The 65,486-nt window shown below is 39.8% G+C and overlaps 1 protein-coding gene across 1 annotated transcript; it reads left to right on the top strand.

The window, feature by feature from the left end:
• The first annotated feature begins 20,184 nt into the window (after positions 1-20,184).
• On the top strand, positions 20,185-62,196 carry atp6v1g3 (ATPase H+ transporting V1 subunit G3). The gene is made up of 3 exons (XM_062980787.1): positions 20,185-20,370; positions 51,235-51,335; positions 61,363-62,196. Exons 1-3 carry the CDS (start codon positions 20,289-20,291, stop codon positions 61,534-61,536), a joined length of 357 nt encoding a protein of 118 aa, XP_062836857.1. The 5' UTR covers positions 20,185-20,288; the 3' UTR covers positions 61,537-62,196.
• The last annotated feature ends 3,290 nt before the right edge of the window (positions 62,197-65,486 follow it).

The following is a 65,486-nucleotide window of genomic DNA, read 5'->3' as shown; positions in this document are numbered from 1 at the left end:
TTCTTTAATATATTTCTTATTGCTTATGCGTATGTATTGATAAAAAGGAGAGTGTATGAGTGTGTGTGTGTGTCCTAGCCCATATTGAAAAATCGTGAGATATTGTAATATTGCTATTTGATTTAGAACAATTTAAAACAATTCAACACAGTGAACACCAAAAAGGTTGATGTAGGTGATGTGATTTATAAATACAGAGGCAAATTTGGAAATACAGTAGAGTCTCACTTATCCAACATAAACGGGCCGGCAGAATGTTGGATAAGTGAATATTTTGGATAATAAGGAGAGATTAAGGAGAAGCCTATTAAACACCAAATTAGGTTATGATTTTACAAATTAAGCACCAAACCATCATGTTTGCCACTAATTTGACAGAAAAAGTAGTTCAATACGCAGTAATGCTATGTAGTAATTACTGTATTTACGAATTTAGCACCAAAATATCATGATGTATTGAAAACATAGACTACAAAAATGCGTTGGATAATCCAGAATGTTGGATAAGCGAGTGTTGGATAAGTGAGACTCTACTGTAATACAAGAAAATAAATGTAAATAATATAAATAAAATAATATAAATAAAAATGTAAATAAAACACAGTATTCCAGGTGTGGTCTGACCAAGGCAGAATAGAGGGGGAGCATGACTTCCCTGGATCTAGACGCTATGCATCAATAGGGGAATAGCGTCTAGATCCAGGGAAGTTATGCTCCCCCTCTATTCTGCCTTGGTCAGACCACACCTGGAATACTCTGTCCAATTCTGGGCACCACAGTTGAAGGGAGATGTTGACAAGCTGGAATGTGTCCAGAGGAGGGCAACTAAAATGATCAAAGGTCTGGAGAACAAGCCCTATGAGTAGTGGTTTAAAGAACTGGGCATGTTTAGCCTGCAGGAGACATGATAGACATGTACAAATACGTGAGGGGAAGTCATAGGCAGGAGGGAGCAAGCTTATTTTCTGCTGCCCTGCAGACTAGGACACGGAACAATGGCTTCAAACTACAGGAAAGGAGATTCCACCTGAACATCAGGAAGAACTTCCTCACTGTGAGGGCTGTTCAGCAGTGGAACTCTCTCCCCCAGACTGTGGTGGAGGCTCCTTCTTTGGAGGCTTTTAAACAGAGGCTGGATGGCCATCTGTCGGGGGTGCTTTGAATGCGATTTCCTGCTTCTTAGCGGGGGGTTGGACTAGATGGCCCATGAGGTCTCTTCCAACTCTACTATTCTATGATTCTATGATTCTAATATGGTGGGAGAGATTGTGACTAGATGGCTTAGATGCTTACTCAATCTAGAGCTACCAGTTGATGTACATGTTCAAAACCAAGACTCTCCCTTCTTGTGGTTCTTTATTTTTAACCATGGTGGAAGACAACATTGTTTTGAAAAGCAATCTAGCAAATCAAGGCAATATATTAGTAACATAAGAGACAGTTTCTTGTTGCTTTCAGAAGTCATCACTTCAAGAGTACTTAAAATCATAGAATAGAATAGAGTTGGAAGAGACCTCACAGGCCAGTCCAACCCCCTGCCAAGAAGCAGGAAAGTCACATTTAAAGCACCCCTAACAGATGGCCATCCAGCCTCTGCTTAAAAGCTTCCAAAGAAGAAGCTTCCACCACACTCTGGGGCAGAGAGTTCCACTGCCAAACAGCTCTCACAATTAGGAAGTTCTTCCTAATGTTCAGGTGGAATCTCCTTTCCTCATTGATCCGCATCCTAGTCTCCAGGGCAGCAGAAAACAAACTTGCTCCCTTCTTCCTATAACTTCTCCTCACATCTTTATACATGGCCTTCATAATGTCTTCTCTCAGCCTTCTCTTCTGCAGGCTAAACATGCCCAGCTCTTTAAGCCGCTCCTCATAGGGCTTGTTCTCCAGACCCTTAATCATTTTAGTCGCCCTCCTCTGGACACTTTCCAGCTTGTCAACCTCTCGCTTCAATTGCGGTGCTCAGAATTGGACACAGTACTTTCAGAAGCGTGGAAAGTTTTATGTTTTGTGTTGTGTTGAGGATGACACCCCCCCCCCCCGAAAAAAAGTATAAGAAATGTTATAATGGTAACAAGTAACAAACTAGTTAGTGATAAATGAAGTAATGGAATTAGTTAACCTTTTCATCATCTCTAAGTTACAAGAAGGTAAAAATTCTCATGATTAGTAGAATGAGCTACTTTTGAACAATAACTGCCCAAGCTCTGAACTGAACACCAATAAGAGAGATTGGGCTTTTGTAGGTTATGCCATCCCATAGTTTCTTGCACAGATGTAGTGGAGGAGGCAGTGGTGGGAGGATACAAGTGCTATAATAATCACTTCAGGGCCATTGCTTTTTGAGACAGTAAGATTGCTTTAAAAACATCAAGCATACTTTTGAAAAAGTGTATGAACTACCAGTGGCATCACTAGGAGGAGCGGGGTTGCAAACTGCACCAGATGGCACCTAAGAGGGGGTGACACCCAAATGACTATGCAGTGTTTCAGTAAAAAAAAAATTGGGTTTTTTAAATCCCCGTTGTTAGATGTAAACACGAACACTGAATTCCAACTTGTATTTGAAGCTTATATGCACTGTATCAATATACCTACAAGAGGGCTAAATTTCTGTGCTAATTTACTTTTTGAACCTTCTCAGAAATACTATTATTATCCAATTGCTGTGATTATTTGAATCACAGGCTTTTGTCTGCATGAAGTACAAACATGTGCTCTCCCTTTTATTGTTGCTTCTGGGTTTTTTGAATAGTTGCTGATTTTGTCAAATTTTGCAGTATTTTATTTCCAATATAGCTTCTAGTATGGGAAGAGGTTCATGGAGGTGACACCATGAGTCACCATACTGACAATAGCAATTCATTTTGCCTACTAAGGCAAAATATCTATGGATGCCTTTGGTCACATCCATGAAACCTATCAGGGCACCTAATCACCCAAATGTGTATAACTTTTCTATAAAATATCCCTGTTTGGGCTAGAGAGGCAGGGAACTGCCTGCTGTGTTTACTCTGGACAGAAATAAATAAACTGATTTCTGTCCTGCCTTCAACTCCTTCTGTGTGTTTTATTAAACTGATCCAAAACTTCTGCACATTGGGAGAGAACCTGAGATTTTGAACAACAAATTCAAAGCTAATAGAGGAAGCCCATGAGTTATAAATATCCGACTTACAAACAACTCATAGTTAAGAACGTGGGGAGGGATGGGAAGTGAGAGGAAATCTGCCCTGTAGAAGGGAAATTCACTCCTGAAAGAGTTTTTATGGGGAAAGGGTTTCTCCACTGAAGCTTTATCTCCAGTCCTTGTTTCCACAACAAGCCACATTTTTTGAAATCCAATTACCACAGAGCCAGAAAGTGAGGTGAAATCTTCTGAACAGGGCCACAGACAGCAAAACAAACACCACGAGGGTGTTCACTTCCCTATACTAGCCAATGCTTAAAAAGATATTTTTTGGCTGGAGTTACACTTAAGAAATACCCCTGTTCTGACTTACATACAAATTCAACTTAAAATCAAACCTACAGAACCTATCTTGTTTGTAACTCGGAGACTGTCCGTAACTTATTTATTAAGATTTACTAGATTTATTTTTTGGAGCTACCAAAAACGTATAATTAATTTTTCCTAAATATACATAGTTCACAGACCTTTTGCATACTGTCATTGTTGTTGAAGCTCATCATAATTTCAACAAACTAGCATTCATCTGAGGACCCTTCTTCCCTGGATCAGATTCTAGTTTTTCTGTTTATCCCAGATTATCTGGCAGTGCTGACTCATATAATCCAGTTTAAATCAGAAAACCTGGGATAAGATCCTGAGGTATAGGGCCTGTCTCTAAGGGCCCCCAAGCTTCAAATAATGTAGTTTGAGAAACCTGACAGTTTTCTCATCAAGTATGAAGTCCCCCCATAAAAAAAAGGTTTGTGTGAAGCTACTCTGGGCTCTTTCATACAGCCATATAACTTAGAATATCAAGGCAGAAAATCCAACAATATCTGTTTTGAACTGGGTTATCTAAGTCTGTTGTTATTGTTTATTTGTTCAGTTGCTTCCGACTCTTTGTGACCTCATGGACCAGCTCACACCAGCTTCTTCAATGTCAAGCCAGTCTCTTCAAGAATAACATCCACCCATCTTGCCCTTGGTCGCCCCTTTTCCTTTTTCCTTCCATTTTCCCCAGCATCTGAATCGACACTGCCATATATTCCAGTTCAAAGCAGAAAAAGTGGGATTTTATTAAGGTCTGTGGAAGGGGCCTCCATGAGCTTCTGAGTTGTTGGATTCTCCAACTATGCCAACATCTGTATTTTAACATATGTTCATCTTTGAGAAAAAGTTAGCATTGAAAAAACCGAAAAGAAACGCACAGGAAAGGGGGAAAAACACAAAGAATATGAACTGGAATTAATTTTATGTCTGGTGAAAAGATAGAACTTCCTAGAAAATAGAGCCTGGTGAATTTTCTTCCTCAAAACAAGCCTTATTCAAAAATATTCTTCAAACAAGGTTGGCAACTACCTGAATTAGATAGCCAGATTAAGAAGAGAGAAGAAGAATCCCGTCAAAGTTCAAGGGTAAAGTTCCCTTTGGGGCAAATACACATTAGTGAAAGGTGTTTCAATTGAAGAGTTGCCATGGAGAAGCATCAATGGGCCTTAATTTAAATTTGCAACAATTCCAAATGGTAACATGGTGCTGGCTTTTTATTGGAGGTTGCTTTTTCAGAAGCACAAAGCTACCTTTAAATATAGAGCTAATCTTTTATCTTTTCAAAGCAACCCATTTCCCTTTGTGAGCCTTCCATTCTCACCTGTCATGCCCTACAGGGGGAAAAAAGGTTGAGCATCCACAGTTCATGCTATCTTTGCCTGTTAAAGAAAAGCAATGCAAATGCTAATGGTCTTTCAAAATGGCTCTGAAGAACAGACAAAACCTCTCCAGGCTGAAAGGTAACACCTGGTAAACTAATATATCACTTCTTGGTCCTATGTCAGATCCATCTGCCACTCCTTTGATATGTTATGTACGGGTAAAAAGTATGAAAAGAATGTGACAACTTGGGCCTTTTTTGCAAGCACCATAGATGAAGATGCATTTGTCAGAAAAGGGGTTGGGTAGCCATGCTAGTCCATTCCGAAAAAGAACAGAAATTAGTAAGTGTTGTTTGAGGCAAGCTTTAGAGCACTCCGGCCTATTTTATCAGAAGTAAGTACTGTATGTTCAGTGTTAGATGCTATTGATACATATCTTGGGCAAGGACAAGGGAATCACCAAGTGATTTGCTTAACAGTGGTCACTAGGCAATTCTGGGCTATATAGGGACCAGATGAAATACTTTATTTTTCAGATCTGTTCAGTAAAAGCCTACTCTTCCAGAACTTTATTGTACAAGCCCCCTATTGTACACATCACCATCCAAAGTGGATACATACCTGAATGAGCACTTTCTATATTGCACCTTTTTTCAGTCCTACACAACAAATGGATGACTGTAACCACCATAAGAAAGGAATGTCATACCTTTCCATACTACTACTGTTATTTTATTTTTAATTTTTTACTATTCACGGAATTATGCAATCCTTCATTTAAAAACAAATCCCAAAAGTGTTAATATAATATAAAGTATAAAATAAAAGGAAAACAACCAGCTTGTGAATAGTGAGCAGGAGAGGGGAAAGGAGAAGAATCCTGTCCCTTTAAATTACTTTATTGCCTGCACAGAAGTGGAAGGGACTCATCACACTGAGGTAGGAGATAAGGGCATAGTGGGATTGGGATTTATTGATTGATTTTATTTGTTAATAACTAGGGACACAAGAATCATAGGGAGGAAAGAGAGTATCAGCAAGATGCACACAAAATAATGCAAAAGGAGCATTTACAATGCCAGTTTGACTGCATTGTATAATATTGAACTCAATCTCTCTCCCTCTCCCTCTGCTTCTTACACATGCAAACACACAACCACACAAATCAGGGATTGTGATTGGTCAGTTCTTTTTAGCTACTAAATGATCCTACTGGCTTTGTGGAAACTAGACTTGTGCACAGATTTGGAGTGGCCAGTTCCCTTCGGCCAATCCGGCATGGATGGTTGTAACGGTAAGGGCTCTGCCATTACATTTTTTTCGTCCATAACAGCACCATGTAGCAGCCAATTATGGCTTCTCCTCCTCTATTCAGCACTATACAGTGTGGAGAAGCTGCCGCGTGCTGCTCACATGGGTTTCCCTGCGAGCACTGCCTGTTAGGCCAATCAGAATAGAATAACACAGTGATGTGTCTTATGCGCTGCTTCCTTAAAACTGTTGCTCAAACCCAAACTTCCTTGAAAGGAAGAAAGAAAAGGAACCCAGTAAGGATGTTTCCTTAACCCCATTCTTCAAAGGTTTTCCCCGTGCAGCTTTATTTTTCATGTCGCCTTTTGTTTCATCCAAAAATTGCATCTTTTGTTTTGTGCATCCAAATGGACGATACTAAACGAATAGACAAATGAAACAGATGAAACAAGTACCGCACACATCACTAATCTAGAACAGCATGTTCAAAAAGAGCTTGGATTCCTTAATGTATTTAAGGGTCTTAATATGGTCCTCAAGTTGTTAGATCCTCTGTTCCATGAGAGTCATCTGTTTGCACTTGATGCAGACATAGTTGAGTAGTTGTTGTGTGAAGAAGCTGAATATGTCACAGTTTGCGCATGTGATGGGAAGGTTTAGTAAATAAATAACTTTATCCTTCACAAATCTGTCTAATCCCTTTTTGAAGATGACTTTGTTGGTGGTTATCTTGTACATTCCATAATCTAGTAAAGACCTCCACCATTTCCCTTGCATTTTGGTGATGCCAAATCAATGCCACACAAATCACTTTCTCAAATACAAAACAACTCCGTGGAGATGTGGGATAGAGGAGGAATCTTTTTATTAATTATATTATTATATTCTTTTACTATATCCGCTGCCACCAATTGTGGAGATGTCAGGCAGAGAGGAATTTATCTTCTTTATTCTTTTTATTTACTTTAGATGGTATCGTAACTTAGTTTTGAAAATATGTGACAGAGACTTGGATATGGAAGAACAAAACAAGTTTATTTCAGGCACAGAGCTTGGTGGTTACAATATTACTTCTTAGAGTTAAACTTTCTTAATCAGTTGCAAATATAACTTATGATGAATACTCTTTCAAATACTTTCTCCTTTCCTTTCCCAACCAAAACTACTAACTGATCACTTCGGATCTAACTGGGATTACTTTCCCTTCCTACTCAGACTCTACAAATAAACCTAAACAAGTCACCTAACTTGCTTAATTCAACACCACTAGAGATCTGAGTTTCCCTGGTTTCCCTAACCTGGAACCAGTGTCTTCCCTGTGACTAAAAATCACAGACTAAACTGTTTTTTAAAACATTCCCTCTTTTTCCTCCAAACGGCGGTTGGCTCCGCCCTCGTTGCTATGGTAACCTGCCTCAGAATGCTGAGATGGTTACCATCCCTCACACACAAGTAACTAATACTTACCCTTTTAAACATAGCCAAACATGACTTTTAAAACAAAATTAAACAAACATGACATCTATAAATCAAAATAAAAACACACTTCTTTATAAACTCCATACCTGTGGAACTGTTATCCACAGTTTCATTTATCCACTTCCAACAAAATATCTCCTCTCAGCATTTTCTAGGTACTGCAATGTGATTCTATGAGGTTCTTGGGCCAGATGTCCTTCATCTCAATAGGGTTCACTCTTATCTGCAGTTTTGTGTATCTGAACAATGTATCCCCTGTGGATACAGGGTTTGTACTTGGTTACAATGCTGCGTGCTCATCTACATGCACAAACACCTGACCTATTTTCATGTCACACTAAGAAGCAATTGAAACAACAGATCTTCGTCTTTCATTCCACACTTTTACAAATGTGTAACTGCCTAATAAAAAACCACACAACACTAAACAGGAAACGGTTATTTTTAACGCTGTACTTCTTTCACTGCTCACCTCAGAGCTGTCTATACTTTGCATTCCATTTTACCCTTGCTACATCTAATTGTGCAAAGTTGTTGTTTAACAGAATACAGAACTTGATGAATCAAATCATGCACATATTTTCTTTTCTTTTTTTCCTTTATTTCCTTCATTTATTTCCTTTCTTTTTTTTATTTATTTAATTATTTTTATTTATTTATTTTTGCATAAACCTACCATAGACTTATAACCCATTTCTGCTCCTAGAAGGAAGTTTAGATAGGATTATTCTATTTATTTATTTACAGTATTTATATTCCGCCCTTCTCACCCCGAAGGGGACTCAGGGCTGATCACATTATATACATATAGGGCAAACATTCAATGCCCATATACACATAGAACCAAGACAGAGAGACAAGTGCAGAGGCAATTGAACCTTCTCCTGAGGAGATGTTCAATTCTGGACACAGGGGGGAGCAGCTGCTTCATCATCCACTCTGACCGCACTTCCTCATTCCAACGTCGTAAATTAGTTAAACTTGCCTCCCCACTTTTTATAAGTGGTACCTTATCTCCTACTTGATAGATGCAACTATCTTTCGGGTTGCTAGGTCAGCAACGAGCAGGGGCTATTTTTTATTTTTAATTGACAGGTGCTCACCCCACCACGGGCTGGCCTCGAACTCATGACCTCATGGTCAGAGTGATTTAATGCAGCAGGCTGCTCACTAGCCGGCGCCACAGCCCGGCCCCCTATTCTATTACATTTACCATTAAAATAAAGTTGGAGTTTTTTTTACTCTTGCTAAATGTATGCTATAATGCAATTATAGGTAGAACAATAAAACTTGACATATGGTTGCGACAGAATGGAATAATTTTATTCAGCATAGCTTAAGGAAAGTTTGTAGAGCCGAAGCCAAACAATATCCTCCATCTTGGGTTGAACTCCCAAGTTTATTTATACTATTCAGGCCTTCTTAAAGGACTTTTTTAAAGGTAAAGGTTTCCCCTGACGTTAAGTGCAGTCGTGTCCAATTCTGGGGGTTGGTGCTCATCTCCATTTCTAAGCAGAAGAGCTGGCGTTGTCCATAGACACCTCCAAGGTCATGTGCCCAGCATGACTGCATGGAACGCCATTACCTTCCCACCGGAGCAGTACCTATTGATCTACTCATATTTGCATGTTTTCAAACTGCTAGTTTGGCAGAAGCTGGGGCTAACAGCAGATGCTCACTCTGCTCCCTGGATTTAAACCTGAGACCTTTTGGTCTGCAAGTTCAGCAGCTCAGCGCTTTAACACACTTCGCCACCAGAGGACTTTAGAAACTCATAAAAGAACAGCACAGAAATACATGGTATCAAATTAATAATAATTATATTTATGGAGATTTTAAATCATGTGGTATCATATATTTATGTGTTGTCCTTTTAGGATAGATCTGAATGCAGCTTTAGGAATGTACATCATCCAAAACATGTTCCTACTAAGACTACTGCTTTTTGATTAATAAAGCAACCATATTTTGATCATCTTGAGATGTAGCTTCAGTATCTTCTGGGGACTTAGAATTCATTGGCACCTGGAGGGTCACCGGTTGTTCAACTTTGTTCAGGAATGACCTCCAATGATGAAGGTAGAACAGTTTATTGTTCTCTTATGGTGGCCATCGGTTTGATGTTTCCCCTTCTTACCAAGATGCTGAGAAAACAGTGAAGACCTTGGTGGAGCTCAACCCCACGCTAAGCGATATGAAAGAAATTTGTTCCAAGAATCAAACAGGATGTGGTAGGAGTTAAATCGAGAGAAGCTGCCAGAATAGGCGGAGAAATAGCACACAGTAGGAGCTCTGTGCTGCAACAAAGCAGGCTCAGTAGACATGAAACTTCAAGACGTGTGCTTTTCTGTGGTTCTTTCTCAACATGACATACCTTACTCTTTTTGAAAAAGCTCTTCTTGGTTAAAACAATAGCAATGCTTGGCCTCATTTTGATATCGCACAAAACACACACATACACACAGAGATGTTTGTGCAACCTTTCTTTGCTTTGATAACTTTTTCCCCAACCCCCTCTGTATATGAGAAGACACACATAAACACATGCACACGTGTATGTGTGATCTTTGGCATCCTGCTGGTTCCATTCTTTCATCACATATCCAGTCTGAAGCTTTGCATCTGCATTCTGAACAAAGCCTGCTACTGATAACTAGAGCCAATTTGTGAAATTGCTAAAGTAATACACCCTCAGGTAGGTAACTAGAGGATAAAGTTGGCATGTGTGGGCTCATATTAATTTTAGACACAAAAATGACAACAAATTTGGGGGGCAGAGGCAGGGGGAGATATGTTTCTCAAGGTAAGCTTCATTTTGCAGTTGGTGCCAACCTATTGACCCTGGGTGCAGTTACACTGTAGAATTAATGCAGCTTGATGCCACTTTAACTGTCATGGCTCAATGCTATGTAATCCTGGAAGTTGTAGTTTAGTGAGACAACAGCTCTCTTTTGCAGGGAAGGTTATGGACTTTTTAATACCACAATTCCCATTATTCCATAGCACTCGGCCATGGCAGTTAGAGCAGTATCAAACTGCATTAATTTGACAGTGTGCATGCATCCCCATTATGTGCATAATGATCAAGCAGTGTTCAACGAACAAGCACATGATTCCTAAATAGTTTGTAAGAGGAGCAGCTAAGCAAGCCACAAAGCATCTTTTCGTATATATTAAAGTGACTTCCTGGTTTGAATATCATGTTATACCTGCCATGAATGGAAAGCCCCCATAATCTCTGTGAGTTTGGGAGATCTGTAAATAAATACATACATAGTAAAGGTAAAGGTTTCCCCTGACGTTAAATCCAGTCGTTTCCGACTCTGGGGGTTGGTGCTCATCTCAATTTCTAAGCTGAAGAGCTGGCGTTGTTCATAGACACCTCTAAGGTCATGTGGCCATGACTGCATGGAGCGCCGTTACCTTCCCGCTCGAGTGGTACCTATTGATCTACTCACATTTGCATGTTTTCGAACTGCTAGCTTGGCAGAAGCTGGGGCTAACAGCAGACGCTCACTCTGCTCCCTGGATTTGAACCTGAGACCTTTTGGTCTGCAAGTTCAGCAGCTCAGCGCTTTAACACACTTCGCCACCGGAGGTCATTCCTGAATAAAGTTGAATACATACATACACAAAACTATATACAGTAGAGTCTCACTTATCCAAGCTAAACGGGCCGGCAGAAGCTTGGATAAGCGAATATCTTGGATAATAAGGAGGGATTAAGGAAAAGCCTATTAAACATCAAATTAGGTTATGATTTTACAAATTAAGCACCCAAACATCATGTTATACAACAAATTTGACAGAAAAAGCAGTTCAATATGCAGTAATGTTATGTTGGAATTACTGTATTTACAAATTTAGCACCAAAATATCACGATATATTGAAAACATTGACTACAAAAATGGCTTGGGTAATCCAGAAACTTAGATAAGCGAGGCTTGGATAAGTGAGACTCTACTATATTTGAAATGGCTTAAAGATAAGGCTAAAGGATGTCACAGGATACTATTCATGAAGTGATTTATAGTTTCCAAATCGCGACCTCCCTGAACCATTGCAAGTGTCCCAGAAGTAAACAAAATACAGCAGAGCCCTTTCTCAGCACAAACATGCTTCAATCCGTCTATCAGCAGAGTCCAGCTGCCAGCATCTGATCTTATCTGCTCACACTGTTTAGTAAACTCATGGATTCAGGTTTTTATCCAAAATATCCATAGGCTTTAATTTTCACTGTTGCAATATTTACAAAATGTACAAACAGGATTCACAGATCCACTTTCAGCTTGTCATTGCAAACAATCAGTAATTAAATAGTCATACACAGTATAGACCAGGGGTCCCCAAACTAAAGCCATTTATCTGGCCCCTGCCTCCTCCTTCGCCCAGTGCGTGCCTTCCAGAGCTTTGCTTGTTTATAATGGTATTTTAATAATTATTTATGTAATAATTAATTATCAAGGGGGTGCTTTGCTGGTTCTTTTTGTGCACAAAGGCAGAAGGGGGCTGGGCTAAATGGCTCAAGTGGTCTCTTCCAATCCTCTTTATTATTATTATTATTATTATTATTATTATTATTATTATTATTATTGACACAAAGACACAGTATAACACAGCAAACAAGATATATATATTGTATATACTCGAGTATAAGCCTAGTTTTTCAGCCCTTTTTTAAGATTGAAAAAGCCCCCCTCGGCTTATACTCGAGTGAGGGTCCTGGTTGGCTTATATTTGGGTCAGCTTATACTCGAGAATATATGGTACATTTATTATTTTTCTCTATTATTGTTGCTACCATTACATTTATTTTACTCTATTTTTATTATTATTAATACATTTATTATTTCACTCTGATCTTATTATTATTATTATTACATGTATTATTTTACTCTATTATTATTAAAAGGATACATAAGCACATTTACATTGAAGAAGATGAGAATAATGATTTGATCAGAGCTGGACAATCTTATCTTGAATTTGATCTTTATATGAATATTCAAAAACATTTAACCTACCAATGCCTCAATTAATGTAATTTTATTGGCATCTGTTTTTACTTCTGAAATTTACCACCCTCGGCTTATACTGGAGTCAATGTTTTCCCAGTTGTTTTGTGGTAAAATTCAGTGTCTCGGCATATATTCGGGTCGGCTTATACTCGAGTATATACGGTATGCTGGCTTTCGTATCACAAAATCACAAGTTCCCAAGCGTTTAGGGCTGTGTGATGCATCCAACCCATTTTGATTATTTTTATTATGATTATGATTAACATTGAGGCTGTATTTGGTCCTGTTTGGGTTATTTTTTACTTCAAAATAAGAGATGTGCAGTGTGCATAGGATTTTGTTTATAGTTTTTTTTTTCAGCTATAGTCTGGCCCTCCAAGGGTCTGAGGGACCGTGAACTGGTCCCCTGTTTAAAAAGTTTGGGGACCCCTGGTATAGACAGATACTCACACTGAGTCACACAGGAGAGAGAAAGATGGATTCTTTCATCCTCCTTATATAGCCATGTGCTGATAGGTCATCAGTAAGAGACTCTGGCTGATGCAACTCCTTTGCAATAACTCTCACATGGTTATGAGTCAGCCATTACCACACCCCTTATATATTGCATCATGACATTCACAGTCATACTCAGGTGCTATCAATATACCACATGCTCATCAAACAGTATTTTGTTCTATGATTAGAAATGCTTTGCCATTTACAAGATTTGCATGGTGTGTGATTAAGGACCCAAATATTTGTGTATGGGGTGGGTGTGGAGAATCAACATGACCATTGAAATTCCATTTTAGGATAGTCTGTTTTGCAATGCTATCTAACAGGTAGAAAAAACTGGAAGACGACTGATTGGAAAATGGAATAAAGCACTGAAAACTGGTGGGTTCCAAAACAGTTCAATTCATTTTGGGTTTCACTGGGAATTTTAAGTGAGCAATCCAATCAATGGAATTTATTCTGAGGATAGAGATCAGCACTCTGAAACTCAGACTACATTTACCCTGCATCCCAACATGAAAGGTAATGATTGCCCTAAAATGAAGTCCTCCCTAAGAGTTATCACTTTATACCACACAGAGGGGACAAAATAGATAAACCAAAGAAAAACCTTCCAGGTCACATTAACAGACTGTAAGTATTGTTAGCTCTCTGTAGAAAGCATCGTGGTGTCAATCTGCCCTTCACAAGTCGCAACTGGTGAGATCAAATCTAAACTTTTGTTAAGACTTTTCCAGAGACAACTAAAAAGACAGCAACACAGCTGTACAAGGTTTCAAGATCTCAGGTCTGTTTACTAGGTGAAATAAATATAGAGTGGAAGGAAAAAAAGCCGATAATCTATACTGACCATTTAATGCAGTTTCAAAAGTGGTTTCATTGTGTAGATGGTTACATAGAAAATCTCAGAACCAGTTTGAGGCCCCAATGGTAATTACATAAACCACACAGCATCAATGCACATTAAGGGCTTTCTGTTGCTCACTTTTGTGAGTGTTTTTTTTTTCTGGCCACCACAGCTTGAAACTTGCTTCAAACTGCAGAAAATGTCCAGTGTAGTTGGGTCCTTAGAGTCATGTAATCTGCATGTTGTATTAAGATAATATGGAAAGAAGATTGGCAAGACTACCAAATTAGGCTTATTAAATTTTTCTATAATAGCCTCTTAAGTTTACAGAGAAGAGGAAAGGCAATAGAAGCCAGTAAATTTTTATTTTCCATTTTGAAAATACCAAAATAAACCACGCAAACAACCTTAACCTTGTAAAAGCAAGTTTACGTGATGGCTATAGACTTGAACGTATTTCTCTGAACATGATGCATATAAAGCCCTTGCTCATACGTAGGCATGCAAATCTTTACATATTTCAATCTCATTTGCAAGAACTAGCAATGGCTAACATCTTGTGTTTTGTGTATGTTGAAAAAGATGGGAATTTTTTTCACATGAGCAAGAGAGCTACACAAAACAAATACTGTATATACTAGAGTATAAGCCTAGTTTTTCAGCCCTTTTTTAAGACTGAAAAAACTCTGATATTATTATTATTATTTTATTGTATGACACAGCAAACAAGATAGATATGCTGGATTTCGTATCACAAAATCACAAGTCGAACACTTCCCAAGTGTCTAGGATTGTGTGATGTATTTTCGGATGATGCGTGCAGATCCCAGTAGGGTGGCCTTTTGCAATTGGCAGATCGTAATTTATTATTATTATTATTATTATTATTATTATTATTATTATTATTATTGCATTTATTATTTTACTCTATTATTTTATTATTTTACTCTATTTTACTTTATTACACGTATTATTTTCCTGTATTTATTATTATTATTATTATTATTATTATTATTATTATTATTATTACATGTATTATTTTACTCTATTATTATTAAAAGGATACATAAGCACATTTACATTGAAGATGAGAATCATGATTGGATCAGAGTCTTATCTTAAATTTGAGCTTTATGCAAATATTCAAAAACATTTAACCTATTGATGCCTCAATTAATGTAATTTTATTGGTATCTATTTTTATCTCTGAAATTTACCACCCTCGGCTTATACTGGAGTCAATGTTTTCCCAGTTTTTTGGCGGTAAAATTAGGTGCCTCGGCTTATATTCGGGTCGGCCTATACTCGAGTATATATGGTATCTGCTGACCATTTTTTGATATATCGAAACTTTTTTCTCAACAAGAATATTTCTGATAAGTGATGTCAAACATACGATTACATCTGAATATCTGTTATTCTTCTACCACCACAACTTCCATCACCATAATCTTATGGCTAATATATGCACTACCGATGCATATATTCTAAAACCATAGGTTGTTTTAGAATACCTAAGCATTTGAATGTGGGTTCTGCTCAACATCACTAATAGATTCCAGATTACAATAGTCATTAAGGATGGGGTCCCCAGAGCTGTTTTTAAAATGAAGGACTGAACAGTAATTTTTAAAATATTTTATCGAACTTGATGATTTCTTTTGATTCATAAGGAGGATCAACTAACTAAAAGTTTTGTGGGCCTAATTCTTCCAGATCATTGCCAGTGAGCTCAACCACCTTCCCCAGCTTAGTCTTAGAGTGGTCTGAAGTCTCACCAAGGGCCACATCAGCCTTTTGGTTGCCTTCAGAGGGCCATTTGTACTTGTATGACTGTGCAAATGTAACTATGTGGTCCTAGCATTGAAAGCCACATGAACCACATAAAATGATTTGGCAGGACAGATTTGGCCTGCAGGCCTTGTATCTGACACATGTGACTTAGTGGCTTAGCTGCTCCCATGTACATTTAAGTGTCACCTGTGCAGCGTTGGATCACTTAAGGTTGTTCTTACCATTTGGCAAAGTGAAGGAGCCATTTCGGATAGAAGATTTGGAGTGTCATGACAGGTCAGAAATTTGTTAGTTATTTACATAGATTTTAGTATCTCAGGGTAGGGGTCCTAGAACCAGACCCCAATAGATACCGAAGGATTTCATGGAAATCCAACAGATACAGAAAATGTCATGTTGGGCAAGGCTACAGCCTACAATTACACATAAAACATATTTATAAAATTGGAAATCCCTAGTATCAGCACATGGATTTAAGACCTCCCAGTAGAGGCTGTTCATGAAGAGACACTTCTAATCAGACTACAAAAAAAAAAAAAAAGATCAGATTCCAAATCTTTGGTAATTTTCCAAATCTATATGTGGAAGTTTTTGTTCATGACACTTAAGCACACCATTCTGTGCCACTCATAACTTTCCATTTTTCAATTTTTTCTTCATATTAATGTTAGTATTATTTTTCTTATTCTTATTAATTATTATTGTTATTAATTATTATAATAATATTCATTTTCCCACAACCTTTTTTCCTTTGCATTGTTTTTCCCCCTTAAAATCTTTGCTGCTCCTTTTTCTTCTCCCACTTCCAACCAACACTGAGTTGTAATAAACAAAATATATAAAGTCGACCCATTTGACTGTAAAATGTGATGCTGAAGTACTCTATGATGGGTTGATGGGCGAGTGGAAGGAAAAGGTAGAGGTTTACCAGTTGAAAACTCAACATTAAAGAGATGATTTTCTCTCCATGCTTATGACCCCACTGCTGATTGCTTTCATTTTCTCTTTCATAACTTTATTTCCTGTGTAGGTTTCCAGGAAGCTGCTTTTCAGCTTTTAAGAACTGAACGAAACTTTTTTTTTCTGACTTAGAATTCAGTAACTACAGTGGATGAAAATAAATGCCAGTAATTTTTCTAAAAATAAGGACTTCTATCTCTCCCCTCAGGTATACCTCTATGAACCAGATATTCCAGGCAGTAGACATTAAGAGCTGGACAGTATTAAGAAATAAAAGAGGAAATAAGCACACACACAAAAACAGGGCAGAAAAGGGCACAAATTTACATACTGTTTCCTCAATCTAATTCATATGTGTATATGGCCATTTAGTAAAGGTAAAGGTTTTCCCTGACGTTAAGTCCAGTCGTGACTGACTCTGGGGGTTGGTGCTCATCTCCATTTCTAAGCCGAAGAGTCGGCATTGTCCATAGACATCTCCAGGTCATGGGGCCGGCATGACTGCATGGAGCGCCGTTACCTTCCCACTGGAGCGGTACCTATTGATCTACTCACATTTGCATGTTTTCGAACTGCTAGGTTGGCAGGAGCTGGGACTAACAGCGGGCGCTTATTCCGCTCCTGGGATTTGAACCTGGGACCTTTTGGTCCGCAAGTTCAGCAGCTCAGCGCTTTAACACACTGTGCCACCAGGGTCCCTATTTCTAGCCATTTAGAAATAATTAAAACTATGTATCCTATCATAGCAGGGAAGATTATGACCAAGTGTGCTTTGTAACAGCTCTGTCTGCTCTCCATGAGGCAAACTGTTAATGATCCCCATCAAGATCTCCTGGGTTGGAGTGGACACCCTTTCACATAGAAAATACTTTCAAATAACCAAGTTGGCAACCTTTCAAAGAGATCCTATTTTTATAAACTAGGAGAGAATGTAGTGTGGCCATTCAAAGGTGAGCCTATACAGCCCTGAAAACCCAGACATACCTTGACTTGACTCTGCCTGTATTCATTACATTCCTGCTCTTCAGATGAGTATTGAAGTTTATTTTGAATTTGCCCCAGAGTTTCCCATGGATTTGGGGCACTGTGGACATGTGGCTGCAGTCCAATTCCGACTGGTCTGCTGTCCATAGTGTCCACCATCACTATCATCTTTGCCATGTCCAACTTGCCAGCATGCCCATGTCATGACCATCTCATATGCATTGCAACTCTCAACTAGCCACAGAGCTCCATGTTGTTGTTGAGCCATGGCACCCCCCTCCCGAAAAGTTTATGGACAATGAAAAGACTTCAAACAAGAAATATGATTTTTTCTTTATTTTTTAAACATTTTGCGGGGCTACAAAGTTATGAAATGTTGAAGACGTTAGAGGCTCCATAAGGACTTAGCAGAAGCAATACCCTTAAGTTCTATTAAATGAAACCCTTTAAGAAATGTATGAAATTTATATTTTGTGTGCAACTTGTATTACTTGTATACCATGTCAATCCTTAAATATATCAAATGTATCTTGAAGGCAGCTACATCCCTGTGCCTTCAGTTTGCATAATGCCTTGGGATTAGGAATAGAGATTACAGCCAGGGTCCCTCCCTCTATTTCCCAAGTCAGATAATATAGGACCTTTATGCATGTTTGCAAGACAGATTATTGCCTTTGTCACCAAGATGAGCACAGGAAATTTGTTCATTTAACTGAGGCTGAGAGTATGCCACTCCTATGGAAGAGGAGGCTCAGCAAACATGAATCTAGTCACCCTTTTCTGGACACGTTCCAGCTTGTCCCTGGGAACTGTCTTAATATATTCTGGGATTGGTTAGTGTACATTGGATTTTGTTTTGAGGAGTAGTCAAAGATATAAAGGAATAAAGAATCTGAATGATACAAATAATATTTCACTCAAATTACTTCATCACATGTAGGAAAATGCCAGGACGCTTCCTCCTCGGAGCTTGCCAGATGCCATCACATGACATAAGGCAACTTCTGGCAGAGCTCCATAGAGGAAGCATCTTGACAGCATGCTAGGATGCTTCTCTGGGAGACATCCTGTGTTCTGTAGAGAACAACGGCAGACAATTTCCCCCAGCTGCCCCACAGATTTGCCACATTGCATGGCAAATCCCCCCACTGCCCCTCATCAATGTGATGAGGCCCTTAGTTTGACTTGGGCAGTTGATTTTCTTTCTTCATCTTGTACTACTGTGCAAGAGCCTACTATTTCTTCCCATATTGTCCCACACCCATACTATGGAGATGACACATGCCATTTTCAAACATAGATGAATCAAAAGTTGGGGGATGGGTGTCATGTTTATGAATAACGTTTATGCCTCTGAATCTCAAAAATAGCTTTCTAAATACAACCCAAAACCTGTAAGTGATCATATTGCAAGTAACACATGGTACATTTCTACATTAGGTCATTTCCCCAAAGAACAGAAGCACCATTATCACAGAGTGTTGTCGAAGGCTTTCATGGCCGGGATCACATCTGCTATGGCTGATTTCTCTGGTTGAGTGAGTTTGCAGTGCCTTTCATGTTCTTTGACTCGTGTTTGGGCGCTACGTTTGGTGGTCCCTATGTAGACTTGTCCACAGCTGCATGGTATCTGGTAGACTCCTGCAGAGGAGAGCACTTGATGAACCAACCTGGACACAGTATATTATTTGAGAACACAGAAATGCTTGGCCACTCCAACAACTATCATGTCAGACTACACAGAGAAGCCACTGAAATCCATAAGCATGTGGACAGAAAGGAGGAAACCATGAAAATGAACAAAATCTGGCTACCAGTATTAAAAAAAAAAACTCAAAAATCAGAACACTAGATGGGAAGCAACACTCTGAGGGCAGAGGAGCCCCAGGGACGGCTAATGACTCTGAACAAAGGATGCCCCCCAGGCAAGAGATAAACCTTTCCAATGCTAATTAGGGTGATTAACTGCAACATTAATGCTGGCTTCCAACTGACAAAGGACTCTTGTCACACCCTGGACTCTCCACAGATATATATTTTTTCCTTCCGTGCCCAGTTTATCCATGCCTCACAACCTCTGAGGATGCCTGCCATAGATGTGGACGAAACATCAGGAGAGAATACTTCTGGAACATGGCCACACAGCCCGAAAGACATACAACAACACCATTATCACAGACATTGGCATCCAGTTATTTCATGCAGAAATTTCATGCAAACTCTATTGAAAAAAATCACATTTAACCATTGATTGTCTTGGCATTCATTGTTCTGTTCCAGAAGTAACAATGTAAATAATTGATTCCTTTCTTTTTTATTTTTGCATTTGTTTGCTAATAGTTGCTCAAACCACAACAACAATGTGTCATGGACAAACTGAGCCATTGTATTTGCAAAACATCTAAATAGTCCTAAACAGAGGGAAAAAGAAAATGAGCCTGTGCACTTTCCTAGAGTCCACTCTTTGTTTTGCCTCCCAAAACATAAATACATCTCATCAGGCAAGGAGGGCACACAGTGGATGTTCTCATGTTGATACAACAACACAGGTAATAAAGAACACAGTAAGAGCACCATAAAGCCTCCTTCCTCCTTCTAGTTCTCCCCAAGGACTTCCTGCTATCAAGGAGACAAAATGACCAGCCAATCTCAGGGAATCCAGCAACTCCTGCAAGCAGAAAAACGTGCCAAGGACAAGCTTGAAGAAGCCAAAAAAAGTAAGCAATAATCTATCATGTAATTCGGGTGCATTTACACCATAGAAATAATGCAGTTTGACACCACTTTAGTTGCCATGTTGTTATGGAATCCTGGGAGCTCACTAAATACTAGACTAAAGACCTAGTTTTTCAAGGTTTTTAACCTTCTCTGCCAGAATGCTGATACCTCACCAAACAACAAATCCCATAATTCCTTAGCATTTAGCCAGGCAATTACAATTAATTCTGCAATGGAGATGTATTCTTTGTTCCAAATTTTGCTCAAGATTTATTAGATACTCCTTGTTCTGTGCCTTCAGGTCTATGTAGATTTAGAGTAAGGCTATGTAGCCTTACTGAATACAGATCTGTTATGGATCTGTAACACTATGTTATGAACCTGTATTGCAATACTAAATAGCAGGCATTATTATTATTCCACCTTTTCCCCAATCCGGGACTCAAGGACTATTGTGTGCCTTCGAGTCATTTCTGCCTTAAGGCCCCCTTAGGCAAACCTATCAGAAAGTTTTCTTGCTAGAGAGAGAGGTTGCCTTAGACTTCCTCTGAGGCTTGGATAGCATGGCCTGTCCAAGGTCACAAAGTGGGTTTCCATGGCCACTGGTCTGGTCTTCAGAGTCATGACTCAGTGCCCATTCCTCCATTATGGCTCTATTTGCATCCATGGTATGCATTTCAATTCTTACTCTTCAATGCTGAGGATTGTTATTTCTTCCCATTCTAAGGTAAAAGGTAAAGGTTTCCCCTGACGTTAAGTCCAGTCATGTCTGACTCTGGGGGTTGCTGCTCATCTCCATTTCTAAGCCGAAGAGCTGGCGTTGTCCGTAGACACCTCCAAGGTCATGTGGCCGGCATGACTGCATGGAGCGCCGTTACCTTCCCGCCGGAGCGGTACCTATTGATCTACTCACATTTGCATGTTTTTGAACTGCTAGGTCGGCAGGAGCTGGACCTAACAGCGGGCGCTCAAGCCGCTCTCGGGATTTGAACCTGGGACCTTTCGGTCTGCAAGTTCAGCAGCTCAGCGCTTTAATGCACCTCGCCACCGGGGCTCCCCTTCCCATTCTAAAAAGCTAATATTTAAGCTATGACTACAGACCTATTTCCTATCAATCTTATCATTTTATCAGCAGCCCTTTCAACTTCCCACAAGAACAGCACCCGAAAGGTGACCAATATCCACTTCTCCGCTGCAGTGATACCACTGATAAGAATTTCTTTTTCACAATCCCACCCTATATATTTAATAAATCTGGAAGATTATCTTCGTTTTAGATAGTTGGAAAATGTTTCATATTTCTATGGTATATAACAGGAATGGGCAATTTCCATAAGTACATGGACCACTTTTCTGGCTGATCAAGTAATGTGTGTGAACTGTGGTGTGGGGGTTATAATGGAGATTTTTTTAATGTTCTAAATATGAAAATACATTAAAGATTTATGTAGATGTTAGATTTGTGGTGGTACATGGTCCGTCTATCCATGCAATATAGTGTCGTAAACATAAGATAGTGTAAGTATTTTCATTTGCAGCAAAGAAAACTGAGTGTTGTTTTATCTTCATCTAATAAAAGGTAAAGGTTTTCCCCTGACATTAAGTCTAGTCATTTCTGACTCCGGGGGTTGGTGTTCATCTGCATTTCTAAGCCGAAGAGCCAACGTTGTCCATAGACACCTCCAAGGTTATGTGGCCGGCATGACTGCATGGAGCGCCGTTACTTTCCTGCCGGAGTGGTATCTGTTGATCTATCTATCTATCTATCTATCTATCTCATCACCTCTCTTTCTATCTGTCTTTATTTCTTTATTTCTTTCTCACTCCATGCTGCTTTGGGGTCTCTTCACAGCTGTGCATTTATCACCAGATGTCATTAATATATTTGCTAATGAAATTGGCTTCAGTTCCACGAAATGAAATTTTGCCTCCATGGTTTTATGGAACCTGTGACTTAAAAAAAAACAAAACCTTTTTAGAGCAACTGCTATTTTGTCTTTCTTTTATTCCTAGTACTACCTAGTACAAAGTGCACGCGAGGAATTCAATTTTGTGAATTCCAAATCTGAACAATTGTAAATATTGGAATATTGAAACAAAATTCTGGACTGCCGTGAGAATATAGGTGAAAGGGAGAAGCTTCTCTGTGGAGGAAGAAACCCTTCCAAAATTTGGAAGAATTCAGTGCTGTCAGCTAGGCTTTTAATTAATTAAAAAATCTATCAGCTTCTGACACAAACATAAATGACTTCCATGTGCACTTCAGAAAACACCAGTTCCAAGTTGATCTGTTCCAGTCAGCAGCAGTTCTCCCTGCTTAATGTCTGGCCATCAGCAGGTTTCAGTTGTGAAGCAAAACAATTCTGAAAGCATAAGAACATGGCATGTTAAACTAAAAACATGACCTTCATCTTCGTGAGAAAAACATTATTGTGTAACCCCAGCCTTTAAAAAAAAGTTATAGGTTTTCTCTGTGCTTATTTGTCCTTGGGGAGGGAGTAAAGAAAAGCTGCTTTAGAAAGCTGACATCATCAGGAAAGAGCAAGAGACAGGGATGAGATTGGATGGTTTCAAGTATTGCTGCACGAGATCCCGTTTGATCTCGGAAGCTCAGCAGGGAAGCAGTCTTGGTTAGAAGTTGAATGGGAGTCCACCAAAAACTATCATGTGCTGTAGGATATATTTCAGAGGAAGGGGCTACCAAAACCAGCTCTGAGTATTCATTCACCAAGGAGGATATCATTTTAGAGTTCTAAAGCGCAGGTCCGCATTTCCCTATCACTCGGTTTTCCGCCTGCAGAATTCTAGGAAATGTAGTTTAGAATGGAGCCTTTGGAATTCTTAGCCAGACAGGTCCTTGGCTTCCTTAAACTACATTTCCCAAAATTCTGCAGGAGCAAACAGGTGATAGGGAAATCTAACGTGATATCGAAAACTCTCTGAAATTCATGGGATCACCTTATGAAGCCCTCTAAGCCAGAATGATCATGGACATACTTAATGGGGGTGATCTGGGAGTTGTAGTCCAAAAAAAGTAAGTTTTCCAAATACAGTAGAATCTCACTTATCCAACACTAGCTTATCCAACGTTCTGGATTATCCAATGCATTTTTGTAGTCAATGTTTTCAAAATATCACGATATTTTGGTGCTAAATTTGTAAATACAGTAGAGTCTCACTTATACAACTCTCGCTTATCCAACATTCTGGATTATCCAACACATTTTTGTAGTCAATGTTTTCAATACATCATGATTTTTTGGTGCTAAATTCATAAATACAGTAATTACAACATAGCATTACTGCGTATTGAACTACTTTTTCTGTCAAATTTGTTGTATAACATGATGTTTTGGTGCTTAATTTGTAAAATCATAACTTAATTTGATGTTTAATAGGCTTTTAATTAATCTCTCATTATCCAACATATTCGCTTATCCAACGTTTTGCCGGCCCGTTTAAGTTGGATAAGCAAGACTCTACTGTATAGTAATTACAGCATAACATTACTGTGTATTGAACTACTTTTTCTATCAAATTCGTTGTATAACATGGTGTTTTGGTGCTTAATTTGTAAGATCATAATCTAATTTGATGTTTATTAGGCTTTCCCTTAATCCCTCCTTATTATTCAACATATTCGCTTATCCAATGTTTATGTTGGATAAGTGAGACTCTACTGTACTTGTTCCTTGATTGATCTAAGATGTATGGACCAGTGGCACCATATTAATACTCTTTGAGGGGATTCTTTTTTCTTTCTTTTATGAAAACAAAGTCAACCAGAGAATAGGAAACAATACAAAAATGGGAAAAGGTAGATTACTTAAAAGTAATCATGTTTTTATTTATTTATTTATTTATGGCATTTAATAACCTTGCCGAGTAGGGCGTTGCAGCAAGGAGTGTTAATAATACTCTTGAACCACTTTAAAATCATCCTTGACAACATGATTACTGGAGAGGAGTACACTCACATACATGACTCTCTTTCACAGACACACAAGGCGCTTCAAGACAGGAGTCAAACCCACTCCGAAGTGAGTTTGGTACAGTTTTTAATCCCCACAACAACCCAAAAACCTGGGCTTCCCCGGGAGAGGGTAGCTACATGCCATCCCGAAACCTCCCAAAATAACACCTTATAATAAAAGAAAACTTAACTGACCACCATTATGTTCTCCTTGCACCTTCCTGGCACAAGGAAACGACATGCCATAAGACTGGGGGGGGGGGGGGAGGAAAAACTGCTTTATTCTGAATTAATTTGGTTTTACCAAAGGTGTCCCAATTTTTGGGCCTGTCTGGATGGGCCCACAGACACAAACAGGCACATGTGCACTTGGGAGAGGCCCTAAACCAGTGGTTCTCAACATGTGAGCCCCTAGATGTTTTGGTCTTCAATAATAATAATAATAATAAGTATTATTATTATTATTATTATTATTATTATTATTATTATTATTATTATTTTATTCTTATACCCTGCCCCATCTCCCCGAAGGGACTCGGGGCGGCTTACATGGGGCCAAGCTTGGTCACGACAATATAAAAACAAGCAGTAGAACAAATCAAATCAAACAACAATAAAACAAGTTATAAAAACACATACAATACATCATGATAAAAGCATGGATAAAATCTGTAGGAAACTGGGCTAAAGTGCTAATTATGTTGATGTCATCAGGGGGAGTGGTTATCCAAAGTGTCATAGCCATCAAAAGTGCTAGGAGAGGCGTACACACGGGATTATTAGTGAAAGGCAACTAGTCAATCTTATTAGATTAATTTTGATAAACTGGCTGGGATTTCTGGGAGTTGTAGGCCAAAACACCTGGGGACCCACACTGCAATAAACCCTGAAATCTTTGTGTTATATGTAGATGTTGCTGTGGGGAAGTATTTCTTTGTAGGTTTCCATGCTCTCTCTGCAGGTGACCATGGTCAGTATTCAATGCATGAATGTTGGGGCTGGATTAGACAAGAATCTAGTGGTAGGACACTTTCGCCCCAAAAAAAGTTAAACAAATGAGGCAATAATGTTTAAAATGAAAGGCAGTTGTAAGAGTAAACACTGAAACCAGGAAGGAGAGTGAAGGGTAAAGTGTTTTGGCATCCTTTGCCTTCTATGTCTCAATTTCAGCTAGAAAATGAATTAAGCACATAACTGAAGTACATACTCAGAGATCTCTTTGGATCTTCAAACCATAAAAGGAATTTCAGTTTGATGATCTTATTGGGGTTTTTTTTTTTGTAACCTTTGGGCTGGGAGATAACTGTAAAGGTTTCCCCCTGACATTAAGTCCAGTTGTGACCGACTCTGGGGGGTTGGTGCTCATCTCCATTTCTAAGCCAAAGAGCCGGCGTTGTCCATAGTCACCTCCAAGGTTATGTTGCCGGCATGACTGCATGGAGCGCCGTTACCTTCCCGCCGGAACGGTATTCACATTTGCATGTTTTTGAACTGCTAGGTTGGCAGGAGCTGGGGCTAACAGCAGGCGCTCATTCCGCTCCCAGGATTAGAACCTGGGACCTTTTGGTCCGCAAGTTCAGCAGCTCAGCGCTTTAACACACTGCGCCACCAGGGGCCCCTAATTTTAGACTTAGGCTCAGCCAAAGTCTGAAATGACTTGAAGGCACACAACAACAACAATCCTAATTAACTTAACTATCTCATTGGCCAGTAGCAGGCCCACATTTTCCATTGAAATCCTGATAGGTTTATGTTGGTTAAAATTGTTTTAATTTTTAAATATTGTATTGTTCTTTCGTTGTTGTTGTTGTTGCACTACAAATAAGACATGTGCAGTATGCATAGGAATTAGTTTGTATTTTTTTTTCAAATGATAATTTTGCCCCTTAACAGTCTGAAGGATTGTGGACCGGCCCTCTGCTTCAAAAGTTTGAGGACCCCTGGGGGAAACCTTTACCTTTTAGATACCAGAATAGAGATGGAAGATCCTCCGTGCCTTTATTCACAGTTCTGTGAATTCACTGTGCCCCAATCCAAGTGAATGTGGAAAGCTGACTGCATCTCCATTTCATTTGTCAGAGCTTTACAGTGCACCATCCTGCTTTATGCTTAGATAAGGATTAAAGTTGTATCTATGCTGTATCCAGAGGTGGCCCAACCATAAGGCAAACTAGGCACTTGCCTGTGGCGCCAATGTCCTGGGGGCGCCATCATCCCTGTTTTCAGAGTGTTGTTCTTTATTTATTGTCCTGATTTTAGAGGGTTTTTTTTTTTTAATACCGGAGGCTATCTGGGTTATCTCAAGTCCACACTGCCCTATATCCCTGTTCAATGTTTGGTGCTAAATTCACAAATATAGTAATTCCTACATAACATTACCATGTATTGAACTGCTTTTTCTGTTGATTCGTTGTAAAACATGATGTTTTGGTGCTTAATTTGTAAAATCGTAATGTAATTTGATGTTTAATAGGCTTTTCCTTAACCCCTTCTTATTATCCAACATTTTTGCTTATTCCAACGCTTTTATTTTTCAGTGATTGGTTTGGGGGGGGGGGGGGCAAAATTCTGTTTGCCTACACTTGAAAATTACCTAGGGCCGGCTCTGGCTGTATCCAACTTAGCAATCCTAGCTAGCTACAATAGATGTGGAATTATTCAGTAAGACAGTGGCTCCCACACTGTTGAGGGTTAACATAATAGGTTACAAACCCCCAGGTGAATATACACTCTTTCATTCATATCAACTATGTAAAGGAAGGGAGATTTTGAACCTATCCTGTGCGGGGAAGGGAAAAAAAGATTCCATCGGGTATAGTAAAGACATATTTATTATATAGTTGTTGTTTGGTATCCTTGCAATAGTGGTTGTCCTACACATGTCACCTGCACCATATTCCAACTCAGAACAAACTGAACCCAAATTCATATCCCTGCCACCACCTCTTGGTAGGATCACTACACATCTGGTATGAATCAAGTTCTGTTATATCCTGACCTTTGCTGTCAGTTGTGTCCTTGAATGACCAAACAACAGGCCCTTGTTTGTGCTGCCTACTGCACAGAAAAACCTTAACCTGACCCAAACCATTTATTAGTTTTTGCTTTGCTTTTGGCAAAACAGCAGGTTTAGATCTAGATTCTGTCAAGAGATGCAATCAGGTGTAACACCATCTCAGTCATATATATATACACACACAAATTGTTCACAATGCTGCAGTCCTGGTGCCAATTTATTAACAGTGTCCAAATTCAGTGAAATGGGAAACAGCAGGTGATGGGTGTGACTTGACCAATGGCATTGTGGGAAAGCTGAGAGGCTGTCATTCTAGAATGACATCCAGCACTTGCTGTGCATCAAACACACCTTACTTGATTTTGCAAGGTTAAAAACCAGAAGCAATTTCAAGAGGCCAAAGTCTGGTGATCATGCATTCCTGAAACGGTTTAATGGATAGTGTCAAGTTTTATTACTTCTAAATTTATCAAACACACAGTTGTCACAGACCGAAGCCTAACTTTTATTGCACAAAGTGCCTAACCATGTTGGACTATCCCAAGACATTTTACTTATGGAAGCAAAGAATAAGATGGCATTGCATTCCTATCCCATGGACAAAAATGGGTGAGACTGAGAGATGGTTGTTTAACTTCAACATTGATGACCCGGGGGGGGGGGGGGGGGCCTTCCACACAGCCATATAACTCAGAAAATCAAGGCAGAAAATCACACAATACAGTGTTCCCTCACTACTTCGCAGTTCACTTTTTGCAGATTCGGTATTTTCGGTTTTTCAATAAACTCTAAAAGACTATTATAAATAATAAAAATTACAATTTAAGCCTAAGGAAGAGAGGAAGGAGAAATCGAAGGGAGAGAAAAGGAGCCCAAGCAGCAACCGGAGGAGAAGGAGGCAATTTATCAACACACGATTGGTTGATAAAGACTTAAAATAGTGTATAACTACTAAAATAATGTATAAATATTAAAATAAATATAGTGTCCCTACTTTATGGATTTTCATTTGTTGTGGGTGATCCTGGAACCTAACCCCAGCAATAAGTGAGTGAACACTGTATTTGTTTTGAATTGGGTTATCTGAGTCCATATATCCCAGTTCAAAGCAGATAGTGTGGGATTTTATTCAGCTGTGTGGAAGGGTCCTGAGGTGAATGATTGCAGCATGCCACTTGGCCTACATGAGCATGCACATGCCTTACCCTCCCACTGTCCTACTCCAGCAGGATTAATCCTGAGTAATCCTGTGTCATCTCACTTTTTCAGTTACTCTTTCGGGCTCTCTTCACATTGATGAGGACACGTGGGGCAATTTGCCAGCCTCCGTGGTGAATCCGGGGGGCAGCGGGGCAATCCCTGCGCCCTGCCTCACCCACAGCAACACTTCCCCATCACATGTGGGGAAGTGCCACCATGCAGCTCCCCCACCACCACCACCACCACCTTGCTGGTCCCATTGTTTCCAATGGAACATGGGAAGCTTCCCATGCTTTGGGTGGAGCATCCTAGGACACTTGTACCACAGTTGGTCAATGGAACCCTGATGGAAACTAGTGTGCATTGTGTGATGGACAGCATGGGATTCTACAGGTCAACTTAACTGCAAGTGTCCTAGGACACTTGTGAAGTCACGTATGATGAAGTCCAAAAGGTCCTAGTTACTCTCTCCTCCTCCTGTGCCCTCTCTTTGAACCTCATCTCATGAGTGGAGGGAAAGCAAAGGAAAGCAGGAATAGCAGAGGGAGCTGTCTTAGGGTTGTTGTATGTCTTTCGGGCTGTGTGGCCATGTTCCAGAACTATTCTCTCCTGACGTTTCGTCCACATCTATGGCAGGCATCCTCAGAGGTTGTCAGGCTCTGAGGATGCCTGCCATAGATGTGGGCAAAATGTCAGGAGAGAATACTTCTGGAACATGGCCACACAGCCCGAAAGACATACAACAACCCTGTGATCCCGGCCATGAAAGCCTTCGACAACACATGGAGCTGTCTTACTTCGTTCCCTACTGCCGAGGTCCATCTTCTGAGATGGCAAGCCATCGCACATCATTTTCCCATGTTTTCCCCATTTTCTCCCAGTTTTCTCCCATTCTTTTCAGTTTGTAGATGCATTCTGGGCTCCGCTTCCATGTGCTGCAGAGATGGAATTCCACAGAGTCCCACCAGAAGTGCCTTTATGTCATGTGGTAGCCTCTGTGGAACTCATTTTCTGAAGCTCCTAAAAACGGAACCTAGACTGTGTGAGATGAGGTCTGGTCTTCTTCTTACTTCCACTAGTACAGAATGAATTCAAAGTGTACTCAGTTAATTTAATTAATTAATTTAGAAAGGATGGGGGAGGAAAGCCACTGCTTTCTTTTTTCTTTTTCTGCAACTGCCACCTGAAGCCACCTGAAGCAATTGCCACCTGAAGCAATTGCCTCATTTTGACTAAATGGTGGGGCCAACTTTAATTTATTTATTAGTGCCACTTCTAGGTCAAAGCAATACACTTTGTTTGACATATTAAATCTGGAGCCTCCGGTGGCCTAGGGGATAAAAGCCTTGTGACTTGAAGGTTGGGTTGCTGACCTGAAGGCTGCCAGGTTCGAATCCCACCTGGGGAGAGCGTGGATGAGCTCCCTCTATCAGCTCCAGCTCCATGCGGGGACATGAGAGAAGCCTCCCACAAGGATCAAACATCAAAACATCCGGGTGTCCCCTGGGCAACATCCTTGCAGACGGCCAATTCTCTCACTCCAGAAGCAACTCTGTTTGCTCCTGACACGAAAAAAACCATATTAAATCTGTGAAGTTCTGTCACAGTTCTTATGATAAACGGCTTTACAAAAGCATTGTGATCATAATACCCACATCTTTAGATCCTAATATTTCCCAATCTTCTGACTCCTAACTAGAGCTTCTGTTATCTTAACTTTCCAGAGTATTCTCTCTGCTGCAGAATGGAAAACAGGTTTTTAAATATGGATTTATATCTTACAAAATGTTTCAGGATTTTTTTCCTCACATATGCTCATAAGGGCTTTCTGCACAAAAATCCTGGGTTCTGTAAAGCAAATGATGTTTTCTGTGCAATGTTTTCCAAAATCTACATTTTCTGCACAAACACATACCAAAAATATATTTTTACATAGGGATCCAGAGGTATTTTTCTGTAGGAAGATTTTGCACAGTGCAAAGAATCCTCACTAATACTATTGCACAATTATTATAAAGGGGTTTCTGAATGTGTCAAATTCTGGGCACTGCAATTTAAGGGAAATGTTGACAAGCTAGAACGTGTCCAGAGGAGGGAGACTAAAACAATCTAGTGTCTGGAGAGCAAGCCTTATGAGGAGTGGCTTAAAGAACTGGACATGTTCAGCCTGCAGAAGGGAAGGCTGAGAGGAGACATGATAGTCATGTATAAATATGTAAGGGGAAGTCATAGGGAGGAGGGAGCAAGCTTGTTTTCTGCTGCCCTGGAGACTAGGATGCAGAACAATGGCTTCAAACTATAGGAAATGAGATTCCACCTGAACTTTAGGAAGAACTTCCTCACTGTGAGAGTTGTTCAGCAGTGGAACTCTCTACCCCAGACTGTGGTGGAGGCTCCTTCTTTGGAGGCTTTTAAGCAGAGGCTGGATGGCCATCTGTCGGGGTGCTTTGAATGCGATTTCCTGCTTCTTGGCAGGGGGTTGGACTGGATGGCCCATGAGGTCTTTTCCAACTCGATGACTCTATGATTCTATGAAATGATCCACAGAAAAAACCAAATAGTAATTAATATTCTTTCCATTCAAACATCTTAATATTGTAGTTTGATGGAGAGTCTGGGCTGTAATCTGTAATCTTTGGGCCATCCAGAAGTATTTTATTTAATGAGCCAAATTCTGTAGTTGTAACTGATGGAGATTTCAGACAGCGGCTGAATACAGTGCAGCTCGGATATATTCAATACACCTTAAGTGTGGTAAAACATGTTTTTCAGTCTCTTTTCTTTAAAAAAAAGAATCTCAAGATTTTTAAAACAGTTTGCACAATTTGTATGTAATCCAAAAAATGGCTGTGAGCATATAGATTCTGGCAAGTGCAATTAAATCCCATTGCTTGTGTGAAGAGATGACACATCCCAGAAAATGAAATGATAATCAATAAAACTGCATGGTTCCTTGTCAGATTGTGCTTTGTGTGGAGAGGCTTTATATAAGCTCAGTTGATCTCTCCTGGAATCCTTGCAATAAGCAAAGTCAGCAAGGTGAAGGACCCGTAAATTGATGTGAGGCTCACGTGGGAGATCAGTCTATTTGGTGAGTCACTACTCCTTAAACCTACTCACTCAGATGCAGGTACTGACCTGAAACTGAACTGCCCACCAAGCAGATAATGTACTGCTGGATCACTCAGTTCTATCCAGGGCTGTTTCATGCCACAGAGCCACCGAATTGTTTTCCTTAGCTTTGTGTTCCTCACTGTGTCATGCCCAGAGGACTCGTATTTCTGTATGTCACATTTGATCCAGTTTCATATGTGTAGGACAACCACATTCAGTCCAGTGAGGCATGGCAAGCTCAAGTTAAATGGTAAATACAAAAAAAAATTGCCTCAAGTCTGAAATTTGAGCATTCTCCAGATGTGGCTATATCTGATCCTTCTCAGATGTTGTTTCACTCCATTGACTTTGACCAAGGAGTTACACTAGTAGAGCATATACAGCAATCAGGGCCCATCATGTCTCAGGAGAGGCTTGTGGATAAGAAATAGCAACGGGGAGGGCAATATGCAAAATGGTTTCAATGCATTGGGCTCAGTAACATGATCACTTTCTCTTTGGAGGCATACAGGATTTCTAGAATTAGAGGCAAGATGTTTTAGCGGGGTTGGCAAAGAGATTGTTTGACAGCAATAAGATATATTTCATCATTGGAAATCTGAGCAGATGGAGACGGGTTGGCATTTGTAGTTAGTGGGCAGTTATGCACAATTTTTACACATGGTACACTTTTATTGTTAGCATTTGTAGTTTTATGCATATCACAAAGTCACAAACTTGCATACGTGGAGCTTATTTCCAAAAGGTACCAAATCCATCTGAACTGGAAAAAAAACATGTCAAGGCTAAGGGAGGCGAAGGGGCAGAGTCGGAGCTGCAGCCATTCCCCTTTTATATTAAGGAGTGTCAGCTTCATTGCAAGCTGGGAGACAAGAGCGACCGAGAAAAACAGAGTAGCAGGCTAGATAGACTAAGGCTAGGCACACAGTAGGCTATATTGAGGGAGACTCGGAGGATTGAGTGACTGATTGATATTAGGAGGAATCTAAACTGCTGGGAGTCTTCTATATTTATTTTATTTTACTTCTATAATTTCATTTATTATTGATTCTGCTAAAGAGTGAGTATTGGAGCAAAAGATTTTTTCTAAAACCATTATGTGGGTGGGAAACTCTTCTCAATTATTTAATCTGATACTGCATCTGCTGGGGTGACTGGAGAAACAATCCCAAAGCTTTATTAGTTTTCCCAAACCGTTCTGTGTTTACCTGAATTGCACACCCCTTGGAACTATCTCTTTTGGGGGTGGTGTGGCCACCAGCCGACCACTCCACCCCACCCCACTCTATTCCAGTCAGTAACTGGTGAAGTGGGTTAAAACACTGAGCTGCTGAACTTGCAGACCGAAAGGTCCCAGGTTCAAACCCCGGGAGCGGCGTGAGCAGCCACTGTTAGCCTCAGCTTCTGCCAACCTAGCAGTTCAAAAACATGCCAATGTGAGTAGATCAATAGGTATCGCTCCAGCGGGAAGGTAACGGTGCTCCATGCAGCTATGCCGGCCACATGACCTTGGAGGTTTCTACGGACAACGCTGGCTCTTTGGCTTAGAAATGGAGATGAGCACCAACCCCCAGAGTCAGACATAACTGGACTTAACATCAGGGGCAACCTTTACCTTTACCTATAACAGCTAAAATACATTGTAGAGAAATTCAAGGGGATAGCTGTTGTGGCTTTTTAAAAAAATTGACAAAAACTCAATTTTTCCCAAAATCAGTGGAAGAATGAAACATTCTGAAACTTGTGGGGGGGGGGGGGAAATGGTAAATGTGTTTTACAGCTGTAGCAAGTTTCATCTTGATAGCTATAAAAATGAGGAAAAAGGGAGCCCCAGAAGCTTCCCCACTTATGCAATTACATAACGAAATAATAATGAAAATTTTGTCAGAGTATTGTAGCGCAGCAGTAGTAGTATGAAAAGCAATGGAGCGCAGAATGAAGCGACACTTCAAGACGTCAGTAAAAGCAATATACAAAGCTTTACTGAATGGAGCAGTAAACAGCACAAACAGACTCTTGCAGACGACAAACAAACACAGGACTGATCTGTTCTCCAACAGATCTCAAACTCGACTCGAACTCAAGACAGACTGAACTGATATGCACATACTCTTGTGTCTGGATCCTCCCTAGTTCCAGCCACACACCAAGGTCATCATAGCTCATTAGTGATTAACTCTTTACACACTATTACACACCCTGGATGATGCAATCTGACTGCAATACAAGCATGGCACAAATTACATTTAAACACTCTCATTACACAAATCTCACATTGACAAAATTTAAGTCCACTAATGCTGAATCTGTGTACCAAGTTTGGTCCAGATCCCTCAAGCCATGTAGAAGCCTTTGTTGATCAAACAAACATATGTAAACGTACATACATTCACACTTTCTATTTTATATTTAGAGGTGAACCAGACACAATATTCTCTTGCTTTTGCATTAGTTATTGGAACGATGAATAATTTTCTTCCCTCTCAAGAAAATCTTCAAAAGTACCTAAAGTATATACACAGTTGTTCAGAACATCTGCTTAAAATTTAGCAAGTGTCTTTTATTTTTGTTCAGGAAACCACATTTTCTGTGCAGAAATATTATTTTCTATGCAGAAAATGGAGCCTAGAGAGCTCATCAGATGGGCTGCTGGAATCGCCATGTATTGTGACGAATCCGGCACTGCTTGGCAGGATGTGTGTGGAAAGTGTCATCCCACACCCCATATTGCCCGGCTTCCCCCCTACTCATCACATGGGGAAGCATCTGCTGCTCAGCTTCCCCCGTTGATTCAAATGTAGCACAGAAGCCTCTTGTGTTGCCGTAATAGATCTTTATTGTTTTATGATAGATCCCCATCAGAAGTAGCTCTACATCAGTGATTCCCAAAGTGGGTGCTACTGCCCCCTGGTGGGTGCTGTAGCAATCCAGGCCACAGGTGCATTTTTTTGTATTACCTTTCTATTCTGAGTTCAAAAAATAGTTTCATAATTTCAAACTTCAATGTTTCTAATTTACACCTTTCTTTACTATATTTTACTATATTTTACATTAATACATATATCTTTCTGTTTAATTGCTATTAAAAAATTAATTTCCAGGGGGCGCTGAGTAATATTTTTTCTGGAAAAGGGGCGGTAGGCCAAATAAGTTTGGGAACCACTGCTCTACATCATGGGATGGGAGCCAGTGGGCTCCGTCCTAAAACTATAGAACAGGGGTCCCCAAACTTTTTAAACAGGGGGCCAGTTCATGGTCCCTCAGAAAGTTGGAATGCCGGACTATAGTTTAAAAAAACTATGGACAAATTCCTATGCACACTGCACATATCTTATTTTGAAGTAAAAAAAAAAAGGGAACAAATACAGCCTCAATGTTTATTATTATTATTATTATTATTATTATTATTATTATTATTATTATTATTATTATTATTATAAAAATAACCATCATTATTGGGCAATTTAATCCAACCCTCTTCTGCTTTTCTGCACCAAAAGCACAAGAACTCCTGACAGATGGCAACCCAGCCTCATTGTTGTTAATAATAATAATAATAATAATAATAATATCAATAACAATCATAATAACAATTATTGTTGTTGTTTTGTTGTTGTTTTGTTGTTGTTGTTGTTGTTGTTGTTGTTATACATCACACAGTCCTAAACACTTTGGAAGTGTTTGACTTGTGATTTTGTGATACGAAATCCAGCACATATATCTTGTTGGTTGTGTCATACCCTGTCTTTGTGTCAATAACAATAATAATAAAGAGGGTTGGAAGAGACCCCTTGGGCCATTGAGTCCAACCTCCTTCTGCCTTTGTGCACCAAAAGCACTAGCAAAGCATCCCTTAATAATTAATTATTAATTAAATAATAATTAAAATAATTAATTAAAATAATAATTAAAATGATTACAGTTATAAACGAGCAAAGCTTTCAAAGGCGGAGGAGGAGGGAGCCACAGGGGCCGGATAAATGGCTTCGATGGGCCGCATGTGGCCCCCGGACCTTAGTTTGGGGACCCCTGCTATAGAAGATCCGTTGCATGTTGCCAAAAGTAACCCTGTCTGATGTGGTCATAAGTGACAACAGATAGCAAGGAAATCTTAGAAGCAGCAGTATTCACTACCTTTGCATCAGATCACCAGACAGAAAGATGTGCAAAAGAGAAGATAACACCTTTTCCTTTTCGCATGGAGACAGGCACCCATGGGACAAGATGTGAAATCTTATTTCTACTGTAGTGACAAGATATCCCTCCCCTGTTCCAGGGGATGGTGGATCAAATTAATGAATATTGGACAGAATTGTACAGATGAATTCCTTATTGTTAGTGTCAACTAGAATTGAACCTTGTTGAAGAGTGAGCCAACACATATTCAGGGGTTTTACTCTACTTGGGACTAATAGTATATTTGGGTTCACATGTGTCACACAGCTTTGCCTTGCAACATTTTACCATTGTTCATTTGCATGCAACTTTCCTTACCATTGCTGGTGTGCAGATGTAGAAACCATTATTCCCATTTGCATTCATTTGTCAAATTCCATGCTGTGCTTACTGACTTTTTGACACTGATTCCAATCTAACAGTCATCGTTCCCTCCAATGGATTCCTTGAGTCCTCGAAGAAAAGTGGGGTGGGGCATACATTAGATATAGACAGACAGATAGATAATGTTACCTTGCCCATCCCTGTTCCATGTGTAGCAATGATAGAATTGGGAAGCCGATGACATTTTATCACCCCTACTATGAGACTAAGGAGTCCCAGTGGCAAAGTGTGTTAAAGCACTGAGCTGCTGAACTTGCAGACTGAAAGGTCCCAGGTTCACACCCCGGGAGCGGTGTGAGTGGCCACTGTTAGCTCCAGCTTCTGCCAACCTAGCTGTTCGAAAACATGCCAATATGAGTAGATCAATAGGTACCGCTCTTGCGGGAAGGTAAAGGCACTCCATGCAGTCATGCTGGCCACATGACCTTCGAGGTGTCCACGGACAACTCTTCGGCTTAGAAATGGAAATGAGCACCAACCCCCAGAGTCAGACATGACTGGACTTAACGGCAGGAAAAACCTTTGCCTTTACTATGAGGCTACATCTTTAAGATCTATTGTGCAAGGATTTCCATGCATGCAGATGTCTGGCTGACTTGCTTTCCGTTTCCCTTCTGGTTCCTTCTTTGTTGTGCATCATGTTTTTAAGACATCTGCCAGCAAGAAAAGGCTCCTCATTTGCTACTGATCTTACATATGGATCTGGTTTGCTATTAATCCTTTTGATTGAGGGTGGAATAGAAATGTTTGAAGTAAAATAATATATACTCTAATATTTAGTCAAAGGTCAGTTTTGCTTTAGTAGAAAGTAGTTCCACTTGTGCAAGGCTACACCGTTTGCCTTAGTTCCCCCTATTTACCAGACACCTCCCCCTTTCCATGGGGTTTGTGCCCCACTTTGTGCTAGTCATGGACCATAGTAAAGTTTGTTGTTGCTGTACCAGAATCCACAACATCAATTGCATTACACAATGTGTTAAAGCGCTGAGCTGCTGAACCTGCGGACCAAAAGGTCCCAGGTTCAAATCCCGGAAGCGGAATGAGCGCCCACTGTTAGCCCCAGCTCCTGCCAACCTAGCAGTTCGAAAACATGCAAATGTGAGTAGATCAATAGGTACCGCTCCGGCAGGAAGGCAAAGGCGCTCCATGCAGTCATGCCGGCCACATGACCTTGGAGGTGTCTACGGACAACGCTGGCTCTTCGGCTTAGAAATGGAGATGAGCACCAACCCCCAGAGTTGGACACGACTGGACTTAATGTCAGGGGAAACCTTTACCTTTACCTATAGCTAATATAGTGTCCAAACAAGGGCACAGAAAATGTAAAGATCTTGTGTCTTGAATAATGCATTTGAATGTTGCTTTAGACAGGCAACATGCACTTTTGAAGCATTGTCATCTCCAAATTTTGCATCATTTTCCCCTTCCATAAGCGTTCCATAGTTGTGACATTTTTGTAGCTAACCTTTTCTTTCGTTAGATCGGTTTCCATCTCACTGGTGTTTTAGTTTTAGCACCTGGAATAGGAAGTTACAAAGTATTTTCAGAATGAGTCACACATCAGAATGGGATCTCCCCACTCCTGGCAAGTTTTTCTTTCTATTTCTTCTTATGGCTGCTTCTGTACTTGATAGCCAGTCTCATGAAGTGGTAAGAAGAGTGTCATGCTCCTATGACTTGGGTTCCAGTCTCCACTCTGCCATAAAACTCACTGGGGGTTTGGGGTGTGTATGAATTGTAAATGCTATTTTAATTGTATTTCATAGAATCATAGTATCATAGAATCATAGAGTTGGAAGAGACCTCATGGGTCATCTATTCCAACCCCCTGCCAAGTAGCAGGAAATTGCATTCAAAGCACCCCAACAGATGGCCATCCAGCCTCTGCTTAAAAGCCTCCAAAGAAGGAGCCTCCACCACACTCCAGGGCAGAGAGTTCCACTGCTGAACAACTCTCACAGTGAGGAGGTTCTTCCTAATGTTCAGTGGAATCTCCTTTCCTGTAGTTTGAAGCCATTATTCCACATCCTAGTCTCCAGAGCAGCAGAAAACAAGCTTTCTCCCTCCTCCCTATGACTTCCCCCAAACATTTCTGATGTTTGAATCTGTATTTTAATCTGCATCTACAGTACATTATTGGTTTCTTAAATTTTTGCTTTCACTTTGTTTTAAATTGTGACGAAGGTGTGTAATTGTTAGACACCTTGGGTCCCCAAAGGGAGAAAGATGGGATATAAATAAAGTAAATCATCATCATCATCATCATCATCATCATCATCATCATCATCATCATCATCTTTGGCCAGATCTCTCTGTCTCTACCTTCTTCACAAAGCAGTTCTAAAGGATGAATCTAAACTGTCATACTATCCAGATTATCAAATCAGAGCATCCACTTTGAACTGGATTATATGAGTCTACATTGCCATATGGGCCCCTGGTGGTGGCGCAGTGTGTTAAAGCGCTGAGCTGCTGAACTTGCAGACCAAAAGGTCCCAGGTTCAAATCCCGGGAGCGGAATGAGCACCTGCTGTTAGCCCCAGCTCCTGCCAACCTAGCAGTTCGAAAACATGCAAATGTGGGTAGATCAATAGGTACCGCTCTGGCAGGAAGGTAACAGCGCTCCATGCAGTCATGCCGGCCACATGACCTTGGAGGTGTCTACGGACAACGCCGGCTCTTTGGCTTAGAAATGGAGATGAGCACCAGCCCCCAGAATCGGTCACGACTGGACTTAACGTCAGGGGAAAACCTTTACCTTTACCTTTACCTTTATCTACATTGCCATATAATCCAGTTCAAAGCAGATAACCTGGATTTTATATGGCAGTGTAGATGGGCCTGAAAATAAAGTGGAGAGGGAATAAAACCACAAATGCCATTTGGAAGTGATTGGAAGAAGAGCAGGATATATGTGTGACAAATAAACAAAAGCACACAATGCCACTTGAGGGCATTGTGTGCTTTACATGGACATTATAACTGGACTCACCCTGAATTTGCACCTGGTTATCCTTATGATATTCTTGCACTTCCAGTAAATGGTGTGGAGGTAACCTAGATTGGGGAAAGTTAAGGAAAGTTCTGAAGTTTTCCTTAAACTGCAAAGTAAACCTGTGGTTTTAAGGCAGTGTGAACGACGAGATTAAGTCTGATTTGGATTGATCCACTGTTCACACAGCACACTTCTTCCCTCCCCTTTTCCCTGTGGGTGCCTCAAAAGAAATACTCATGCAACCAGGAAAAATGTGGGAATATCAGTTCTCAATCACATGGGTGCCATTGCTCATCAGAATCAGAATCAGCAATTGATTACGGTCTATGACCAGAATATATAGAAATGGGCACAGGTGCCCGAAAAGGGGAATTGCAGTTCCCATAAAAGTCAGATAAAAGAACAAGTTAAAAACATGTTATAATAAAAACAAATTAAAAGCAGACTATTAGCAGGGTCAGCTAATAGTAAATATCGATCCACTAAGTGGCTCTGGAAGGGGATAGAGGGAGCATTTGCAGTCTTTCAGTTATAACAGATTGCTCTGGCTACAGGCCCTGTGGGATCAGTCATCATCCGTCTGATGGAAATTGCTGCCGCACAGAACCTGGCGACGCTATAGGTTATTACAGAACAGGAGTCTGAAAGCAGCAGAGAGGTGTAGTATCTTTCAGTGCGGCCTGGATGTTTTAAAAGCCAAGGAGTGATGAAATTGATTCTAATATCTCTATAAAACATACACTGGAGGAGCACGTGCTCGATAGTTTCAATATGGCCAGACTCACAAGGGCATAGTCTCTCCGGAGCAGGGGTCTTCCGGTATCTCCCCTCCATTACTGCCGATGGGAGGGCGTGACATCTTGCAAGAGTGAAGGCTTTACGATGATTAGACACCTCCAGGTTTGTTAAATAAGCCATGGGAGCGATGGTATATCTGTTGTCTGCACTAATGTTAAAGACTGGAGAGCAAGCTAAATCAGACTGTCGCTCTGTGTCCAGGATCCGTTGTCTGATGTGGACCTTAGCTTGGTCCCATCCCATGCTTAGTAGATGTTTTTGAGAGAAGTCTAGAGTTGCGATTTTTGTTGCTACTACCTTGTTCCATGTAGATTGAAACTCATCTCTCAGAGTTAGCGGGGCAAGGCCACATGGCGAGTGAGACAGATGCAGCCAGTAATTGAGAGTGGCTATCCATGCTCTCGCCTCCACTCTCACGAGGCCTGTCTCTAAACGCAGGATGGCGTTTGAGACGCATCTGGGGACTTGCATTGTTGATCTTAAAAATTTTGATTGTACCTGCTCCAGAGGGGCAAAGTTTGGGTAGGGGCTGAGCTGGGCTCCATACATCATTTGTGCTATTGGTTTTGCCTCAAAGAGCTTAAGAGCTGCTGGAATATAGTGGCCTCCTCCTGTCTTGAGAAACTTTAGGATAGCGTGTGAGCTCTTTTGTTCTGTCTCCGCTACGTAATCAGCATGTACTTTTCTATTTCCAGTGCAGTGAAAGAATACCCCCAGATATTTAAATCTTGAGATGCCATTGCTCATGTCAGCACAGGATGCCCATAAGAGCCAGGAGCTCAAACAGAGCTGTGTGGCCACCAGTAAGTGGCAACAGTGTCACAGATAGTAAGGTCCAGTGGAAATGATGTAGCTTCAGCTTGGCAGGACCATGTGGACTCTGGCACACATAATGTGTGTGGCTGATTCTGCTCAAGACTGGTCCCAGATTAACCGACCAGTGTGGACACAGCCCTAAACACATCTGATCTCATTCAGTTTTAGAAGCCAAGTACATCAAATCAAAATCTTTATTACGGTCATAGACCAGCATAAGTGGGGTACAGTCTCATAGAAGCATGTACATAAAGTCTAAAAGACTAAAAAAACAAAGGTATGTTGAAGGGTAAAACAGAAAACTTAGAGAAGGGGTTGGACAAAAAAGGGATGGAGAGGGAGGGAGATTGATGGATGAGTATGAGCATTCAGGGCACAAGTCTAGGGAACTGGGGTGAAAATAACTGATTTACATTTCAGTAAGCTGATAGTTGGATTGTTAGCTGTTTGAAGCAAAGTACAGTCAGGCATGGATAGAATATGAATGAGATCTGAAGTAAGGGGCAACAAATGTGACCTTAAATGTGACCTTAAATGATTCTAATGCACTTTATCTATTTACGAATTTGTTACTCATAATGTGCACCTTGCTTATCCACTATTGGAACCTCATTGTTTTTAATCTGATGCTTTAATTCTGTGTTGTGTTTTTACACCTATTGTATATTTTATTATTGGTTTTTGTTTTTGTCCTTTGATGTTTTATATTTTATCATTGCTTGTATTTTGATTTTGCTGTAAGCCGCCCCGAGTCCCCTTCGGGGGAGATGGTGGCGGGATATAAATAAACATTATTATTATTATTATTATTATTATTATTATTATTATTATTATTATTATGACACAGCAAACAAGATAGATATGCTGGATTTCGTATCACAAAATCACAAGTCGAACACTTCCCAAGCGTTTAGGACTGTGTGATGTATTTTCGGATGATGCGCGCAGATCCCAGTAGGATGGCCTTTTGCAGTTGGCAGATCATAATTTTGTCAATGTCTATTGTTTCCAAATGCCGGCTGAGATCTTTTGGCACGGCACCCAGTGTGCCCATCACCACCGGGACCACCTGCACTGGTTTCTGCCAGAGTCTTTGAAGTTCAATCTTGAGGTCCTGATAGCGGCTGAATTTTTCCTGTTGTTTTTCGTCAATGCGACCGTCACCTGGGATGGCAACATCAATGATCCAAACCTTTTTCTTTTCCACAACTGTGATGTCTGGTGTGTTGTGTTCCAGAACATTGTCAGTCTGGATTCTGAAGTCCCACAGTATCTTTGTGTGTTCATTTTCCAATACTTTTGCAGGTTTGTGATCCCACCATTTCTTTGCTGCTGGCAGGTGGTACTTGAGGCATAAGTTCCAATGAATCATTTGGGCCACGTAGTTGTGTCTCTGTTTGTTGTTTGTCTGTACAATTTTCTTACAGCAGCTGAGGAGATGATCAATGGTTGTTTTTTATTATTATTATTATTATTATTATTATTATTATTATTATTATTATTATTATTAAAAGGCCCTTCCAGACAGACCCTATATCCCAAGATCTGATCCCAGGTTTTCTGTTTATTCCAAATTATCATATAATCCAGTTTAAAGCAGAAAATCTGGGATCAGATCCTAGGATATAGGGCCTATCTGGAAGGGCCCAAAGAATTCTGCTTGAAAAATGGAGAGCTATGTCAACCAAATACAGTGGAGTCTCACCTATCCATCCTTTGCTTATTCAACGTTCGGTATTATCCAATGCAGTCTGCCTCTTGCCTGGATCCACAGCTATTTCTCTAGGCAGCAATGCGCAGTGAGCCAACACACCCAACAACAACACAGTTGCAGCCACACTCCCAAACAAGTGGCAGACTTGTTGTAAAACATGATGTTTTGGTGCTTAATTTGTAAAATCATAACATAATTTGATGTTTAATAGGCTTTTCCCTAATATCTCCTTATTGTCCAACATTTTTGCTTATCCAACGTTCTGCTGGCCTGTTTATGTTGGATAAGGGAGACTCTACTGTACTACTGAGCTAGAGAAAACAATTCAGAATAAGGAAGCTTGATATATTACTGGACAAATAGTAATTAAATATTTACTCTATTACAAGTTCTCAGAGCGGTTCATATTCACAACAGTCTTGAGATAGCAGGTCACAATGACCTTTAAGATAGGCTGATGAAAGAGTTCTTGAGAAGCTTGTAATACTGGTGAGATCTGGACTCGGAAATTCACACCCTCGGAAATAGTAACAGCTCTCTCCAGTCAGCTCCTACCTGTTGCTCTAGCTGTTGCAATGCAACAATGGGTTTGCAGCCATCACACTTAGCATTGTTTCCTGTGTGGAGAAAGTGAACTGTGGAGTTTGTCTTTAAAGATAGGAGTGGCTCATCTGGCTCATCATCTTAGCTAACCTGCTGCTAGTTTGCAAGCTGTGAGAAACCGGATCTCTGTGCTACTGAGCGAGAAAAAAAATCCTTTATTGATTTGGACATTTGATCCATCTATCCCAGTACTGTCAACATTGATTGGCACTGGCACTTCAAGATTCCATTTAATGTTTTTCCCAGATCCCTACATTCCAGGGGTTGAATTTGAGACTTTTTGTGAGCAAACAATGTACTCTCCCACTGTGCTACAACATGCCTCAGAGTAAAGGCATGCATTTGTAGTGCACATGTCACACAGAAGGATTACCCTGGTGTTATTCAATACTCATGGCTGCTGGCGAAAAAGGAGTGAGAAAATAGTATAAAAAACCTGCAGCCCAATGCCTAGGAAAGTAATGCTTATGTCCTCTATTGTGGAGTGCATTTACAATGTAGACTTAATGCAGTTTGATATCACTTTAACTGCAATGCTATGGAAACATGGGAAATGTACTGTATATACTTGAGTATAAGCCTAGTTTTTCAGCCCTTTTTTTAAGACTGAAAAAGCCCCTCTCGGCTTATACTCGGGTGAGGGTCCTGTTTGGCTTATATTTGGGTCAGCTTATACTCGAGAATATATGGTACACTTATTTTTTTTTTCTCTATTATTATTGGTCCAGTAGAGTCTCATTTATCCAACATAAACTAGCCGGCAGAACGTTGGATAAGCGAATATGTTGGATAATAAAGAGGGATTAGGGAAAAGCCTATTAAACATCAAATTAAGTTATGATTTTACAAATTAAGCACCAAAACATCATGTTATACAACAAATTTGACAGAAAAAGTAGTTCAATACGCAGTAATGCTATGTAGTAATTACTGTATTTACGAATTTAGCACCAAAATATCACAATGTATTGAAAACATTGACTACAAAAATGCGTTGGATAATCCAGAATGTTGGATAAGTGAGACTCTACTGTATTATTACATTTATTATTTTTCTCTATTATTGCTACTATTACATTTATTTTACTCTGTTTTATTATTATTAATACATTTATTATTCTGATATTATTATCACTCTGATATTATTATTATTATTATTATTATTATTGTTATTGCATTTATTATTTTACTCTATTTATTATTACAGTAGAGTCTCATTTATCCAAGCTAAACGGGCTGGCAGAAGCTTGAATAAGCAAATACCTTGGATAATAAGGAGGGATTAAGAAAAAGCCTATTAAACATCAAATTAGGTTATGATTTTACAAATTAAGCACCAAAACATCATGTTATACAACAAATTTGACAGAAAAAGTAATTCAATACGCAGTAATGTTATGTTGTAATTACTGTATTTACGAATTTAGCACCAAAATATCACGATATATTGAAAACATTGACTACAAAAATGACTTGGATAATCCAGAGGCTTGGATAAGCGAGGCTTGGATAAGTGAGACTCCACTGTACTTGTATTATTTTCCTGTACTTATTATTATTATTACATGTATTATTTTACTCTATTATTATTAAAAGGATACATAAGCACATTTACATTAAAGAAGATAAGAATAATGATTTGATCAGTTGTACAGTCTTATCTTAAATTTGAGCTTTATGTAAATATTCAAAAACATTTAACCTGCTGATGCCTCAATTAATGTAATTTTATTTGGTATCTGTTTTTCTTTCTGAAATTTACCACCCTCGGCTTATACTAGAGTCAAAGTTTTCCCAGTTTTTTTGTGGTAAAATTAGGTGCCTCGGCTTATTTTCTGGTCGGCTTATACTCGAGTATATACGGTACTTTGATGAGTCACCAGCACTCTTTGGCAGGAAAGGCAAATGACTTTGTAAAACTAGAAATCCCATGATTCCATTGCATTGAGCCATGACAGTTGAAGCAGTGTCACGCTGCATTAACTCTATAGTGGATTTACAAATACAAGAACATGGATAAATTTCGCTCAGAAATGTTGGTACTGATCTGGAGGTTTGCAAGATGGTGTGTGCGTATGTGTGTGGCAGATTAGTAGGCTTTGTTCTTTTTCATAACCCTGAAGAAAATCTGGGTATGTTCGCTTTCCCTTTCTAGTTGATACTATCAGTGTTCCCAGTTCTGGATTTTTATTACACGTTAATGTCAATGAAATATTAGTGCTATAAAGCTATTCATCCACCTTTGCATTCAGAAAATTTTGGGGGAAAGGCTAGTGGTGGTGGGAGGAAGGTGGAGAGAAGCACATAACATGTACATGTTGCAACCCAGTTAGTGGTTAAGCTGTATCGTCACGATGCCTTGGAAAGCTGCCAGTGTTAAATAGAATCCAGTTGGTGTGGACTGAAGGGTTCCTGGCAGCAAATCAATATGGCAAATCTTGCAGAATAATGTCTTTTTTGATTAACGGCAGCTAAAATCTGCTCTCTGGCTGTTGCAAATGAGGATGGGTGGGTGTGTGCGGTAGAGGGATATATTTCCTTTAAAATTGAAAGCATGATAGGGAGTCTCAGGATTGCACCATGAAATGCATTGTGACAACATCCCCAATGCTTGTCAGTCAGTTCCAGCCTGGAGAAACTGAGTTGCTGGTGTGAAAACTAGTAAATAAGAGGGCCCTAACTGTGGAGTCAACACAGCATCAAAACACCCAGTAAAATCAGTAGGAGTTTCCTTCCTGTCGCCAACATATGAGCAAGACGGGAAGAGGAGAGGCCAAGTGATGATTATGTTTACTCTCAGGTCTAAGAACATGGTAGAAAAATGCACACACACTTAAATATTTCATTTCTGGAAAATTGCAAACAAAATTGTTGTTGGCCCAAAATAAACAAAATTGTTTTTGGCCCAAAATAAACACTTAACTGTTGTGAAAATGAAACACACACATTTCAACTCACACAATGGTAGTAGCCAACTGTGTTGAATCTAAACACAGATCAAACTTTCAACTTTATGCTTCCACCAGAGCTTCAGAAAGGTATTTTGGGAGCAAATTCCCAGAAATCTCTCAGGCATCATCGGCACTGGCAAGAGGAATCTGGAATTATCCATAGACACCTCCAAGGACATGTGGCTGGCATGACTGCATGGAGCGCCGTTACCTTCCTGCCGGAGCGGTACCTATTGATCTACTCACATTGGCATGTTTTTGAACTGCTAGGTTGGCAGAAGATATGTATATATACACATACATATATACAGTAGAGTCTCACTTATCCAACATACACGGGCAGGCAGAACGTTGAATAAGGGAATATGTTGGATAATAAGGAGGGATTTTAAAAAAGCCTATTAAACATCAAATTACATTATGATTTTACAAATTAAGCACCAAAACATCATATTTTGCAACAAATTTGACAGAAAAAGCAGCTCAATACACAGCAATGTTATGAAGTAATTACTGTATTTACGAATTTAGCACCAAAACATCACAATGTATTGAAAAGATTGACTACAAAAACATTGACGACTAAAAGGCAGACTGCATTGGATAATCCAGAATGTTGGATAAGCAAATGTTGGATCAGTGAGACTCTACTGTATGTATATGTGTGTGTGTGTGAGAGAGAGAGTGTGTATATAAATATATAGGCATTCACCTTGTTTTTAAATTCTATTACTATATCATGTCACTGTTTGTTGTCTTAAGTTTATATGGGGAGAAAAGTGGGATAAAAATAAAGTAAAATAATCATAATCAGAATAGCTCAGAAAGTAACTTCCAAGTGCTTGCTATAAACATACAGTAGAGTCTCACTTATCCAACATTTACTTATCCAATGTTCTGGATTATCCAACGCAATTTGCCTCCCACCCCGATCCACAGCTGTTTCTCTAGACAGCAAGGATTTAACTTTTATGGATTTAACTTCCGATAATGTTGCTACGGTAAGTTCATTTTATGTATTTCTATCTTTATTTGTAGCCAATTTGTTAGTAGCCAATGTTTCTGTAGTCAATGTTTTCAATACATTGCAATGTTTTGGTGCTAAATTCGTAAATACAGTAATTACTACATAACGTTACCATGTTTTGGACTGCTTTTTCTGACGATTTGTTGTAAACATGATGTTTTTGCTGCTTAATTTGTAAAATCATAACGTAATTTGACGTTTAATAGGCTTTTCCTTAATCCCTCCTTATTATCCAACATTTTTGCTTATCCAACGTCTTGCCGGCCCATTAAGTTGGGTAAGTGAGACTCTACTGTACATACAACAGTACACGTCCTTTACACATGTACATACAATCCCTGAGTAAATGTACTCAGTCGATGAAAAGCATCTATCATTTCATCATAGCCAATGGATCATGGGTAAAGTCTGAAAATTATTGTCTGTATCAGCACAAACTAATATGCTTTTAACTATTGATTCATGACCACCATACTCAGCCAATTTCTAGTGGTACACATAATGATCTATCATATTTTTTCTTCCTCCTATTCCTGATGAACCAAATTCTGTACCTAATTCACAAGAAGCTCCATACAGGAGAAAAGCATTTTTCACAAATAAAAAAAGAATAAGAGTGAGTTATGTCCAAATTTAATACATCCACATTTCTCCACTTACACAAGACTGATGGCAGTGATGATGAGGCATGAAACTTAAGATACACTCCCGTTCCCCGGTATGTCAGGAACAATCTAAATACCATCTGTAAAAGAGTCTTGAGACGCTAATAGAAAATCTTTTATTATCTCTACTCTCTCTAAAATCTCAGCAAGTAATACTTTTTAGTGCAGAGTTCATGCAGATCGGTGAGTCATGATTAGAGGATGAAGAGCTGTTGGTAACCGAATAGACTGATTTACCTGGCTACATACAACTTTTGTCAGGACCCAGGCTGCAGAGCACCAATAACCATACGCAGAGGCCAAAATCTATCTAATATCTTTATTAAAGGAATATATAAAGTCAATAAAAACAAGTGTAGAATATAGTTCAGAAGTAGACCTTTCAGGAAAGGTCAAATATAGTCCAGGAAAACAATGTCCAATATATGATATTAAAGTCCAAAGTTATAATCCACTTCACCGAAACACACACTATTTGGCAAGCAATAGTGTGGGGAACTGTCCATAGTCTTAGAGGCTTAAGGTAAATCCGAAGGAAATAGAAAACAAGGCTTGAATCCGAGAAGCAAGGTCCGTGGTTTAAAATGCAAGGCAAGACAAGACTTGAGACTTAACAAGGTCCAACTTGAAACAAGGCAATCGTGGAACGAGAACTGAGTCCATAGAAATCCGTGGAACAAGGCAGGGCTGGGAACTTGATTCAGGAGCTGAGAACTGGAGTAGAAGTCTACACACGAACTCACACCACGAGCTGACGAATTGACTCCGCAAGGGTTCCTACGAGGGCAAACACCTAAATAGGGTCTCGTTTTCCCGCCAAAGAACACTTTCTCTGGGGAACAAGAACCGAAAGCCATTCTGTGTCCAGATGCATGACTCCCTAAAGTTTCCCAAGGGAAACAGACTTAATCATCTAATTGTCTGGCAGCTATCCTAGCACTCTGGCGAGTCGCCTCGCGAGCGCCTCTTTGTTGATTATAATAATCTCGGCGAGAAAATGGGGGAGATTTCTGCTCAAGGCTTGTTTGGCTGACTTCTGGAGGGCAGATATCCTGCAGGTGCAAGGGCTCCAATTCTGGCTGAAACGGTGGGAAACCCAAGTTTTCCTCTTCATCTGCCACAATAATACTAGGAACGGGACTACATGGCCCATGAGTCATCACAACTTTCCTGAAAGGCCTACTAACATATATGTGATATCTAAATGCTCTAAAGCAGGATTCCTCAAACTTTTAAAGCAGAGGGCTGGTTCACAGTCCCACAGACTTTTGGAGGGGCAGACTATAGTTTGAAAAAAAAAACATAAATGAATTCCTTTGCACACTACACATATTTGTAATAAAAAAAAATGAAAGAACAATACAATATTTAAAATGAAGAACAATTTTGGCCAACATAAACTTACTAGCATTTCAAGGGGAAGTATGGGCCTCTTTTGGATAATGACATAGTCAAGTTAATGAATCATTTCAGAATTAGGGTCTAATGTTTAAGGCAGGGGTTGGGTAAATGGCCTTGGAGGGCCATATCCTAAAGATAGCAGAGTTCATCTGATCTTGAAAGTTAAGCAAGGTCAGCCCTGACTAATACTTGAATAGGAGACCGCCAGTAAATACAAGTGTAATAGGCTATATTTTAGAGCAGTGGTTCTCAAAGTGTGCTCCGCTGAGCCCTTGGGACTTCTTGAAGCATATTAAGGGTTCTCGTCTCCTCCTCCCCCTCCAAGTTTTCCCTCCTCTTTTGTGTTCTTCCTCCTCTCACACCACCAAAAGCCTTTTCAACCTGCCTCCCTTGCCGTCAAAAGCCTTTCCCCTTGCCTTGCTTGCTTCCAAAGCCCTATTTCCCCACCACTGCTCAGAGGGTGCTTTGATCGTGTTTTTGCTACATGATAAAAGGAAGCTGAACTGGGTGGACCCTGGGTTTGTTCCTATTATTATTATTATTATTATTATTATTATTATTATTTTATTATGTCACAGCAAACAAGATAGATATGCTGGATTTCGTATCACAAAATCACAAGTCGAACACTTCCCAAGTGTCTAGGACTGTGTGATGTATTTTTGGATGATGCGCACAGATCCCAGTAGGGTGGCCTTTTGCAGTTGGCAGATCGTGATTTTGTCAATGTCTATTTTTTCCAAATGCCGGCTGAGATCTTTTGGCACGGCACCCAATGTGCCAATCACCACCAGGACCACCTGTACTAGTTTCTGCCAGAGTCTTTGAAGTTCAATCTTGAGGTCCTGATAGCGGCTGAGTTTTTCCTGTTGTTTTTTGTCAATGCCACTGTCACCTGGGATGGCAACATCAATGATCCAAACCTTTTTCTTTTCCACAACTGTGATGTCTGGTGTGTTGTGTTCCAGAACTTTGTCAGTCTGGATTCGGAAGTCCCGCAGTATCTTTGCGTGCTCATTTTCCAATACTTTTGCAGGTTTGTGATTCTACCAGTTCTTTACTGCTGGGAGGTGGTACTTGAGGCATAAGTTCCAGTGAATCATTTGGGCCACATAGTTGTGCCTCTGTTTGTAGTCTGTCTGTGCGATTTTCTTACAGCAGCTGAGGATATGATCAATGGTTTCGTCAGTTTCCTTGCACAGTCTGCATTTTGGGTCATCATCTGATTTTTTGATCTCGTCCTTAATTGCATTTGTTCTGATGGCTTGCTCCTGGGCTGCAAGGATCAGGCCTTCTGCCTCCTTCTTCAGTGTCCCATTCATGAGCCATAGCCAGGTCTTCTCCTTGTCAGCTTTTCCTTCAATTTTGTCAAGGAACTTTCCATGCAATGTTTTGTTGTGCCAGCTGTCAGCTCTAGTTTGTAGTGCAGTTTTCTTGTACTGATTCTTTGTCTGCTGTGTTTTGAAGAGTTTCTGATTTTTGTCTTCAATGCTTTTTCTGCATAGCAGAAGGAATTGGACTGGATGACCCCGGGGTATTCCACTGAAATACTGTCAAATTTATCTTGGTCAAAACATTTGCCCATACCTGATATATATTAATATAATTTTATATATAAACAATTATTGTGGCTCCACAAGAAGCTTTTGCTTCAAAAAGGGCTCCATGGCTAAAAAGGTTTGAGCACCCCTGTTTTAGAGTAAGCAACTAGCAAAACCATTTCTAATTATATCTTACCTAAGAAAACTCTGTGAAATTCATGGGATCCCCATAAGTCAACAGGAGACTTGAAGATACATATACACACAAGGAAGAAGATGGAAGAATCTGAAAGCTGGGTTGTTTTCCAAGGAAACCATGGACACTTGGCCCACGGAACTCAAAATACAACAAGGGTGTAGTTCTCTGTGACCTCCAACAACAATAAGTTTGAGATTTCCACATTTTGGAGAAATGCTATAGATAGCAAATGTTATGGCATATTAAGCTTTACTATAATGGCAATTAAAATGTTTTCTTTGCCATTTCAGGAAAGGGGAAGAGACTGAAGCAAGCCAAGGAAGAAGCCACTGCTGAGATAGACCACTACAGGCTCCAGAGGGAAAAGGATTTCAGACACAAGCAAAACAATGTAAGTAAAAATAGTGAGGAGAGACAGGACAAACATGCTTTCCCAGTACCCTCCACCTGCTTGGCCTGTTCTTGCTGTAACTCATGGGATTTGTTTTAACATTTTTGGGAAGATTAATGTTTGTGAAAGTTGGGATAAACAAAGGATTGATTTGCACACTTATTTGACAGGCAGTTGACTTGTTGTGATGTGCCAATGAGCACAAGGTGCATGAAACAATATTATTATTATTATTATTATTATTATTATTATTATTATTATTATTATTTAATAATTTGGGTGCCGTGCCAAAAGATCTCAGCCGGCATTTGGAAACAATAGACATTGACAAAATTACGATCTGCCAACTGCAAAAGGCCACCCTACTGGGATCTGCACGCATCATCTGAAAATACATCACACAGTCCTAGACACTTGGGAAGTGTTTGACTTGTGATTTTGTGATATGAAATCCAGCATGTCTATCTTGTTTTCTGTGTCATACAATAAAATAATAATAATAATAATAATAATAATAATAATAATAATAATAATAATAACGACATCAGAATTGAGGAGAAACAACTGGAAAAGCTGACGCTATATGAGGATTTAAAGACTGAATTACAAAGACTCTGGCACAAGCCAGTCAAGGTGGTCCCAGTGGTGATCGGCACACTGGGTGCAGTGTCTAAAGACCTTGGCCTACACATAAACACAATCGGCACTGACAAAATTACCACCTGCCAGCCGCAGAAGGCCACCTTACTGGGATCTGCATGCATTATTCGCTGATACATCACACAGTCCTAGACACTTGGAAAGTGTCTGATGTGTGATCCAATACAACAGCCAGCAGAGTGTCTGCTGTGGACTCATCTTGTTGTGTTTCAAATAATAATAATAATAATTTTATTTATTTCCTGCCTCTCCTCATGGCTTGAGGTGGGTTACAAGATTGCTAAAACACAAAATCAAAACACAGAATCATTTAAAAACACTCCATTGAATACATGTATTAATATTGAAACACATTTTCACACAATACACATTAAAATACACAAAAAATTAGAAACAAAGTAGAAGTTTAAAATTTGTCATTAAAACTGCCTGGGTAGGCCTGGTGGAAGATATAGGTCTTTGCTTGTGTCTTAAATTTTGACAGCTAATCTAACTGTCAAAGGTCTTCAGGCAGGTTGTTCCATAGTCATGAGGCAATCAATGAAAAGGTCCTCTGGGTAACGGTTGCCAGTCAGGTTCTGGCAGACTGGAGTAGATTCCCTCCATAGGATTGTATGTGAGAAGGTGATCCTGTAGGTAGCCTGGATCCAAACCATGTAATAATAATAATAATAATAATAATAATAATAATAATAATAATAATAATACTTTATTTATATACCGCCCTATCTCCCGGATGGGACTCAGGGCGGTTTACAGTCATAAAAGCAACACAAACATTACATAACAACATAATACACATTATTAAACAAAGTAAAATAATACAATTATAACAATAAATCACACTTACATGACCAGATCAAGGGGGCGGGAACCATAAACCCAATATATTAAAGTGTATCATTTTAGGCTAGGGAAATCTTGTGCAATGTATTCAGGCTCAGAAATCGGCAGTAGTCGATGTAATTACTCAAAATCCTGCCGACACCACCAGGTCTTCAGGGCTTTAAAGGTCAATACCAACACCTTATACTTTGTCCAGAAACTAATTGGCAGCCAGTGGAGTGACTTTAGGACAGGTAAAATATGCTCACTGCTAGATGTTCCTGTAACCAATCTGGTGTTTTGAACCAACTGGAGTTTCCAAACTTGGTACAAGGATAGGCCAATGTAGAGTGTGTTGTAAAGGTAAAGGTTTCCCCTGACATTAAGTCCAGTCATGTCTGACTCTGGGGGTTGGTGCTCATCTCCATTTCTAAGCCGAAGAGCCGGCATTGTCCGTAGACACCTCCAAGGTCATGTGGCCGGCATGACTGCATGGAGCGCCATTACCTTCCCGCCAGAGTGGTACCTATTGATCTACTCACATTGGCATGTTTTCAAACTGCTAGGTTGGCAGAAGCTGGAGCAACAACGGGCGCTCACTCCGCTCCCGGGATTTGAACCTGGGACCTTTCAGTCTGCAAGTTCAGCAGCTCAATGCTTTAACACACTTCACCACCGGAGCTCCTTAGAGTATGTTGCAGAAGTCCAATCTTGAGGTTACTCCAAATCTAGGAAGGGACACAGCTGGTGTATCAGCCAAAGCTGATAGTAAGCACTCCTGACTGTTGCATCTACTTGGGCTCATATTTGGAGAGATGGATCCCGGAGCATCCCAAGCTGCAAACACAGTCTTTCAGGTGGAGTATAACCTCATACAGAACTGGTTGACATACATCCCCATATTAGGACCCTTGATGGCAAGTACCTCTGTTTTGTCTGGATTCAGTGTCAATTTATTTTTCTGCACCCAGTCCATTAACTCCTCCAGGCATTCATTCAGTGAAGGCATGCTATCCTTAGCTAGAGCTGTTTTTGCTCTAGGCACGGAGAAATATATTTGGGTGTCATCAGCAGACTGAAAACACCCCATTTCATGCTAACAGATGATCCTCCATGTTCCAGTTGATGAGTCGATAGTTCTGTGTACTTATGATCTATGTATCTATGTACCTTGATCTTTTCTTCTCAAAGGGCTAACTCTAATAAAACCAATTTCTATCTAAGTATTGACACAAAGTGTATGCACTCACCTACCACAGAAGTCATGTCTCTTCAGTGTTCCATGTGTTGACTTTTACTCTTGAAGACTTACCGTATATACTCGAGTATAAGCCGACCCGAATATAAGCCGAGGCACCTAATTTTACCACGAAAAATTGGGATAACTTATTGACTCGAGTATAAGCCGAGGGTGGGAAATGCAGCAGCTATGGGTAAATTTCAAAACAAAAATAGATACCAATAAAATTTCATTGATTGAGGCATCAGTAGGTTAAATGTTTTTGAATATTTACCGTATTTCAAAGAAAAACAATAAACTAGCTCTATAAGTGGAAAAGTAGGGGCAACAAAAACAATATGGTATCAACAATAACCTTATAACAACAACAACAACAACAACAAAACAACTTCATTTGGATCCCACCCTTTCTCCCCATGGGGACTCAGGCCAGCTTCCAACATAGTAACAGGCAAACATTCAATGCTTATATAAATAATGAAGAGCTAGATATAGATCTATAATTATAGATACTAATTTCACATATGCATTTCCCCCTGAAACATTTGCAAATCCACCCCTCTCTCTATGTATGTGTGTGTGCATTTCCCCTACAATATTTTAAGCCATATATATATATATATATATATATATATATATATATTCATATCTAACTAGACATATCTATATATATTTGTGTGTTCATTCCCCCCTGTAATATTTCCAAGCCCTATATATAGGTAGGTAAGAATATATTCATATCTATTCAGACATCTCTCTTTATATAGATATTTGCAGAGACTTGCAAACATATGAGGGTAAATTCATATATAAAAATAATGTATATGCAGGGCCGGTCCAACATGGCACGCCAATTACGCCTCCGAGTTGGGCGCACGTCGACGGGGGGCGCTCTCGGGCAAAACATGTGCCTTGGCAGCTCTCCGTGCGCCCCATACCCTCCATCATGCCTTTTTCCAGCTGATTTTGACATTTTTGTCCCTGAGTGGGATTCGAACTCGCAGCCTCCTGGTTCTGAGTCTTGTGCTCTTTCTGGGAGCCACCGACTGCCCTGTAACAATAGCAATCCAGAACTTATAGTTATTCGCTCTTTGTAGTCATTTATCTTTTTCCTTTATCTTCTAAGAATAAGAATAATAAAACTTTATTTATTTATTATTACGATATAATACTGATAATAATGCAATTTAATAATTTTAATTATATGTTATATATTAAATGTTATATATTAAATTGCTCTTTTGCAATCAGTTCATCTTTTCCCTCTATCGGGGCCATCCTGGCCCCGCGCCTTCCCAAACTTGGGGACATTCCTTCCTTCATCCCTCTCTTTAGAGTCCCCCAGGATTTATGTGCCAAGGAGTCTGGCTTACTAGGGTACTTTGGGAAACTACATCTCTCATGTATATAAAATTGCCCTAAAAGCTCAGTGTTTCTGTTTATGTGTTCCTACTTGCCCATGTGTTATGTTGCCTCATTATGTTTCTGAGACCCCATCCCCTTCCCTTTGGCGGGAAACGGTGTTTCTGACCCCAAAGAAGTCCTGCATCCCACATAATCATATAGCCTGTGGGGACGAAATCAAGCTGGGAATGTCCTCATCATGTATAATTATGTGAGAGGCAGTCATAGGGAGGAGGGAGCAAGCTTGTTATCTTCTGCCTTGGAGACTAGAATGTGGAAGAATGGCTTCAAACAAATAACCCACATTACCTGCTTTGAACTGGGATATATGGCAGTAAGGACTCAGACAATCCAGTTCAAAGCAGGTAATGTGGGTTATCCTACCTTGATATCCTAGGTTATAGAGCTGTGTGGAAGGGCCCAAATTCTTTCTCCTTCTCTGCCAAATAATGCTGGAAAGTGTCCAGAGGAGGGCCACATCTATGGCAGGCATCCTCAGAGGTTGTGAGGTCTGTTGGAAACTAAGCAAGTGGGGTTTGTATATCTTTGTTGAGAGGTGTTAGCTGGCCCTGATTGTTTCATGTTTGGAATTCCCCTGTTTTTGAGTGTTCTTTTTTTACTGTCCTGATTTTATTTATTTATTTATTTATTTATTTCCCATACTTCTGTCCCGCCCTTCTCACTCGAAGAGGACTCAGGGTGGCCTCACAATTGGCAACAATTTGATGGCCAACATACAAATTCCAATAATATAATGACAATTAAACTCAAACATTAAAACAAAAACTACTAAAAACAACAATTACAACCACATAAGTTCAAAATCATAGTCCAGAATCAGTCCAGTGGTCAATACTTAAAAAGTCCTCAATTATTGCACTGCTAGGAATAATGCTCAATAACCATAACCATGTCTAGCAAGGCTATTCTATGCTAATCAAGGTGATCAACTGCAGTTATTCACACTTGCCCTTCATATTATCCAACATTTTTGCTTATCCAATGCTCTGCTGGCCCGTTCATGTGGTTTGGTGTGTGTGTGTGGGGGGGGGGGGGGGGCACCAAAATTTCTATTCGCTTACACTTGAAAATTATCTTGGGCCGGCTCTGTGTATATGTATGGCTACAGATGCACAGGTACATGGATCCATATGTATAAAAGATTTGCAAAGACCTGCAAACATATGGGGGGAAAATTCATATATAAAATTAATGTATATAGATAGATACACATATAAAGGTACTTAGAGATTGCAAAAGCTTGCAAAGGATTAATGCCTATATATCTGTAGGAGAGTTTAACAAATATTTCAGGGGAAAATGCTTTCATAAGATTAATGGATATATATTTTTCTTCTTCCTGACTTGCAAGGGTGTCTCTCTTTTCAAAACATTCCCTTGATTGAGAGCGAGGGAGGTAGATCACATATTGCAAGCAATAGCCTGCAAACTCCGTTGCCAGCCTTGACCTTGACCTGATTATAAGCCGGGGGAGGCTGAAAAACTCGGCTTATCTTCGAGTATATACGGTAATTTGTGTGATCATGCCCTTCACAGTAAACGTTGGGCAACGAAACAACTTATTTCAGAAGAAATTACAGCCAGAAGCACACATTACTTTCCTGCATTGACAAGCAATCCTATGTCCAAACTTGGACAAACCAACTGCAGGGCTACAATTAATTGACAACAAGCAAAATATTGACAATGCTGAAAGGGAAGAGGGAGGACTGGGGAGCAGAAGAATGAGGAACTGACTCTCACACAGAGTCCTAACAATGATTTGGCATTACACCAAAGGGAGGCCAGTATTTACAGACAATAATAGAATCAGTGGTTAATTGCCGAGAAATCCATTGTTATTCTTGATAGACATATTTTGATCTTGAAATTCTTCTCTGCATAAAGCCAGAGGACAAAAGAGCAGTGCAAAGATCATTAAGAGGGTCACTGCATGCATACTCAGCAGCACTCGGTTGCTTTTCTCCAATGTTTTATTTAGATTTCTGTAAGGATAATAGAATTTAAATCTGAAAGGAAAGGCAGCAGAAGCCTGAATAAAAGGTGTCACAGCTTTGAAATGAATGCATCTGTTTATAATATCACCTTACTAAAATGTTTGGCACACATAGAAATTAAGATGCCTTGAAATTGTAGAGCTAAGTTATCTCCACCATAATCAGTCAAATATTTAGACATCTTGAACCAAATAATAATCATCCTTGCTACTTCAGCAAATTAATATTTAGCATAGAGTACTGCTTGATAATAAAATAATATCATAAGCACCACCAGAATCTTAGAAATGTCATAATGGCACAGTAGGTATGCCACTCCAGTAGACTGTGTTTGCATTGTTGTTGTTTTTTGTTGTTGTCATTATCTTTTTAGGTCACAACCAGCATTTTGAATTGCCTCAGGATATAGATAGGCAACTAATGCAGCAGATCTAACAAGGAAATACTCTGCTGTGTTGTCGAAAGGCTTTTGTGGCCGGAATCACAGGGTTGTTGTGTGTTTTCCGGGCTGTATGGCCATGTTCCAGAAGTATTCTCTCCTGATGTTTCACCACATTTTGATGGGCATCCTCAGAGGTTGTGAGATATATGGAGAAACTAAGCAAGGCAGGTTTATATATCTGTGAAAGGTCCAGGGTGAGGGAAAGAACTTTTGTCTGTTGGAGGCCAGTGTGAATGTTGTAATTAATCACCTTGATTAGCATCAAGCTTCATATCCTGGCCTGGGGAAATCCTTTGTTCAGAGTCGTTAGCTGCCCCTGATTGATTCATGTCTGAAATTCTTCTGTTTTCAGAGTGTTGTTCCTTATATTATATTCTGCTCCCTGGAACCAGCTCTAGTTAACAACCTGGCTGCAGCTCTTTGAGCCAATTTCAGTTTCTGAGCACATTTCAACGGCAGCCTCACATTGCAGTGATTCAAACAGATGTATCCAAGAATGGATGCAGTTGATAGACTAGCTTTAACTATGCCTTCAACTGTGCATTCCTGGTCACTGCTGAAAGCTGGACCTCCAGGTTCACAGCTGAATCCAGGAGTACCCTACAAATTATGAATCTGTGTTCAGGAGGAGAGTAACTCCTTTGAAAAGAGGCTGAATCTTCTTCTTAGATCTGTCTTTTGACTCACCAGGAGCACCTCTGTCTTGTCACTTTGGCATGAGATGCCACTAACACAACATGTATCATTTATTTAATTAAAGGTAGAAATCATGAGGAAAAAAATTCTGCCAAGACACAGCAAGGATGGAGACCGCCGGAGCCCATCACATGACACAAGTCTACTTCTGGTGGGACTCTGTGCTGGCTCTGTGTATGTTGCATATCAACAGCGTACTAAATGCCAGTCCTGAGAACATGGGTGACTGACTACCGTATTCTCATAGGACAAGCTGGGGACAGTGCGGGAGCAAGCCGTGGCCAGATGGATTGTCATATTTCTAATCAAGCTGAAGAAGGAGAGTAATTGAAGAAGTGTTTCTTCTTTCCCTCTGTTCTAAATGTATTGCATGTGCAAGTTCTTGAAGAAAATACCTCATTGACATAAAGTTTGTGTTTCTAAAGTTGGAAAAGTTCCTTTTATAACCCCCAGAATCCCAGTGGTCATGCCAGTTGCTGCAATTTTGGGAACTGTCTTACAATGAAAAAGAAAGAAATACAGTATATACTCGAGTATAAGCCAACCCGAATATAAGCCGAGGCACCTAATTTTACCACAAAAAACCTGGGAAAACTTATTGACTCGAGTATAGGCCGAGGGTGGGAAATGCAGCAGCTACTGGTAAATTTCAAAAATAAAATTAGATACCAATAAAATTACATTAATTGAGGCATCAGTGGGTTAAATGTTTTGAATATTTACTGTATTTCAAAGAAAAACAGTAAACTAACTCTATAAGTGGAAAAGCAACAATAACTTTATAATCATCATCATCATCAACAACAATAGCTTCATTTGTTACCTTCCCTATCTATCTCCCCCGGGGCCTCAGGCAAGCTTCCAACATAGTAACAGGCAAACATATAATGCCTACATAAATAATGCAGAGCTAGATATAGATCTATCATTATATATACTAATTTCACATGTATTTTCCCCTGAAATCTTTGCAAATCCTCTATGTGCATTTTCCTCCTGCAATATTTGCAAGCCCTATTTATCAATGTTTATATCTATCTAGACATCTGTGTGTGTGCGCGCACACACACATTTTCCCTCTGCACTTGCAAACATGTGAGGGTAAAATTCATATATAAAATTAATGTATACATATAGGAACAGATATACAGGTACATGGAAATCTCTAGTTATCTATATTTACATAGGATTTGCAAAGACCTGTAAACATATGAGGGGAAAAATCATATATTAATGTATTTGTAGGGGGAACATCTATATAAATATTTAGAAGCTTTGGGCACACATTTACCCAAGGAAGAAATGCAAGCAAAGCCCCCCTAAAACAACTTTGTCCTCTTTTCTCCTGCCCTTTCCCACCTCTTTTCTTTATTCCTTTTTCAAATTCTAAAAGTAGCCAGAAAAGGCTTTTTAAAACTTCTCTCCCCCTCCCAAAAAACCCACCTCATTTTTGTTTCCTTAGGAATAAAAAGAAATACACACCTTCTGTTGCTCTCTTTTCCCTCCTTCCCTCCCTTTGGACTCAAATGTTCTTGCAATAGTAGTAGTAGTAGTAGTAGTAATAATAATAATAATAATGAATTGTGCAAATTTGCAAGAATATCTTTTTTCCTTCCCCTTCTGCCCATGCAATCTGGCTTGCAAGGGTTTCTCTCACACTCTCCTTTCGCTTTTGAAAACATTGGCTTCTTGTCTCTCTCTCTCTCTCTCTCTCTCTCAAAAAAAAAAAAAAGATAACCAGCCTGGGAGGAGAAGCAGAGGAGGGAGGTTTTGGAAAAGAAAACATACTGTGGCCTCAAGGCTCCCGGCTGCTGGCTTGACCTTGACCCAAATATAAGCCGGGGAGGCTTTTTCAGCTCACAAATAAGGGCTGAAACTCGGCTTATCTTCGAGTATATACGGTAACTTTTCCAATATTTGCCAGACTTGATAAAAAACAAACACGACCCTTTTGGCAGATTTCACAACTCTGAAACATCATGCAAACCTGTATCTCCTTGGTTCTCTAACTTGTCTCGAAAACGAACATTTGGATGAATCTATACTGAAGAATTAATGCAGATTTAAACCACTTTCAATGTCATGACTCAATACTCTGTAATCATGAGAGTTGTCATTTTGCAAGGTTTTTAGTTTTCTCTGCCAAAGAGGGCTGGTGCCTTGCTAAATTACAAGTCCCAGGATTACATAGCATTGAGCAGATATGATAATAATGTATTTATTCCAAAGAATAGATGCATTCAAAGTGAGTTAAGGGTGGCAGCATAGAGACATAGCTACTGTGACATGGCTATTAAGCTATATAGACATATCTCAATGCATACCCTTGGCCTGATTCAATAAATCTGCTTTGGTTGCTCCTAACAGTTGAGTTAAGGCTTCATTGACTAATATATGGAGAGAAGTGTCAGATTTTATATTTTTCTAAATGTTGCAATATATCTCAACAGTTATTTCAAACCCCTAAATAAGTTTTTTTGGGATCAAACACATATTTGACAGTAAAATGATACTAAAATACATGAAAAACACTCAAATTTTCTCATACACAATACACCAAAGTGTTAGGGAAAGAAGACGATACAGATCTATGAAGGAATACATGGGAAATGGGCAAGGAAAACAGTTGAAATATAAATCCTTAACCTTGTGCAACCACCATTATATCATAGAAAGCCTGAAAGCTAATATAAACGTAAGTTTTACTTAACTCATTGTGTGTGTCTTGCTTTACCTTTCTAGATAATGGGATCACAAGGTAACCTATCAACAAAAGTAGATGGAGAAACCACAGACAAGATCCGGGACCTCACAAGTGACTACCATAGGAACCTGGAGACTGTGTTGGGACATCTCTTGGGCAAAGTGTATGAATTCAATCCTGAACTCCACCCAAATTATGCATACACAATTTAAATGTTTTTTTATTACTTTAAAGAAAATAATAAAGAAAATAATGTCATCTCTATAGTTAGGCTTAGTGAAAGAGCTTGATTCAATTGCAGTTTGGAGATACTATTATCTTGGGGTACCATTGTAGGGTAGCACATTGTCAATTATTATATATTTAATACCAGCAAGGATTGGGCTGGAGCCATTTGGATTTTCTTCTTCTGACACCATCACCCTCACGAGCTGTTTCTGAGCAGAAGGCATTTTCTCCCTGAATTTGTTGTTTTCTGAATTCCATTGCGACGTATATATAATTATAATCACTCAGCCCAAAATATGGTGGTATGCATAAAATATACGATGTGACCAATTCCTCTAAGGTTTCACACAACTATTTGTCAACATGGGCTTCCACCATCACAATTTTTTTTTAAAATGTAGAAAATAATTTGTCACTTAAATATGGAAAACAGAAGAAGTAATTGTTTGACACCAGCAGCTTTTAAGTGGGTGTAGTTGTGTTTTTTTTAATTTTTTTGCTTATGTTCACTACTTCTTAAAAAGTATTCTGTTCATGTAACTTGGCCTATTGTAGGAAATCTGCTTGTCACAATATGTAGAGGGTTTAAGATAACAAATATGTAATAAAATATTATAGGCATATTATTAGGCTTCGAATTAAAACCTTTGTTTCTAGTGTGGTTCTTATGGGAGAAGAAACAATTGAATAGATTTAATATTGGGTAATTTATAATATCAAAATGGAATATGTATTAGGAATACACTTTTGCAACATTTTAACACTGGTCTTAGCTAACTAGGTAATGCACAAATTGATATGCCTCCAAATAATAATTGCATCTCCTCTAAATACATCTAAAACTGCTCTGCAAATCTCTGAAAACTGACATAAAATTCATAACAGTAAATAAAGGTGCCCTACACTGTAGAATTTAATGTGTTCGAAATCACTTTAACTTCCATAGATCAATGGTGTGTGGAAGCCTTGGATTTGTGTTTCATGAGGTACCACCACTCTTTGCCGAAGAAAGCTAAAGAAATTGTAGAACTATGACTCCCGTGATCTTAAAAGCATGGAACCATATCAGTTAAAGTGGTCTCAAACTGCATTACAGTAGAGTCTCACTTATCCAAGATTCGCTTATCCAAGGTTCTGGATTTTCCAAGGCATTTTTGTAGTCAATGTTTTCAATACATCGTGATATTTTGGTGCTAAATTCGTACTTACAGTAATCACAACATAACATTACAACGTATTGAACTACTTTTTCTGTCAAATTTGTTGTATAACATGATGTTTTGGTGCTTAATTTGTAAAATCATAACCTAATTTGATGTTTAATAGGCTTTTCCTTAATCCCTCCTTATTATCCAAGATATTCGCTTATCCAAGGTTCTGCCGGCCCGTTTAGCTTGGATAAGTGAGACTCTACTCTAGTTCTATAGTGTACATGCACTTAGACATGGGGAATGCAGTTTGAATGAGGAGAAAAGATGGAGAAACTATGAATGACAAAAAGGAGAAATCAGATTTGTTTATATTTCAGTTATAGTTCCTACCTCCCTTTATAATTTCTTGTTTAATATATGAAACAGCATCCAGTTCTATCTTTACTAAGTATTTTAAACTTTTTTGAGGTTTATAACTATTTTCTCATGTATTAAACTGACCAGTGGGAGATTAAATATCAGGTATGGGCAAACCCAGGAGCCCCTGGTGGTGCAGCGTGTAAAAGCACTGAGCTAGCATGTTAAAGCACTGAGCTGCTGAACTTGTGGATCTAAAGGTCCCAGGTTCAAATCTGGGAGCGGAGTGAGCGCCCGCTGTCAGCTCCAGCTTCTGCCAACCTTGCAGTTCGAAAACATAAAAATGTGAGTAGATTAATAGGTACCAGTCTGGGGGCCCCACACAAGCCCCCCCCATCAAAAAAGATGGGGAAAAAGAACGACCCAAACAATTACCGTCCGGTCAGCCTCACATCGATACCAGGCAAGATTCTGGAAAAGCTCATCAAGGAAGTGGTCTGCGAACACTTAGAAACAAATGCGGTCATTGCTAATAGTCAACACGGATTTACAAAAAACAAGTCATGCCAGACTAATCTGATCTCTTTTTTCGATAGAGTTACGAGTTGGGTCGATACAGGGAATGCTGTGGATGTAGCGTACCTGGATTTCAGTAAGGCCTTCGACAAAGTCCCCCACGACCTTCTGGCAAATAAACTAGTAAAATGTGGGCTAGACAAAACTACGGTTAGGTGGAGCTGTAATTGGCTAAGCAAACGAACCCAAAGGGTGCTCACCAATGTGTCGTCTTCATCATGGAAAGAAGTGACAAGTGGAGTGCCGCAGGGCTCCGTCCTGGGCCCAGTTATGTTCAACATCTTTATTAACGACTTAGACGAAGGGTTAGAAGGCACGATCATCAAGTTTGCAGACGACACAAAACTGGGAGGGATAGCAAACACTCCAGAAGACAGGAGCAGAATTCAAAACGATCTTGACAGACTAGAGAGATGGGCCGAAACTAACAAAATGAAGTTCAACAGGGACAAATGCAAGATACTTCATTTCGGCAGAAAAAATGGAAATCAAAGATACAGAATGGGGGACGCCTGGCTTGACAGTAGTGTGTGTGAAAAAGACCTTGGAGTCCTTGTGGACAACAAGTTAAACATGAGCCAACAATGTGATGCAGCAGCTAAAAAAGCCAACAGGATTCTGGCCTGCATCAATAGGGGAATAGCGTCTAGATCCAGGGAAGTCATGCTCCCCCTCTAATCTGCCTTGGTCAGACCACACCTGGAATACTGTGTCCAATTTTGGGCACCACAGTTGAAGGGAGATGTTGACAAGCTGGAAAGCGTCCAGAGGAGGGCGACTAAAATGATTAAGGGTCTGGAGAACAAGCCCTATGAGGAGCGGCTTAAAGAGCTTGGCATGTTTAGCCTGCAGAAGAGAAGGCTGAGAAGAGACATGATAGCCATGTACAAATACGTGAAGGGAAGTCATAGGGAGGAGGGAGCAAGCTTATTTTCTGCTGCCCTGCAGACTAGGACACGGAACAATGGCTTCAAACTACAGGAAAGGAGATTCCACCTGAACATCAGGAAGAACATCCTGACTGTGAGGGCTGTTCGACAGTGGAACTCTCTCCCCCGGACTGTGGTGGAGGCTCCTTCCTTGGAGGCTTTTAAGCAGAGGCTGGATGGCCATCTGTCGGGGGTGCTTTGAATGAGATTTCCTGCTTCTTGGCAGGGGATTGGACTGGATGGCCCACGAGGTCTCTTCCAACTCTACTATTCTATGATTCTATGATTCTAATCCTCGTCCCCCTCCCAGCCCGGCCTTGCCACCCAGGCCCAATCCAGCATGTGGCCCCTTTTCTGAATTTTTCCCATGCCAGTTATATACTGTACTTAGGATTGCAGATTCACTGTAATCAGTGGGAAAACACTGCTCAGACCTGTTCTGATGCAGTGAAGCCATATGGAAGATTGAAAGAAATATAAACACATATAGCATCTGTAAATCACTGACAGCAGTGTAGTTTTCTTCCCTTTAAACACAGTTAGGTCCACTCTTTATTGTGGATATATATGGATTGTACTAGATAAAAGGCTGAAGGCATATAAACACACCACACCTATCCATATTTCAGTAGCACTTAAGAGGCGTGCCGCTCTGTAAAGCAAAAGCATTTGAGTTGAAATGTTGTGCGAATTTGTCAATTTCCCATTTTTGAGTTTTGTTCGGTCCCATTTTTGTACTGGGTGAGAAATGGGCACACACTTTTTTAAAAGAATCACACTTTACTAATGTTTTGGGCATATTTTCTTAATGATCCTGTTCTCACTGAGCATAACTTGTTTCTGGACATTTTGAAATGCATACATTTTAGTTGCTTATTCTTTTCAGGTGAATTGAGAATCTTTTTCTTCCAAAATGCATCA

This window comes from Anolis carolinensis, chromosome 4, assembly GCF_035594765.1.
Source record: "Anolis carolinensis isolate JA03-04 chromosome 4, rAnoCar3.1.pri, whole genome shotgun sequence".
Classification (NCBI taxonomy): domain Eukaryota; kingdom Metazoa; phylum Chordata; class Lepidosauria; order Squamata; family Dactyloidae; genus Anolis; species Anolis carolinensis.
This window is presented reverse-complemented; position numbering and strand designations above follow the sequence as displayed.

What these genes read in the sequence shown, in the direction of transcription:
- atp6v1g3 (XM_062980787.1), top strand. Translation starts at nt 20,289, where the DNA reads ATGACCAGCCAATCTCAGGGAATCCAGCAACTCCTGCAAGCAGAAAAA. An exon ending in GCTTGAAGAAGCCAAAAAAA is followed by an intron (nt 20,371 to 51,234) that starts GTAAGCAATAAT and finishes TTGCCATTTCAG; the next exon opens with GAAAGGGGAAGAGACTGAAG. An exon ending in TCAGACACAAGCAAAACAAT is followed by an intron (nt 51,336 to 61,362) that starts GTAAGTAAAAAT and finishes TTACCTTTCTAG; the next exon opens with ATAATGGGATCACAAGGTAA.